Source organism: Seriola dumerili, unplaced genomic scaffold, assembly GCF_002260705.1.
Source record: "Seriola dumerili isolate Sdu_G_001 unplaced genomic scaffold, Sdu_1.0 BDQW01000230.1, whole genome shotgun sequence".
NCBI lineage: Eukaryota > Metazoa > Chordata > Actinopteri > Carangiformes > Carangidae > Seriola > Seriola dumerili.
This window is the reverse complement of record NW_019174485.1, coordinates 1,454,361-1,517,140: the sequence shown is the minus strand read 5'-3', so window position 1 is coordinate 1,517,140 and position 62,780 is coordinate 1,454,361. Positions and strand designations below refer to the sequence as shown.

The 62,780-nt window shown below is 40.6% G+C and overlaps 6 protein-coding genes across 6 annotated transcripts; 3 read left to right on the top strand and 3 right to left on the bottom strand.

The window, feature by feature from the left end:
• Positions 1–2,966: 2,966 nt before the first annotated feature.
• On the top strand, positions 2,967–7,584 carry LOC111229214 (keratin, type I cytoskeletal 19-like). The gene is made up of 9 exons (XM_022755441.1): positions 2,967–3,355; positions 4,229–4,357; positions 4,895–4,977; positions 5,176–5,332; positions 5,498–5,659; positions 5,798–5,923; positions 6,098–6,324; positions 6,414–6,451; positions 7,145–7,584. The coding sequence occupies exons 1-9, from the start codon at positions 3,053–3,055 to the stop codon at positions 7,249–7,251; spliced, it is 1,332 nt and encodes a 443-aa protein (XP_022611162.1). The 5' UTR covers positions 2,967–3,052; the 3' UTR covers positions 7,252–7,584.
• A 6,396-nt stretch (positions 7,585–13,980) lies between these two features.
• LOC111229213 (keratin, type I cytoskeletal 13-like) lies at positions 13,981–16,357 on the top strand. Its single transcript, XM_022755440.1, has 7 exons — positions 13,981–14,553; positions 14,734–14,816; positions 14,942–15,098; positions 15,228–15,389; positions 15,497–15,622; positions 15,737–15,954; positions 16,118–16,357. Exons 1-7 carry the CDS (start codon positions 14,041–14,043, stop codon positions 16,218–16,220), a joined length of 1,362 nt encoding a protein of 453 aa, XP_022611161.1. The 5' UTR covers positions 13,981–14,040; the 3' UTR covers positions 16,221–16,357.
• Positions 16,358–18,337: 1,980 nt separating this feature from the next.
• Positions 18,338–21,891, bottom strand: LOC111229208 (keratin, type I cytoskeletal 13-like). The gene is made up of 8 exons (XM_022755433.1): positions 21,502–21,891; positions 20,763–20,845; positions 20,425–20,581; positions 19,626–19,787; positions 19,407–19,532; positions 18,770–18,990; positions 18,576–18,586; positions 18,338–18,487 (listed from the first exon to the last, which is right to left on the bottom strand). Exons 1-8 carry the CDS (start codon positions 21,838–21,840, stop codon positions 18,390–18,392), a joined length of 1,197 nt encoding a protein of 398 aa, XP_022611154.1. The 5' UTR covers positions 21,841–21,891; the 3' UTR covers positions 18,338–18,389.
• An 11,142-nt stretch (positions 21,892–33,033) lies between these two features.
• Positions 33,034–36,318, top strand: LOC111229301 (keratin, type I cytoskeletal 13-like). The gene is made up of 8 exons (XM_022755579.1): positions 33,034–33,550; positions 33,987–34,069; positions 34,182–34,338; positions 34,455–34,616; positions 34,774–34,899; positions 35,553–35,773; positions 35,890–35,903; positions 36,009–36,318. Exons 1-8 carry the CDS (start codon positions 33,119–33,121, stop codon positions 36,056–36,058), a joined length of 1,245 nt encoding a protein of 414 aa, XP_022611300.1. The 5' UTR covers positions 33,034–33,118; the 3' UTR covers positions 36,059–36,318.
• A 6,535-nt stretch (positions 36,319–42,853) lies between these two features.
• Positions 42,854–52,001, bottom strand: LOC111229300 (stromal membrane-associated protein 1-like). Its single transcript, XM_022755578.1, has 10 exons — positions 51,739–52,001; positions 51,108–51,241; positions 50,278–50,363; positions 50,104–50,179; positions 49,928–49,990; positions 49,735–49,810; positions 47,832–47,962; positions 46,742–46,949; positions 45,449–45,786; positions 42,854–43,525 (listed from the first exon to the last, which is right to left on the bottom strand). Exons 1-10 carry the CDS (start codon positions 51,854–51,856, stop codon positions 43,391–43,393), a joined length of 1,365 nt encoding a protein of 454 aa, XP_022611299.1. The 5' UTR covers positions 51,857–52,001; the 3' UTR covers positions 42,854–43,390.
• Positions 52,002–52,598: 597 nt separating this feature from the next.
• On the bottom strand, positions 52,599–57,293 carry cenpk (centromere protein K). Its single transcript, XM_022755653.1, has 10 exons — positions 57,234–57,293; positions 56,854–56,955; positions 56,687–56,743; positions 56,154–56,217; positions 55,815–55,861; positions 55,620–55,702; positions 55,367–55,465; positions 54,971–55,106; positions 54,805–54,858; positions 52,599–53,517 (listed from the first exon to the last, which is right to left on the bottom strand). The coding sequence occupies exons 1-10, from the start codon at positions 57,234–57,236 to the stop codon at positions 53,362–53,364; spliced, it is 801 nt and encodes a 266-aa protein (XP_022611374.1). The 5' UTR covers positions 57,237–57,293; the 3' UTR covers positions 52,599–53,361.
• Between the last annotated feature and the right edge of the window lie 5,487 nt (positions 57,294–62,780).

Sequence of the window (62,780 nt, the reverse complement as noted above, 5' to 3'; positions counted from 1 at the left end):
GTCGGATTAATGCATACACACCCACAAGCATCCACACACACACAAACAAACACACACACACACACACACACACACACACACACATACAATTTGTAAGTCAAGGCTGTAGCATATTCTCATCGCTGGTATTTGTTTATTTTAGTAATAATACGCAGCAGAAGTTTTAAGCTGGTGAAAGCTTGTCAGTTCCTGGACTCTCAGTATGAATAAACCGTTGGTAAAACCACAATTTCCTCATCATCTTTGATACTGTGATACAGTAGCAGCTTATCTCTATCTGTCTTTCAGTTTTCTGGCGATGTCCCAAAAAGTTCATAAAAACAGCAACATGAAGAAAAGAGAAGTTTGAAAATTATCGAGTAATATTTTATTTATCCGAGCTCGGAAAATCCACAATGAACAGACTTTTAAGGCAAAATAAAAATGATTTCTGGTCCACTGCAGGAAACATGTTGATTCAAAGCCATATTTGAGATTGTGATGTAAACATTGCTTCTCATATCAAATTAATTATTTTTGAAGTATATTTTTTTTGGGTGCTTTTTATGCCTTTATTGATAGTGCAGTAGAGAGAGAGACAGGAAATGGGGAATGACATGCAGCAAAGGCTGTCTGATGCAGACTCGAACCGGGGCCAACTGCAGCGAGGACTGTAGCCTCTACACATGGGGCACCTGCTTAGACCACTACGCCACATGACACCCCGTATGTAATGAATCCAAGGGCAATCTTTGACACTAACCTCTGTTTTGATTAACAAGTCAATCTGGTTTCATTCACATCAAGATGACCTCTAAAATTAGGTCCTTCTTATCAACTGCTGATCTGCAAAAAGTTGTAGATGCCTTTATCTCTACTTGGCTTGACTATTGTAATGCACTCCACTGTCTCCAGTTAAAATGCTGCTGCCAGGCTTATTACTTGGACAAAGGGGACATGATCTCATCACCACTGTACTTTCCTCTTTACATTTGCTCCCTGTTAGATTTATAATTGATTTCAAAATTTTACTACTCACCTTTAATGCCTTCATTAGCCTTGCTCGTAAATACCTTTATGGTACCTTGACCTGGTATGCGTCCTCTCAACCACAGAGATCTGCTGATGGAGCCCTGCAGGTTACTCCCAGGTCACAGCTTGTGACAAAGGGTGACTGGGCTTTTGCCAATAGAGCCCCCACCCAACAGAAGTCCTTGCCTGTTGAATTCAGACATGTCCTGAACTTCCTTAAAATTCCTTTTTACAACTTTTCTCTTTGTGAAAGCATTTGGAAACATTTGACATAGGCTGTTATTGATACTGATTATTCCTATTTATGTGATCTTATCCATTTATTGTTTTCACTTCTTCTGTTATTTTTCATGATTATGATGATGATGATAATGATGATGATGATTATTATTATTATTATTATCATCATCATCATCTGGGAAAGAATAGTTTGATGTTGATATTTTGATTTTATTATTCATCCTAACAACCCTCTGCATATACTGTATGTCCAGACATCCGGCATTCATTGTGCCCAAGAGAGACATCTGATCATAAATGTTCTCCCTCCATGAGGAGAGGAATTCCTCTGTGGGTTTGAGAAATGGAGAGTAAGCTGGAAGGAAAAGCGACACCCTCCTAGGACGGCCTGTAAACTGCCCTGCGACTGGGACAGAAGGAAGGGTGAAACGCCGTCCCACGCAGTTACAAAACCACCTGGATTCAGCCTCACCTGCCCCCTCTCCTCACCAGGAACACGTCTTTCATAGAGGTCATTAACGTCTCAACTGGCAGTTTATACATGCTGATTTTCTTTGCAGATGTAGACATACCAGAATGTAGCAAATTCCACTCTGATTTACACAGAGTTTGTAGAAAGAAAAACTGTAAAATTAAAATAACTAACCTATGGAGTCCCCTGGGTTATTGTGATACATACAATTTTGAACTATGGCTCCTGTTGTATCTAAAGTGGGGTTCTTTTTCAAAATAAATGTCTTAAATGTGGATGTAAGTAAACAGTTCCATGCAAAGTGTTATCTGTCGCTTTCAGTAATGATCGTGTTCCGGAGATCACCTCAGTGCTGCACGTAAGATAACTTTCCTGAGAAAAGGAAAGTTATCTCTGTGTGTGTGTGTGTGTGTGTGTGTGCGTGTGTGTGTGTGTGTGTGTGTGTGTGTGTGTGTGTGTGTGCGTGCTTGAGTCCTGTTTGGTGAGACGTATTTCCTCAATGATCTGTTATGCCAGTTTTATCCTTTGTCAAAAAACTTTCCTTCAGTGGAATGAACAGAAATATATTCAGCTGTTCCAAAGAAAACTAATGACGAAGAACCAGTTTAAAGTATCAACACACCTTAGTTTCCCAGTTTCCTTGCACATGTATCTCTTAGTAAAGTGACAATTTAATTTTGTAATGTATTACATTATCCTGATACTCAGTTGCAGTTTGAGCTGGGTCAAGCTCTTATTAATGGGGAGGAATTTTCTGTAATTAACAACATGACAGTGATGATGATGATGATGATGATAATGATGATGGTACAGGGACATGCAGAGAGAGTGATCTTGTTATCCAGCTGTGCACTGACTTTGTGAAGACACTGGGCTCTGCTGTGTGCGGATGAATCCAGATGTTTGTTTTATTTTCTTTTATCAAAAGTGAAACAGTCTGACTTTAAAGCATTTCTCTCAGATACTTCAGGCTACACACACTGTAAATGGGTGTACATTTGCATAAACTCACAAAGCATAACTGACAATGAGGAAAAAATAATTATTTTCATGCTTAGCTGGAAATTCATCTGGCCAGCCATCATGCCACCTAACTAGATATTCAACCTGTCCTCCACAGAGCATCTCTAATGCTTCTGAACACACCTATTAGTCGGTTGAAAAACTATTATCTGCATACCTCACATTGTTGTGGTATGGGACCTGACGCCCTCAGAGTCCTATAAAAGACCCAGCATGTCTTAGAGCAGTCACTCCTCGTAGACTCTCCAGCTCTGCTCGCCACCTGTAGGTCAGCTTCCACTCGCACATCCACCTCCATCTCCCACCATGTCCACATCTCTCTCGCGTCAAAGCAGGAGCTACAGCTCCTTCAGCAGCTCCAGCTCTGGGGCATTAAGCCTGAGTGGAGGGAGGCAGTTCGTCGGAGGCGGCATGACCCGCATCTCCACCGCGGGCACCTTCCAGAACCGCACGCCCAGCGTGTATGGGGGCGCGGGAGGTTTCGGGACCCGCATCTCCCAGTCCACCATGTTATCTGGCTGGGGGTCCAACGATGACACTTCAGTGATCACCAACGAGAAGTTGACCATGCAGAACCTCAACGACCGCCTGGCCTCTTACCTGGAGAAGGTAAGCCATGATGATGATGATGATGATGATGATGAAGATGATGATAATTGCTGCAAACTTCTACCTGCAACACTCCCACATTCCTGTACTTTCCACTCAGAGGACACACAGGCTCCACACTGTAATTATATAAAAACTGTTGATGGGCAGTGGCTCAATTTGCGTAATTACTACTGCCTAGACTTGAATGCAAAATACAATATATGATCTGTCCACACACACACACACACACACACACACACACACACACACACACACACACACACTCACACCTACAGCAGTGTGACAGAGTCAGTGGCTAATAAATCCATGATGTTTGTTGTCATAAAAAGTACTTTAATTTTTGAAAAGTTACGTATATTTTGTTGATTATACTCACTTCACTTAAACACGAGTAAAATGAAGGATTAAGTCAAGGATCTGAATCCTTCCGTCCTGACAAGAGCATCAAGTCAGAGGATGGATGCAGGACAATAGACTTTATTAAAGGAAGGTAAAGTAGACATGAAACATATGTGTGTGGTCTATTACAGCCAAAGCAATGTCACACAAATGAATATCTGAATAGAGTGTAATTTACTCATCATTATCCAATCACTGACAATTTGATCCGCTATCTCCCTCAAATAAAGCCGTGACCTTAACCGTCAACATTTACACAATGCTAAGAATGAAAAAACATGTAAATGAGACAATATTTTTTGTCTGGGTGCAAATGGATATTGTCTGTACAGTGTAATCCTGAACCAATGAATCTAGGAAGAGAGTAATTTGCTTCCAAGTGCCACCCAGGATTTATGAGCCAGAACGAAAGAGCTTCACAAATGACCCCATCTGTCGTTGGTTGACGTCGGCCTCTGGTTGTGTGTGCAGGTGCGCTCCCTGGAGTCAGCCAACAGGAAGCTGGAGCTGCAGATCAGAGAGTTTTATGAGAGGAGAGCTCCGACTGCTTCCAGAGACTACAGCGCCTACTTCGCCACCATCTCTGACCTCCAAGCTAAGGTGCCGCTCACATTGTCTACATTGTCTCATGCCTCATGTTTAGAGATGTATTTCCTCAATTGTCTAACAAGTCAGCAGCTGTTCACTCTTCTTCGTCTACTTCCTCTGCTGAGCAGGAAAAAAACAAAAAAAACAACATAAATATCTTAATCTGTTCAAAAGAAAACAGTCATTATGGCGGACCGGTTCACAGTGGTTAAAAATATATATTTGCTTCTCAACCGTTTCTGTGTTTGCAGCTTCGGTGCAGTTTGAGCTAAATTATGTTCGTCACACTGACAACATGTCAAGCAAATTTTATTCCAGTGATCCCAAACCAAGAGAGCACTGGTAATATGGCTACAGCTTGCCTTTGGGTTGTAGAACCTGTAGAAATCACATCTATAGAGGCTTTCAGTTAAATTTTATTACAATTAATGTCAGTAGAAATACATCTAGAGAAAATTGATCTAATTCAAGTTAAATATAAATGAATGAATATGACTAAATAAAGATCATAGAGAATAAATGGTGATTTCTCTTTCCCCCTGCCTTTAGATCTCCAGGAAATGCCAAGAGAATCAAGGTGTCCTTCTGCAGATTGACAACGCTCAACTGGCTGCTGATGACTTTAAGATGAAGTAGGTTGTCGTTCCGCTGTTACTCCATGCTAAAACAGATTTACACCCTACAATAATATTACCTGAATACACAGTCAGTCCACCAAATTTCCTTATTGTAATTCTAGCCTGTAATTTTGTAAAAGAGTTCAAAAGTACTGGTTTGCTGTGTATGTTTGGAGTGTTGTTACAATAAACAACGATCACCACTCTCTGTAGATATCAGATGGAGATGACAATGCGTACGACGGTGGAGGTCGATGTGCTTCGTCTCCGAGGAGTCCGTGACAGCTTGACTCTTAACATCAGTGACCTGCAGCTGCAGATAGAAAGCCTGAAAGAGGAGCTGGTGTACATGAAGAGCATCCACAAGGAGGTGACAACCATTCCGCTGCAGAGAGATGTAGTATTTGAAGATACTGTATGACTGAAGTGCAATGGCGCCATCTCTTGGTGGTCGCAGCCACGACACGCACACCCGTGGGGGGTGGGGGGGGGGGGTTAACACAAATGTTAAATGCGTTTCTTTTCCACGCTGCAGGAGATGAGTCAGATGAGGGTCCAGCAGTCTGGTGCTGTGAATGTAGATGTGGACAGTGCCGAGTCTGTTGATCTGACCAAGGTCCTGCAGGAAGTCAGGGAGCAGTATGAAGCTGTGGTTGTGAAGAACAAGCAGGAACTCGACAAATGGTTCCAGTCTAAGGTGAGATGGGAGAGCCTGAACATTTATAAAGTAACTCAGGAGGAAAAGTACAATTGAAACAATTTACACATGACAATGTCAAGGGATTTATTGTATATATTTATGTGTGTGTGTGTGTGTGTGTGTGTGTGTGAATAGGTTACTTCTCTCCAGTCGGACATCACCTCTTGGACAGTAGAGGTGAAGACATCTTACTCTAAGCTGTCAGAGCTGAAGAGGACCTACCAGAGTTTGGAGATAAATCGGCAAAGTGTCCGCACAGAGGTAGACGACAAAATGCAAAGGCACAGTTTTCCTGTGAAGAGTTATCTGAGCACGCTTGGATTAAGTTGTATTGTCTAGATACATCACGAAACTAAGATTTGCCTTCGGGCAGACAGGGCAGTTGTTTCCTCTGGTCACACTCACAGCTTTCCATCATTCCCATCCGTCCTGCAGCTTCAGTGCCTGCAGCAGAATCTGGAAGAAGTGAAGAGTCGATACGGCTCTCAGCTCAGCCACCTGCAGATGACCATTAACAGGCTGGAGGTAGAGCTGCAGCAGCTGATAGCCTCCATCGAGCAGCAGCAAGCTGACTACAAGCTGCTGCTGGACATCAAGATGAGGCTGGAACTGGAGATCGCAGAGTACAGGAGGCTGCTGGAGGGAGAGCACGTTGAGAAAAAGTGAGAGATCAAAGTGTTTGATCAGGAAGTTGTAGGCCAACAGCTGGAGCCGTTCAATATGTTTGAAATAATGTTCATTCTCTCCATAGGGCTATCGTCATCAGCAAGGTGGTGGAAAAAGTGGAGGGTAAGAATCCTCAATCGTTTCTACCAGTCAATTCTCTTCACCAGTTGTTCCCAACCTGTAGGCTGGGGCCCACTGGTGGGCCCTGAAGGTATTGCAAGTGGGCCGAGAAATAATTTGCAAAACAGTACAACTTTGGTGGAAAATTGTAGTTATAAAAATTTTAAAATATAAATTATCTTTTTAAATGTTTTAAAACTAAATGATCTTGAAAAACATTTAAAAAATGCGCAAAAACTCCTTAGATTTAGATTTTTTTTCACGTATTAAGGCCTATCACTGTGACAATTTTATGATTGTGCACTAAAAGATTACATCAATGACAAAAACTGGAAAGTATCAAAATAGATAACTGGTTAGCAACAGAAAGAATTAAAGGGAAAGAGTCAGAGACAGATGGTGAATCGACAAGTGATCTCTTCCCTTCAAACAGAAAAGAAAAATTGAGCTTCCCCTTCTTTCAGTTCAGTCCTGAATGTTTGATCATTATCATTGAAATAAAAATTGCTCTGAGAAAAACATTATTTGGCCTCCACATTATTGTGAGCCACCTATGTTTTTGAGATTTTGAAGTGGGCCTTGAGTTGGAAAAGGTTGGGAAGCACTGCTCTACACCATCTTTGTAATCCTGTAACAGTATGTTGACACTATGGTCCTCACTCTGTGATGCATTCTGTCTGTTCTCCACCTCTGCAGAGCATAAACCTCACATCGAGAGGAGAGTGAAGACCATCGTGGAGGAGATTGTTGATGGAAAGGTGGTGTCCTCCGTTGTTGACACCCAAGTGGAGGACCTTCAGTAACACCTCTACTCACCTCTGCTGCAACAACACTTACATTTTTAGAATGATTTGGCCCATAAGTAGTCTTTAATAAACTCCTGTAATATCTGCTTAATGAATAATTAAGTCAACGGGTAATGTACTTAGTGTATGTACTTACTCTACATGATCTTAAAAACGCACTTTTATTTGTTGAGGCGATTACCTTGGCATTTTCTTTCATTTCTTTTGATTGCGTCATATAGCAACGGTTGCAGCAAGTGATGATCTTTCCTTGGCAGCTGCTCACTGTGATAAGTGTGATTAAACATGATTAAAGGCCAGAAAACAAAGATGGAGATGTGATTTTTAATTGGCAAAACTCAACCATAGATTAACCTAGTTGCTAAAACACATCACTCTTTGGATAGTCTGTTTTAGGTCATAGAAAGACAATAATATAAAAAATGTTTTTGTTGCATGAGCTCAAGCTTGGTGTTTCCTGTGTTTTTCCTGAGCAGATGCTCTGGCGAAAATCATCAAAATATACTGAAATAAATCCGATTCTAACATTGGTTTTAAGTGTCATGTGGTATTGAGGGTGTAATTTCACTTAAGACCACCAGGCGTCACCAGGTGTCTGTCTTTCTCAGTGCTAATAGTCCTTGCACTACTTTGTTGGATCAAATGACCTTATTGGAGTAGGAACAGACTGTTGCTGCACAAAAGACATTTAGAAACTTTTAATTACTTTATCTAAGACACAAGACAATAAACAATGATCTGCAAATACCACAAAAAAATACATATAAAAAAATTTATGAAAAATATGAAAGAATATATGAATATATATGTGTCCTGCTGTAAATGTAAAGTAAATGATGACTTGAAGATTTGGCTCAGTGGGGTCAGGCCCTTGACTCATAAAAAGCTTCTTCATCTAGGTGGAGCTGAATCAAGTGGAGACTTGAGATCTTCCGACATCCGGACATAACTGATTCACCTATTCACCTGAGAATATAATATAATGAGTCAATGTGTTTCAACAGATGATTCAACATTTGAGATATTCCCTCTTTCACTGTTTTCATGTTCCAATATCAGTGCTATTAAACTGAATTAGTGACTCATGCTGCTTCAGCAGCTTTGGGAGGAGGACAGCAATATCAAGTTTAGGCAGAGAAGATGTTATTCATTCACCACACTGTTCAGACCTTGCATTTTTTAATTATACTGCATGATTAGACAAGACAGAAAAATGGGCGAAAAAAAGAAAAAAACATTGTGCGCCATAGTTGGGCTCTTGCAGCTCATGCCTAACATTCATACAGACAGTCCTATTTTAAGTCCAAATACTACTGTCAAATTTGCCCTCCTGGTGTCAAACTTCATGCCTAATTGTAAAAGTAAAAAGTTGTCGTGTAGAGTGAGAAAATTTCCTGCACATGTTGCACTTACTCTGTAGATATTTGATTCACAAGAACAGAAAACTTCACGACTGAGGGCATCACATGAGGAAATGTAGTTTGATCCCCAGAGGACTGTAATTATCTCTATTATTACCAAACCACTAGCAGTTACATGCTTAATTGTTAGCCCATGGGCTTTTCATTAAGATCATTAAAGTTGAGTTACAGTCTCGAAGAGACCATGAAGCCACTGATTTGAATACAGTGGTTACATATCTTGTTAATGACAGAAAAGCTCTGCTCAGTATTGAGTCCAGAATTCTCTGTTGTAAATTTCCAGACCTGTCAGAGCATATGAACATGCGTGTTGCATGAAATATTTCTTGCTGTAAAGGGTGTGTCCCACACCTGTGGGGCATATTCAGACGCAGCAGAAACCAGTTTGGGCCTGAGAGAGAATACAAAAACAAAGAGAGAAAAACCTGATTCTTGATGAGTCACCACAGCCCCCCTCCCTCTGTTATGAGAGATAGAAAATGAGATATTATTTTATGTTGGCTTATCCATGAGAGTTACACACCCAGGTAAAAGCACTGCAGGCTAATTCTCAGGTTGCAGTGCTTTTGAAAAAAACTGTTGCTGTTTCCAAGACAAGCTGCAGTTATTTGTGTCTGTGAGGAACTTCGTACTCAGTCTTAAATGGACATTTTGCCTCCTGAGAAGTCATTCCCATTTAGATGAAAAGTAGTTGGAGAATGTGACACAGTAAATGTGTCAAAAAGACTTATTGATGTGGTTTTTGGCAAAGGCCCTGCAGGTTGAACTCACGCCATATGCACTGCATACCAGATGTCATTCACTAGATACAGGCCATTAATCAATCTAAGTCTGCAGGTTTGAGTTCATTTCAAGTCTTATGAAAATCTGAATGTTCCCTTCAGTAAGTGGAACACGCTCCTGTTCGCAGGAGTATCTCAATAAAACGGTGCATACCTCATTCATGCTTTACATCACACAGAAACCAGTCACACCTTGCCCAGTCCCTCCTCAAAACCATCCACATTAATCATTCAGCTCACATGAAACTACAACTGTCTTTTTTTTGTCAAAGGAAAAGCATGTTTGCAGTGTTTGTGTCTGTTGCACAATATTGAATTAACACTTAATTCCTTAGTTTTGTTGTTGTTAAATCCACCCATCAAGTGTCGGTTGATAACAACATAGAAGCTTAATGAAAGAGAAGCAACCTGTAAGTTAATGTAGGGAGCTTTGTTAAAACACTACGCACCATCTCCAATGCTTTTGTCTTCTACTTCAAAAATCCTAAAACCAAAAAAAGTCTGAATATAAATGCAGTGATTGAAAACATTGGCATTTTTATCATCTTTTATTCGCAAGTTTGCAAATGCTTCTTCTTTTTTTTTTTTTTTTGGCAGCAACGCCCTGCTTCAACTCACACGTACAACCACAGACTCACCTGCTGCCTCAAGCAGTTGACAAACCCACTTCTCTGCCTCCAGACCACAGCTATTTCACTTTTCTGTGTGCTTTCTCAAATGAACTGATTTCATTTAACTGCAGTAACAGATAGAATGCCTGCAACACAACAATCTGACCTGTCCAATGAACTACATTGAAAAGCCCCCCCCCCCTCTTTTTAATTTGTTAGTGGTTATGTCTCCTTTTAGCAGGCTCTACTGACGGGTCAAAGTTCCCACTCATGTAATAGTTGAGTTTATGACAGGATACTGATAAAACAAATAAATGCTAACGTTAGATAACATAAAACAAGACAACAGCCATGCTAATGGCTAGTGGTCAGTGATTCTTCCTCTGGAGACCACGAATGTTTTAATTTCAATCAATAGTTATTGAGATATTTCAGCCTGGATCAAAGTGGTGACTCACAGACTGACACTGCCATCCCTAACATGCTAAACGCTACATGCTGAATGTTTAGCATGTCAACAGCTGCACACATGTTAACATGCCACCATTAACATGCCCTATGCTAACATGCTAAATGTAAAGACCAAACAATTCAGTTCCTCTCCAGACATGTTTTGTTTTGCTATGTGAAAATACTCTGCTATGATTAATATTTTGTTTAACATGGTTTTTCCACATAAAAAGTGAAAAAAAAAAAATGGAAAAATGGGGCTGTAAGCACAAATACTTTCACTTCCTCATTGAGAAATTCTGGATCAGACCTTGTGCCTTGCACAACACGGCTGCTAGTGCCAGTGAAAGCATGTCCGATGACATGTCCCACCACTTATTGAAAGGGTTGATTTTGTTTCCACCACTTTTTATATTTATAATTTGTTAAAAAAAAAATCTGAAAAATAGCTTGCACCAAGAAATCTTCACTATCAAATGAGAACTCTTTGAGAGAGGTTTATTTGCACAATAAGAAAACATACAATGCAATGGAAATGTAGAAGAAACAAATTCACATTGTCCAAAAAAACTAGTATAAGCTAAAAAAAAATCCACCCAGCTGTAAAATGTCCCAAAAATGTGCATCCACCAATCAGTAATTTTAACAAATTCTTCACATAGTTTCTTCTTGTCCAAGTTGAACTTGACTCATGAACTCATGTGAACTGTGTTTCTCTAACGGTAAAAGCGAATGCAACATCCAAACAACAACTTGTGTTTGATATCTGGACTGATGCCATTGTTGCCTGTTGCCTGAGGAAAACTGGCTCAGTCATGGTTTACATCATTTTTGACAGCAGCTAATTACTATTATAATGTACTATTTATGTACTATTTAAAAAAAATTAATACATGTTCTTTGTGTTGCCTCTGTTTTCTTTTTTATTTCTAAAGGGAATTATTAATTTGTCAGTTGGCAAAAAGTGTGTCAATATGTTATTTCATTTTATGAAATGTGAGGCAGTCTCACGTCTGTCAGTCTGCTGAAAACAGATGAGTTTGTGTCTTTCACACTCATTTATCAGTGAAGTGTGTTTCTCACATTATTGCTGTGTCTAAAATCTCTCACGTTATCATGCCATTAACATGATCTTTTCATTCTTACAATAACTTTACATAAAGTAACTCAACTAGAACGTACCATTATAAACTGTGTTGGTTAAACTTTACCACCAGGACCGCACCCTATCACAGGGATGTCTGACTGCACAAATATAAAAATGTGCCCAGACTGTGTCATGCAGTCACATTTACGCCAACACTTGGCTCTGCTGGTAGCAGTAAGGATACACATTTAGGAAGTGAGATTGCAAGTTGAATGTTTAAAATTTTACAAATTGCATTGGACAATGACGTTCACCTCTTTGTATTATTCATCCTGTTTTTAAGACTAAACATACAGAAGAATTTGCTTATCTGTATAAATCAAAGAGGAAGTCTCGAAGGAGTGGGTTTTTTACTTTTTAATTTTTGGCCGGACCGCAACATTGGAGCCTGCCCTATCAAGGCGAATGTCTCTGACTGACTGACTGAGTTTTCCTAATGGCCCTTACTCCTTCAAATTGATTTAGTGTTAGCAGCCTGCTGTGTTGTCAATGTGGCACATTTTTCACCAGATTTTAGAGACTTTTTTCCAAACAAGCCTAGGTATGAACCTAGTATATGGCAGGAATTTGTATGGGTGCAAACTGTGGGCCTATACACTGAGGCTCGCCTCCATTATGGCAAATAAGCTACTAACTGCTAACTACTAATTCAGCTGTATTAAAATACTGTCTAGTGAGTGCAGAGAGGAGGAGAGAAGCAAACAGATAAAAAGATGAAAATAGCTGAAAAGGCAGAATGCAAATGGGACGTGTTGATGTCATTTATTTGCAGCGGTTCCACAACAGTTTTCATCTGCGCCCCCATTTTCACTCATTGCAGCATATGCTGTGCAGCCGTTTTGGCCTAGTCAAGTTTATCTACATATCTGTGCTGTAGAATACATGTTGGCAACACTTCTCACAAAAGATCTAAAACGAAAGTTTGGAGCAGTGAAACTCTTGATGAAGTGCAACTGAGCTGTGCAGAGCTGAACACCACGGTGTGTGCACACAACAGGTTGGTGTGCTGGTGTGATAATGCTCTCTCCAGAGAGACAGAAATATCTTCACTCATATATTACTGGGGTTTCAAACTAATCAGTATCTTGGACATAATTTATGGCTGTTTAGCACATGCATGAGATGAGACTGCAGCGGTGTGCAACCTTAAAATGAAAAGCAGCAGTGAAAAGAAAGATCTGCTTTGTATTACTCCAAGCTGTGTATGTGCACAGTCTGTAGTGGCCATTTGTTTGTTAGAGGTAAAACAACTCTTTGTTAGATTTAACCACATACAAATTTTCTGAAATAAAACATGTATTATTCGTATAACTGGCAGTGTTTGACGTGAAAGAATCCAAAGCTGGAGGGAAAAGATTTAATCACCTGGGTTTTTTTTTTTTTAAATTAAATCAGCCTTTCCTTATACTCGTTGCAAGACATTTAAGCAAAAATCCCCTGGAACATTCTTTAAAAAAATGGAAAGAAGCAAACAAGAAGGTGCTTGCTCTTGTTTGAGCTATATACACATGCCAAAGTGTAAAGCCAAGAAAACTCAAGATCTTACAGGCATATCTGTGGTGAGCTCTGCAGCAGTGCTGTGCCCAGTCTTGATTGAGGCCAAGTCTCAACTGGCATCATGAGCATCTATAAAAACTGCTTCTAACTGGCAACCATGCAGGCTATTGTTGAGCAAAACAAAAGCGAGAGTGTGTAAAGTCAAAAATTTAAGGTGTGAAAAATAACAGAAACTGTAAATGGCAAAAGAAACAGTGCTTTAAAGATGATTTCAGGCAAGATAATGCAGAGAGAAAAGATTAAGGTGTGTGAGAACAACTTTGCTGGCTGAGAGTGAGAGTCAAGTAAAAAAACAAAAGAGTCTTTCATACTGATTCACCTTACAGTGTTTACAGTGCTTATTGCCTTGGTAACATAACAGGTTTGGCCAGCACAGTATAGCAGTCTTGCTCAAGAATTATGGCACAAACTCAAAAAAGAGAACTTGCCTTGGATTTGTCTGAATAAGTAACCTAAGGCAAACAGTAACAGGCGTGGCTGTTTCACAATTTACAGTATGGTTTGTAGAAATAAAAGACAAAGGTTGAATGGAATAATGAAGCCATTATGATTTGTATATGGTTTGACTGAATTCAGTAAATTGAGTAACTGAATAGGATTCATTTTAATCCCACTTTCTCCTCTTGATCGTTGCACAGAATGGACCTGAGGGGGTGTGTGTGATGGCTCAGGCTGAGCACACATTCGCTCCTCCCCTCAGCCCTACACGCCCCCACCCAGACCAGACGGCAGCAGCAGGATAAAAAGGGGACCGAGGCAGAGCTCTACATCTCAGTCCACCTTCTCTCCAGGATAAGCAGATCTCGAAAACAGCCAACATGTCATTGAGATCCTCCACGAAGACCATTCGCTCCTCTATAAGTGGAGGCTACGGTGGAGGCTATGGTGGAAGCTTCGGTGGAGGCCTTGGTGGAGGCAGCGTGGGAAGGTCATATTCCTCAAGTGTGTATGGCGGTGCAGGTGGCAAGGGCGCTAGAATCTCTGTGTCCTCTGGCAGTTTTGGAGCTGGAGGTGGTGGCAGCTATGGTTTTGGCTATGGAGGGGGTGCCGGCTTTGGAGGGGGTGCTGGCTTTGGAGGGGGTGCCGGCTTTGGAGGGGGTGCCGGCTTTGGTGGAGGTGATGGCATGGACCTCCATGTTGGAGCCAATGAGAAGGCCACCATGCAGAACCTGAACGATCGTCTGGCCTCCTACCTGGACAAGGTGCGCAGCCTTGAGAAGGCCAATGCTGAGTTGGAGATCAAGATCCGCCAGTTCTTGGAGAGCAAGACCGCCCCCAGTGCCCGTGACTACTCTGCTTATGAGGCCACCATTGCTGACCTACAGGGAAAGGTATGTCACATGACTTCTGAATCCTGAATGTTACTGTCAAATTTATCACGTAATCCAACTATGAGATGGATATGTTAATGCACTGGGACTGAAACTTAATCCTAGTAGCAACGCATGTGTTTGCAGATGGAGAAAGAATTGCACTGATCATACAACATGACATATTTCTTTGTTCCACAGATCCAGGATGCCACCCGTGTCAATGGAGGCATCTATCTGGCCATTGACAATGCAAAACTGGCAGCAGACGACTTCAGAACCAAGTAAGCACCAGACTGAGAGACAGAAAGTGTCTAAAAACAGTGAGGCAACAAGATCTGCATATATTGAAGATATATATACATGTTGATGTTGAGGTGCAAACGACTGATCTCTCTCTGCCTCACAGGTTTGAGAATGAGCTCGCCATGCGTCAATCAGTGGAGGCAGACATCGCCGGTCTGAAGAGACTGTTGGATGAGCTGACACTGGCCAGATCAGACCTGGAGATGCAGATTGAAGGCCTCAAGGAAGAGCTGATCTTCCTCAAGAAGAACCACGAGGAGGTGGGTCACAAACACTGAACATCTGAGTGAATTTGCATTGTAATTCATTTGCATTTTCTTGAATGTAGAAAAAAATATCCTCAAACAACTCAGCCAACATCCACCTCTTACCAAACTGTTTATTCACAGGAATTGGCGGCCATGAGGAGCCAGATGACTGGACAGATCAACGTGGAGGTTGATGCAAAGCCACAGGTAGACCTGTCCAGCATTATGTCTGAGATCCGTGAGCAGTATGAGGGTGTGGCTGCCAAGAACCAGAGAGAACTTGAAGCCTGGTTCCAGACAAAGGTAAGGCTTGACCAAAACCAGCACGCAATTCCTCATTGCCTGCTTAGACTATTGTTCAAGGGTATGTGGTAATACATAACATTAATATTCTCTGATGTCTACTGCAGACAGAGGTGCTGAACAAGGAGGTGGCAGCCAGCACAGAAAGTCTCCAAACGTCCAAGTCAGAGATCTCTGAGATCCGTCGCACACTGCAGGGCCTGGAGATCGAGCTACAGTCACAACTGAGCATGGTAAATGAAAAAGATCTCAGGCAAATCTCTACTCTTCTATTCCCATATATTGCATTTTTCAATTTACTCATTCTTCCTCTTCTCCAACCTTCTTCTCATCTCGTCCTCTTCCAGAAAGCGGCCCTGGAAGGCACGTTAGCTGACACAGAGGCACGTTACAGCATGCAGCTCCAAGGTCTTCAGATGCAGGTGACGGGCCTGGAGGAACAAATGGTACAGCTGCGTGCTGACATGGAACGCCAGGGCCAAGAGTACAAAATGCTGCTCGACATCAAGACACGGCTGGAGATGGAGATCGCAGAATACAAGAGGCTGCTGGATGGAGAGGGCAGGTAAGAGAGGAAATAAGGGATGAAAACAAGGAATAGCGCTGGGAAAAATGTCATTTATCTGCAAAGAACAATTCTGTCCTCTCACCATTAACTGGCTCTCTCTGGAAATTGAACCATTACAATGGTTTTAATGGAAGCACTGTCCTTCTCTCCCCTTTCTCAGTGTCGGTATTGGTTCTTCAAAGAGCGCCACTACAAAGATGATTGTGGTCACAGAGGAACTGAGGGACGGCAAGGTGGTGTCCTCCTCTACCACCACCACATAATCTGTCTTAAACAGCAAACGCAACACATGGGGCAACACCTGGGGCAACACCTGGAGGCAACAAACTCGAGATCTGAATCCAAGACTACCTTCACATGTGAATGTGAATGCAATAAAAGGCTCCTAGTTTGCTGACTATCATGTTGTCCTGTTTGTTTGACTTATTTGTGTCTGCTTGATTCCAAATAATTCTGTGATGGTATATAAAATGTCTTACGCATTTCATCTTCATCCTAATAAGAGTAAACTGAAGTATTTGCCAGCTCTGAGAATTGATTGTTTTGACAAATATATGGGTAAAACAATAGCTTGAAGCTGGAGTAACAAGTTTATCAACCACATCATGAGCTGGATATAAAAGGATAAAGAAACTGAAATATAAGGTTGCTAATATGCATCCTGAGGCTAACTGGGCAAATCTGAGTAGAGAGAAATAATGTTCTCCTCTCTCTTGAACAATTTCTTTTGAGAAACCAGTGAGTTCAGGACATAAACCCTGCCGCTGCACAGTGTTCAGCAGGACACTCATACAGCTCTGTGTTCAAAAAATAGCAGACGTACTCAGGGTTTGTTCTCCAAAGATAAACAAAGACTTAAAACGATGTGAAAACTCATTTTTATAAGTGACACCATACCTGCAATATACCACTTTACTTCTGCAACAAGTTATATGTTCACTTTAATGCCTCACAACAAGAAGGTCCACATTCATGCTTAGAAGGGAGCATGAATTCAACTCACTGGGTGTTTCACTGTGATAGACTGACAACTTGTCAAGGGAAATTATTTTACTGCTTCCACCTAATGCATGCTAGTATAGGGCCCAGCCCATCATTACACTTACCTCATTAATCAAGGCAGAGCATGAATGCATTTTAAGAAACTAATACAAGAAAGCACCCATTCAATCCATGGCAGTACATACACCGAAAAAAGTTTGATCTTGTCTTGGTTTGCCTCTGTGAGAGGACGGCTACTTCACACATGGGCATTAATGTTTTTTCCCTGGATCTGCCAGTCTGTTCCATAAACATTCAACTGACACATGGAAATAGCCTTTCTAGGCTCTGGGAAAGATTTATGGATCATAAACCTTAATGATTTAAGAATTAATATTACAAAAAGTGATAACAGACTTTGTTTGCAGTTTGAGGTGTCCTGTCAAGAGTTTTACAGATATCTGTAAAATGGTGGTCTATGGGTGAAAGGTTTTTCGGCTGCAGTTGGCCACTGAGACAAATCGACAGTAAGGCTGACATGTCGTGTTTTATCAGATCTCTTATTACTGTACTTCCATGGGGCAGAAGAATCCTATTATTAGCTGACAAACACATAGTCCTAATATAGTAGTTGTCTAGTGCTGACACGCTAACAAACAATAACCAGCAGAAACAGAGCAACATTACAATCCCTCTGGAGCCATACAGCTACCTAATGTAAATTCTCTATTTACATTTACTATTGTGCCTTTTTAGCTCTGTTTTGGTCTCTACTAAATCTTGATTAAAATATCTGAATCTTAATCTGAATCTTAATCTAATAAATTATTGATACTATCAGATAGCTAGATGCTAATTTTGTGCTTACAAGTATCTGAAACATTGTCTGTCTGTTGTTTGGTGCTCGGTATGTACTGTACAGTAGGTTTATCAGAGCTTGATTGCTAAAAACAGCTGATGCTCAACCATCAGTACTCAGAGCAGTATTCAACCTGAACAATTAATGTGCTGTAAAACAACAACTATGAACTAAAAGAAGCAAACAAGCTCCTAGAGCTGCAGAAGGATTGATTATCCATGAGTTTGTCATTACGAGGAGCAACCCCTTTGACATCACATGTATTCAATACATTTTGTACAGTATAAAAAAAAAGATTAATGCAACTTTTAAGAGTAAAACCTGAACCTAACCTGTAAATCTTGTTTTTGCTGACCTCCAGCGGTTTAACTTCTCACCTGGCTGCAGTAATGTACATGTGTACTTCAGGACACAGTAATAACGCTGTTGGGTGTGCCCTGTTATTTGTACAAAAAAACATTCACTATCCGTCAGTGAGGAACAATGGTGGTGGAAACATGAGAGACACTGCTCATTACAGAATTACACCACACCAGACAGTTTAATTCAACTGCATGACCTTTATTGATTTTTGCTAACGCTTCAAATTTTTTCACTCAATCTGATCTACGTCCACATCAACAGTCTTGCTGCTCTCGACCACCTTTCCATCCACAACTGTCTCCACCACTGTGATGACCTTTGTGACCACTGAAGAGAAGAGAAGAAACAATCATGATCAAGTCTCAGACATGTTTTTGAACTTTGGTATCATGCTTATTTTAAGTAAACTCCTTACCTTGTTTTGAGCTGGTAATGGAGGGAAAAGACAGAAAGAAACATTAGTCTGGAACAGAGGCTATCTACATTGCCATTAAATGTTTTCAACTTGAGTTGATATTTTTCTGTGTAGTCTCTAATGCCCCCCTCATGTGTCCCACAAGTTTCTGATCATATTTTCATATTTTACTCTCTCTCTTCATTGGGTCTCACCTGTCATCCTCCCCATCCAGCAACCTCCTGTACTCTGCGATCTCCAGCTCCAGCCGGGTCTTCAGGTCCAGCAGCATGTCGTAATCCTGCTTGTTGCTGGAGATGTTGGCGTGGAGCTGGGACAGCTGAGCCTCCAGGCTTGTGACCATGTTCTGGAGGTTTGCTAGCTGTGCGGCGTAGCGTGCCTGAGTCTCTGCCAGGGTGCCCTCCAGAGACGCTTTCTGTTGGGGTCAGAGGAGGTAGGTGATTAAAATTCAGGGATGATTCATGATGCTGGTAAAACAGTGTGCATGTGAAAATCTGCTAAACGTTGTTTAGCTAGCATCATGTGTTTCTGTGCACTCACAAGCTAGCAGCAGGTTAGCTTATATTAGCATAAAGACTGGAAACAGCTTTCTTGACCAGGCCTGCTAACTTCCTGGAGTCTTGCTGTCACCATGAGGCACATCAGGGAACCAACAGCGGTGTTTATGCTAAGCTAAGCTAACTGGCTGCCGGCAGTGGCATCATATATAATGCAGACATGAGAGTTGCTTCAATCTTCTTGTCTCTTGGCAAGAAAGCGAATAAGTGTACTTCCTGAAATATGTGTCTAAGCCAGTAGATAATCAATATTTATTAATATATGTTGACATACCATGCTCAAATGGGACTGCAGTTCAATCTGAAGCCTCTGGAGGGTGCTCTTCAGGTCTTTAATCTCTGTGCGGGACGTAACCAGAATCTCTGTGTGCGTGATCACTTCCTGCTCCACCGCTGAAATCTGGGCAGTGACACAACATTACATGTGTTACAAAACAATAACAGCAGATTACTGCACATATAACTGCAAGTGGCAACAGCTGTAACGTCTGACCTTGTTCTGATACCACGACTCCAGTTCTTTGCGGTTCTTGGCGATGACTCCCTCGTAGTGATCTCTGATCTCTGTCATGACCTGGTTCAGGTCTGTAGAGGGAGTAGCGTCCACGGCCACATTAACCTGTCCGCCCATTTGACTCCTCAGCAGAACCATCTCCTGCAGGGGTCGAGGGGAAACACCTTGATCAGCCAGTGTGATAACTCAAATATTTTATTTTTATTTTTTTATACTGTATGCATTTTCTGGGTTCTTTGATCTCTGTTAACTGTGTGTGTGTGTTCAGCGTGTTTGAGCATATGTGTGTTGGAAAAACAGTGGCAATGAGCTAATGGAGGGATAGAAGAATACCAGGAAGTGTGCAGAGGGAAGATGGGCAGCGCTGGGAAAGGGGAGAAGGCAGCAGATCTGTTTACAAAAGCATTAACCCTAACCTGGTATTTCCTCAGTGTTACCAGACGCAAGGCAGAGGTCATGTGTGTGAATTGAGAGCAGCTTAGGCCACAACAGATGGCTATGACAAATGGTGACAACTTCATCTTACAGTGAATAGCTTGTGTATTTACCTCCCTGCTGCTGAAAAGATGGATAATGTTGATGATCTTTTAATTAATCATCAGTGAAGTAATATACCTTCAGGTCATGTGCACACACAGTGTGGGTGTTGGCCTGTGTGTAGGAATGTGTTATGTGATGACAGATGTAAACTCACTACTTTTGCTGCTTGTAAAACCACTGTCAATAACCTTGAACAGGTTGAAGTGGGTGCACCCCTGCTAGTTGCCCCTCATCTCACCTCTTCGTGGTTCCTCTTGAGCATGATGAGCTCATCCTTCAGGGCCTCATACTGACTCTCCAGATCCATCCTGGCCAGGTTCATGTCATCCAGCACCCTCTTCAGTCCAGAGATGTCCGCCTCCACAGCCATCCTCATGGCCAGCTCGTTCTCATACCTGAGGGGGTGACACACAGGAGGACGGACAGACGGGCAGGTCAGAGAGGTTACAGTGGGTCGCTAAGATTAGAAGTCATCAGTTAGACATGAGTTCGCGCTTTGATGCGCATGTGAAGTTTCACTTATGTGGCAGGGTAGAGAGGGGCAGGGGCATGAACACACAGGGGAAACCCACTCACTTCATCTTGAAATCATCAGCAGCCAGTTTTGCGTTGTCAATGTCCAGGACTGTCTTGGCATTGAGCCTGGAAGCAATACGAATCTGAGAAGGAAAAAAACAAAACAAGGAAACATGTAAGAGGAAGCAGTGTCGAGCTCATGTTTCATACAATTTTACTGTAAACAACATCCCAACTGATACAGGATTTTGAGACCAACACTGACATTTGAAAGTTTAAATGGTTGGTTGATTTATACTACTATACTCTGCTTTGGAAGAGACCCTTTAAAAAACTGGTTCTTCATGAGTTCAAATGATTGTACTCAGGAAGGACATATACATAAATACACTTATGTATACACATCATTTTTAAAGCTTAAATAGAGAAAAAATACATATGCAACCTGTATAAATGTGATGTATTGTAAAAAGTTGGCCCCTATATCAGTCAGACTTGTGTAATTATCACTGTCTTCAGGATGTGATGCTCAGCTGGAATGAATCTGGTCACAGTTGTGACAGTCATGAAAAATATCTGCTCTCTGTTTGTGTCATGTAATGACTGATAAGATGGCGTACGTCTAAACTATGGCAAAAATGTCTCTCTAGCTGGAATGTCAAGTGTCATACAGTACAAACCAACAGATACCTACCCCCTCCCCCTACCCACCCACTCACAGTGAATGTTAACATTAGGAAGACGAGAAGAGGAAGGTAACAGAAAACACTGAAATACACCCATGGCTCCTTCCTCTTACCTTGTCCTTCAGGTCGTCGATGATGGCAAAGTAGCTGGTGTAGTCATGGCAGATGACGGTTTTGTTCTGGTACCACTCTCTGATCTGCTTGTCCAGGTGGTCGTTCTCCTTCTCCAGGGTGCGAACCTTCTCCAGGTAGGAGGCCAGACGGTCGTTCAGGTTCTGCATGGTGGCCTTCTCGTTGGCACCGACGTGGAGGTCCAGGCCGTCAGCCACGTTGAAGCTTGCAGGTGATGGTGCATAGCTCATCTGGGATGAGGAGATGCGGGTGCCACGGCCTCCTGCTCCGCCGTACACGCTCAAGGTCTTCTGGCCGTAGGATCTGGTGCTGAACGACATGTTGGAGAGTCTGGGTCTGGACCAGGTAGGATTACTGGAGTTGATCTGCAGTTGAAAGCATCACTTTGGTCTCCTTGGTTATATAGCTGCCACACACAGCAAAGTGGGATGGGCTAAGAGGGACAGTTGAAAGGGAAGAATGCGGCTGAAAGGCTTCCCCCCTACTCCTCTATACAATCTCTCCATCAACACGGGTGCGGAGACTGGTGGGGAGGGGTTCATCCGCCCCTTTTCAGGTCGAACTCGTGATTCCACATTTTATAGTTTCTAGATGAAACCGGCATTCCTTGAATACCACACCGTTAATTTTCCCGTAGTCCTGCACCTATAACAGTTTGTAATTGGAGCCTTCCTTGTTTGGCAGCTTCAAAGCAGGTTTAGAGTGTGATAATGTATAATTAGAAACAATGTATTCCTATAAAAGAAACTGCTATGAGTAGCTATTTTACTGACCTGAACTGCTCACAGTAGTGACAGAAATGGCACATACCAGCGACAATTTCACCTGAGTGAAACTTGGGGCCAAAGGTTGAAGGCAAGACATTTCTATGTTAGCCATGGTTATTTTTGTCACACAAGCTTGTGGGTATGATGTTCAAAAGCATGTTAATTAATATTTATATAATATAATTATACGAATGTATGAATTAATTCAAACTTGTATTCAACTGTGATACACCCAAGGGTGGAAAGCCGACCTGGACTTACAAGAAGTTACTTACATTACCAACACACAAAGGAAAGTGAGCAGAACACACAGCACTGTTTCCATGTGTGTCACAACATATCAGATATAAACTTACATTCAGCATACAGTGCTTTCATGCTGTGATGGTGAGACTTCTTCTCCTGATAATTTGTAACCATGCTAATTTTTATTGAAAAACTCATCAGCTACAAGATGGATTGCCATGAAATGTTGTATAGACATTCTTACTACCCTCGGGATGAATTGTAATAACTTTGGTAATCTCCTGACTTTTCACCTAGTGCCACTGTCATACAGATATTTGTAATGTGCTGATGTTAGCATGTAGCTGAAAGCTACAGCCTTACAGAACCACTAGCATGGCTGTAGACTTCTCATCGTCTTAAATAACTTATTTGTGTTAAAATAACTAACACTACAAACCAAACATGTCACTCTTTTGTGACTTCCATCCCACATCACCACACACTGTGAGAAACATGACATTGTATGATAATATCTGCAACACATGCACCTCACATAAGCAAACTGGAAAATCTGTAAAAATACAGGTTGTTATATGAACTGAGGTAGATCATTATTTCTTTACGTACATTTAATATGACAAAAATACATAACTGAAGTTCAGGGCATTACATATACTTGCTTTTTCGAATGTGGGCTGGTGTCTATGAGCAGGAGTGATTTTAAGGTGTTTTTGTCCATGGATATATTTTCCTCTTACAGTATATGCAGCTTTTATTTATTTATTTTTCTTCTTCACAAAAACACAAACCAGTTATGAGACACTAGGATTGCAACACAGATGGTGAAACAAATATTTTAAATGTCAGTGTTTCACCATCTATGTTGCAATCCTAGTGTCAGAACAGGGGTGGACAGTAACAAAGTACATTTACCTGAGTAGTGTACTTAAGTATATTTTTTGAGTTTCTGTACTTTATTTGAGTATTATTTACTGACTTTTACTCCTCTACAATTAAAGGCAATTATTGTACTTTTGACTCAACTACATTTCTATGAAGTACTAAAATACTCATTATCTTGAAGCAGAGCTTTTAATCAGTGGCATGAATTTTATATGGTAAAATGTGATAGACCATACACTGTGTTCGTCACAGGAGAAAGACACAGCCTGTCAGTCATGTTGTTTTTACTGCATTTTTGAACAGCTCAATTTGAACTTGGCAGTGGCCTAATGATGGCTACGTTAGATAAAGATGAGGCAGGAGATTCTTCACCAGAGCACCATGACCTTATCTGAAGTCCATGTTTGAAGTTTTAGAAATAAAGAAAGATTCCTTTTGTTTTAAATGTCTGCTGTGTTTACCACGACCAACCTTTGTTACTGCCTAATAAAAAAAAAGTATGAAAATGACAGTCGATTCAATTGTGTTTTTATGGCCGTTTCTTTTTGCTTTGAATCATATTCTCTAAGATTTTTATTCTACAGGTTCTACAGTCAGTCAGTAGGTTGTTTCAGAGACATTAGGTTCTGTAAATGTGGAACAATACAACAATGTGTTGACACAAAAAAATTACTTTTGAATACTCCAGTACTTAAACTCAAGTAAAAATTTGCTGAACAACTTTCAATTGTAGTAGAGTAATATCAACATTTTTCATTTCATTTATTTTTCATTTATTAATTTATTTCATATTTCATCATTTTGATTATTTCCCTTATAAACCCTGAGGGACTCCCTCCTGAAAAGTTACTGAGAATCTAAACTTGTGTCACTGGTGAAACAGCCCTCACCATTGTCACAGTGGAAGCCACTGTGCCACTGGGAAATATTGTGAAACAGCCTGTAACAAACTATAGCAAACTAAAAGTCTGACGTGAACTCATTCAAAATGTACCAGCTAGTTTTATTGGTTTATAATTATCATTGCAGCCTCCTCATAACAGAAGCACATCCCCATGCCAGTAGAAAATGATCACCTACAGTAGTTGCTGTTTTGATTTTTTCAGGTAATCTCTATGAACAAAAGGAGCTGGGCTGCCTGACACTGCCTTCCTCTCTCATCATTTCACAACCACTTCAGTCAGCAGCCCCACCGATAAGCAGGGTGAGGTTTGAGAAAAGGACGACTGATGGTTTGATTGCATCTGAAGAATGTCAGTCAGTTGTTTGTTTGTTTTTTAAACATAGCACTGTATGGAAAATCATATTAAAGACACGCAACACAGTTTTTCTTCCAGTGATAGATATGAGGAAGCAAAACGATTTATGGAGGATGATTTCTGTGTGAAGAAAGTCATGAAGTCACTGTTTCCTCAAGGTATAAACTGTGTTGTAGCTTTAAATTAATGATAAAAAAAACATTTTGACCTATCATAGAAGATAACAAGTCATTCCATTGTCCAAGTGTCCCAGTTAGACAAGAGACGGTGCTCACAGCAGCAGCGATAGTTACACACGTGGTTTTCCTGCTATGACATGTCAAACTGTCTGCTATGAAAAAAGCCTTTAGCAATTATCTTGTAATGCTATCCACCGTGTGAGCAGAGTCAATTTAAGTTCTTTCCCTCTTTCAGAAGGTTTAGATCACCCAATGGCTGAATCTGGTTTTATATTTGTAACATTGAATAAATCTCATCTGAGCAATATTTTCTTACTAAAGGAATTTCTATACACTGTGCTCATTCATTTCACTTACAATAGGTTTTACAACTTAAACCTCCTTTGCCCAAAGCCTTGTGGGTCTGACAGCCCGCCAGTAAAGCATGATTAGCTTGTAAAACAACTCTCTTAATTTTAATGTTATCTAGTTAAACATTTTCCTCAACTCAGTGTAGAAAAGCTTTTTTGTTCTCTCAGCCACTGAGAGAAAAATGCTGCTCTGCCTGCCTTATCTCTGCCACACCGACTCCCTTTGTGTGTTTCTACAAATTCAAAAGATAAGCAACGTTGATCGCATATGGCAGCAGGCATTTCAAGTGAAGTAACACACCTTTATGTACTCACGCTTGAACAGTGGAAGTGTTAATGCAGAGGTTTTTGTGAGACAGTTCATGAAAAATAGCTGTATTTTGTGCATTTTATTGCTCACAGAGCTGAGCGGACTTTGTAGTTTGGCAAAGTGGTAAATTGAATCGGATCAAATTGCAGCGATTCCTATACTGACATTTGCAATAAATATAATTAATTCACTAATTCAATATGTTACTTTTCTGGGGCATAAACATAAACTGTCACAGAACAGTACAAACACATGATGGTGCTATACTGTGTGTTATACATGATGGTGAAGGGACACTCATTCAGTGGCTATGAAACATATTCACTTTGCTTGTAATGTTTTTCTATTTTTTGCTTGTGTTTTACACTGATGAATTACACTTCAATATGAAAAGCAGCTTTTACAAATTCACCTCAATTAATGAAAAATACATTTTTATAAAGTCACTGATCACAAAGTTAACAAAGTCACTATCCATGCAATACAAATGGCTTTACATAATACAGTACTAGTATAAAATATACAGACACTGAATATTCAGCTTTGTACGGGGAGCATGGGCCCTCTGTCTGATCGCAGCTGTTAACTGACTGTCTGGTCCTGCACTGGTCCCTTGTAGAATGAGTTTTTTGTATAGTGAAAATAATTTGATGAATAAATTAATAGTAAACCCCCAGGGTTATTCACGATGCAATAAGTTCTAATTTAAAATAATCACAGATAAATCCCCAGGAAATAGATTTTCCTGCAGGTCACAAAGAAAGCAGTCCAAGAACACAGCCCCTCCCCCCCAGGGAGAGATATGTGTCTTAAATGAACAGCAGTCCCACCATGACGCACAGTGTCTGAGGTATATAATGAAATAAAACGGTGCAGGGTATGTTGTCAGTGAGTTTATAGATGCAGGTGAGCTAAAGGAGAAATGCCCCAAGATATGTAATTTTAAAAAAAGTTACAACACTCGGACCAATCCACACCAAGCATGGGCTCACACCCATCAGCTGCCCACACCCACTTTATTTCACTATTGAAAACCGAGCAGTGGACAGAGAGATCAAAGTGGAAATGAAAAGTTGTTCATGCTCACATGAACAACTGCATTGCCTCCTTTTTCTGCTGCAGATCCCTTCAGTCATTCACACAGACATATTCTGCAGCTGTTTGCTGTCAGCAGATGTAGGCTACAGTGTGCATACATGGGACGTAGTGAACCACCACGTATTTTGTGTCTGTCTGTGTGTGTCACAGGGAGAGGAACAATGTGTGCCTGTGTTTCTGTGGGACTATTCAGCTGTTTTTTCAAACTATTTGAACCCTTCTGGAAATTTAACGCACACACGTCTGTTTATTATTGTTGCATTAATACATTTTACAGTATTCATTAGATGGATAGTGTCATTGTTTGAGTGTCATATTTCTCTTTACCCCCTACTCCCTTTTGTCCAAAGCTGTGGTGGTCTGATAGCATATATATCAATAAAAGAGAACGCTGATGTCAAACTCTCAAAGAAAGTCTCATACACCAACCGTTCTAACTCTCACTAACTCACTCACAACTTTCACAGCTCCCTTGGGTGTGGCATGGTGATTCACTTGTGACTCCTACACAGAAGTGATGCATGCTCAGTTTACACGGTGAACGGTTTTTGCACTGAATATCACTAGATGGTGCACTTCAGCTGTAAATCTCACCTCCACACTTCAGAAATCTGTTTTACAGGACGGGTGTGGCTGTGTGATAATCAGTTGCACCGGAGAGACACATCTGTCCCTCAAGACCTTATTACATTCTCTCGTTCTCCAGTCGGACTTATGAACCTTGTGTGGGTTTGCAACATGACATTTTTATCATCTATAGGAGCTTTTTTATCTACATTAAACAGCAGTTCTCTGTAGCGTCGGTAAGGTTACAAGACACAAAATGTTTGTTATGGCAGGCATAATAAGTCAGCTACACACACAAGGCAAACACAGAGGAAATTAAGCATTTATCATGACATCTTACTTCAGCACATACAGGTTTTATCACCATTTATCGGTATTCAGTCCCATAGGGAATAAAGCACTGTCAGACAGACCTTCATTAACTGTGCTGCTGGAGTGAGTGAAAGTGGGTCTGTTTACACAACATGAATGGGCATGATAGAGTCTATATGCACAGCTGAGGAGTCACTATACAATGTGCAGGTGAATGTTTCATTGTCTGTCTGCAGAATCTGGTTCCATATAGAGTGAGCACACAAACTCCAACATGTCTCACACACACACACACACACACACACACACACACACACACACACACACACACACACGGTCACAGGTGTAATCTCACCTCTCAGCACTGAGTATGTTATGTCAACAGGTTCATTCCTGGACCTTTGTTGGGAGATGTTGCATGCTGGGATGTTACTGCACAGTGCGGGCTCGAATAGTTGAGCAGGATGTGATAATGCCTGTTGAGGGGTGTGGTACATTTTCGAGGAGGCTCCAAGGACAGTTGTTACTCCACATAGCCTCACATCTGTGACTCATAGTTATCAACCCTGCACAGAGCTGCTGTCACTGCTGTTTGTAAACCATCTCAGCTGTCTGTCTGTCTGTGTGTGAGGTATTACAAAAGATTCTGAAGAGCTGTTCTTGAAACTTTGTGGAGTGGTTGAAGATTGCGAAAGAAAGAGCTGATAAACTTTTCACAGAGGGTACACGGCTTTTCATTTAGTCATATAACTTTGGAACTCATTCACAGAGCACTATCAAACACTCCTAGTTGCAAACACTACATTGTTGGCTCAAATACACAAGGTCACAGAGGTCATTCCTGGTTAATTGCTGTGCTAATTTCCCCAGAATGTGGTGCAATGGGCTGTTCAGTGATAACAGATTAAAAACAAAGATAGCAGGAGAGGTAAAAAATAATAGCTATGAATTCATTTCTTTACTTTTTTGATTGTATTATTATATTCTAGGCACAGTTGCACTGAAAACTAAATGCTAATGTCAGCATGCTAACATGCTCACAATGCCAGTGCTAATATGCTGATGTTTAGGTAATGTTTTCCATCTTCACCATCTTAATTGAGAATGTCAGCATGCTAGCATTTGATGATTAGCACTAAGCACAAGTAAAGCTGAGACTGATGGGAATGTCATTAGCTTTGCTTGCGGTCATAAAACAAAAATACTGGACAAAAAGTTTCTTTATGATCTCCTTATGATAGTGCAAGATGAACAGTCCGGGGGTCACCAACGTTATGAGGATTCATCCTCTGGGAGTGCTGAATTGTTTTTTTTTTTTTTGGGGGGGGTGGGGGACGACAAACAGATTGCAGTTCTTTTTTGAGGCAGAGCACCCAACTCAAATTCAGTGCAGGAGGTGAGCCTGTTTCTTTTTCTAACAATGCTGTTTGTCCACACTGTGTTTTAATAATCACCAAGGATGAATAAAACTTTGTTCAGGTATTTCTTATATTGTACTATATCTGCACTCTTGATGTAAAAATGGTAATGAGGCCAGGATTAAACTGTAACCTTCAGGGTGACTCTAATATGTGGAAATGACAGCTGTATAGCGTTGGTGGGAGTATGAGCTCCATGTGAGCCTGCAGCAGTGACAAACTTCACAGTGCTATAACAAAGATTGAAACTGCACTGACGTCCCATGGAAATATGACAATCATGATGTGCCAACTGTTCTTAAAGGAAGTTACCAGTTTGTGACAGACATGTGAATGCTGGCCAACTCTCATTCCCACCGCACTATGAAAATGATGGCAAAGACACTGTTTTTATTTGTGCTCAGGTGCAGGAATCCAGACTGTCCAGAACTGAAAACAATAGACGAGATTCAAGCAGGAGTAGTGACACATCCTCGTAGTTGCTATGCTGCACACAAACAGTGGATTATTTTGATGCTGTTTTGAGTCTATGGTAACTTTAAGGTGATATGTCTGAGTGAAGAAACGGGACAATGGACTTCCTGTCATGCCTCCATGAGCCTTGAGTCTTTGTTTTTGCAGTGAATAGAAACCATCCCTCCATTCTTTACAGCTGAAAGAAGAAAACAGAACGGATGAAGTATTGAAGTGTTATTGGCGAAGGTAATTTCCCTGTCAGAGTTCATTGTGTGGATACTTTACAGTGTGAATCAATCATTAATCACAGGTGGTTTGAGACAGATTTATGACCTCGAAATATTTAATTAATGTTTTTCCTATATTATTATTATTATTTATTATTATTATTATTATATTTAATACACATTGTTTACTGCAGCACAGCACGCTGTAATTAGCATAACAATAGAGCATCACACAAGAATTAACAAGATGCACTGTGAAGGAAAAATATCAGTGCAAAAGGTGTCGAGCACTTCCTGCGAATCAATTATCTACACAGATTGCTCAATCTATTAGCCTGAAAAAAGAATCCTCCTTTACTAAAGGTTGAAGTCCTTTTATCAAGGGACCTTATCTTTATTTTTACTCGGTAAGCAGTCAGAATTGATGAGGAGATGAGGGGGAGTAGCATTTCTACTGAATCGTGCAATCTATTACTCATAATGCATAAAAAACCCCCAACCAGGACAAGTGGGGACACCTTAAGATTGAGATGAAGTTGGCTGGAAAGCTTTTGAAGAATTACAGGTTTGTGGAAGTCTTGGAGGCCCTGTTTGTTTTGAGTTTGTTTTGTTCTCAATCCTGTTTAGCCAGACACCAGAAAGTAAGTTAATCTGGGTCTTAAATTCTCATAAGAAGCTGTAAACATAGTCGTTACTCATTCACCAAAGTAATTACAATATAGCCGAAAATAGCTTGCATCGATACTTCACATAAAATAGATGAAAAAGAAAAAAGTGGTAGAGTTTCCTCTAAAATTGTAGAGGAGATTTTTTAGTGAACCATGTGCATGAGTCATAAGGTTGGTTTTAGTGAAAACACCCATCTATGGTCTCCAGCCCAAGTGGCCATGAAGTCATCCCCTTTGCCTTGACGTGATGTGAAGCAGTCATTTGTCTCCTCACACTAAGCTACGTTTCAGCAGACAACCCAAACAGCAAGGTATTTGGACGCCCCTACCCGTTTCTCGGCACCTGTGCCAAGATGTGATGATTTCATGACCATGGCATGCTGTGGATCCAGGATCAGAGTACATATTTCATTGCGGACAACAACAGCAAACTTACCTGGATGTAAACATTTAGATAAAAGTTCAGTCTCTGGCGTCTTTGCCCACTCTCAGCACCTCCCAAGGTTTTGTGTGTTTTTCCCCTCTGAGCTCCGAGTGGGAGTTCTTCTTGTTCTCAGCGAGGGTCTTAGTGTTTTCATCATGTGGGTTCTGACAGGCCCAACGAGACTATGCATAACAGTGATTAAGGGCTACACAAATAAACTGGACTTGAAGAGCAACCTGGGACCCACACATTGAACATTTTGGTCTTTAACTCTAAATATCTTTAATGTCTTTCAACTCTCAAACCACACAACACTTCTATATTTATTTCCTGTTATAAAAGTTATTTCCCTTTTTAAATTTGTTGAAGCAAACTATGTTTAGACATACAAAGAGTCTAGAATAAAAGGGAAAGGAATTAAGTCTGCATACTTTTGCCATGTAGGTCACTTTACATAAATAGCTCAGCATTTTGGGAAAAATGCGTGTTTGCTTGCTTTCCGAGAGTTAGATAAGAAGATTGATGCCACTCTCATAAATGTCAAATCCATTTGAATTCTGAGTCAGTTTTGAAGTACTGTAGTATTTCTATCTGTCTGCCATGCAAAAATAATGGATAACATTATATCTCAGAAAAGTTGAAAAAAATTGAAATTGGTTGTCATACCACAAACTTACAGGGTCGTTACCTTATCCAGGAGACTATAGATGGACTGTATTGATCCTCTTATAAACTCTCAAAAAGAAGTAAATAAGCATATCTCCCAGAATGTCCAACTGTCCCATTAAAATGTAAACCTAAAAGTTACTTGTGCCAGTCTGAGTGATAAACTGAACTCAGCATTGTATTCAGAGTAATTTCTTATTGTCATAGAATAACTAAAGGTAAAGTAAAGCTGAATGAAGGTTGAGAAAAATGTGTTTCTGGTTTGCATAAAATGTTATTAAGACAAATTTTCTATTGGTTTTCACAGTATTGATGTAATCTAGAAATAATCCTCTAATTTGTGTCTAATAAGTGTCTGTTATCATCACTTTTTTTTAGGTTGATTATGTAATACAGTTAAGTACATAGCGACCAAACCCTGCTCTTACACACAGTACACAAGAGGCATGATTCAGTTCTCCCTCTGACTGAGAGGTGACCCCACTGTGCCTCCCTCTCCCCCTCCCCCAGCTGACATCAGATGTTAAACTACAAGAGCACCAAAATTGGCCCTAGCCCAACTCTGAGATAAGGAGTACGCACACTTGTGCGTGCACACACACACACACACATTCGTGCGCACCCAACCACCCACGCATAAGCCTCCCTCACACAGCTTGTAACACAGGCCAAAACCAACAAAATGAAGTGTGCACATGCACACACACACACACACACACACACACACACACACACACACACACACACACACACACACACACACACACACACACACACAGGATACAGGACTGAGGGGGATGTTGTGTGTGATATGGTGAACAATGGGGTGCTGACGAACACCCCCTTCAATAGCTTTGACTGAAAATACAGAAAACAAAGCTGTTTGTGGCTCAAGGCTAGAAAAGGTTTCATGCTGCTGTCAATCACTTTATTAATAACCAACTCAGATGTCATCCAGATTAAATGTCCATGTACAAATACAAAAGGTTGTAATTTAAATTGGCTACTATTGCTATCTATTCTCTTTTGCCTCTGAAAGAATAACGGCCTAAAATATGTAATTACTTACAATTACACTTACACAATGCTAATATGAATTTATGATGGTACAAGTAATTATTTTGCAAGTGATTCATCAAACCAGTGAAATGTTTCATTTCGATTAACTTGACTGTAACTTGGTTTTATCATCGTGGGTAATTTCTTACACCGATGAAAAGATATTATTTGCTAAGTGCTTGATGCGAATGTTGACTTATGGCGGGACAAACGGTAATGCTACACTTCATCTATTTGTATTAGGGCACAAAATGACTGGCGTGATCGAGAGACGAGACCTGCAGGTGTTAATGCAAGCATACAGAAATCATCACACACATACATACAGTACATACACACTCCCACAGAGAGGTCCCCACAGAGTCTCTCTCTCTCTCACATGCACACACACACACACACACACACACACACACACACACACACACACACACACACACACACACATTCCATCACAGTTTCCTCACAGGAGTGGAAAGAAACCGAATCCTGGTCCTTAAAGGAAAACAAATGGAGGTTCTGCCAAGCCTGTGGCTGCAGTGCAAAGGAAAACTCCCTCCACCTCCCTCCTCCCAGTCAGACCCGCCCCAGGTCCAGCACTATATCAAGAGCCTGCCTCCCTTTATCAAACTCCACAGTCCTGCTACAGTGTACAGCTGTACAACAGTCCTCTCTCCTCGAGTTCTCTCTTGACCAGGCAGTCTACCATCATGTTTTACAGCCAGAGCATCACCAGTGGTCCCATGATCACCAGACAGAGCCGTAGCTACACATCAAGTGCCCCTATCCACAAGGCGCACAGCGTATCCGGTCTCAGCTTCAGGGGAGCCCCTCGCATCTCCTCCTCCTCTGTACGCACCGTCTCCTCCGGGTATGGAGGTGGCCTGGGCATTGGGATAGGCAGCGGTAGCGGCTTTGATCTGTCCAGTGCCCTGGACCAGAGCTCCGTGCACCTGAACGAGAAGGCCACCATGCAGAACCTGAACGACCGTCTGGCATCCTACCTGGAGAAGGTCCGATCTCTGGAGGCGGCCAACACCAAGCTGGAGTTGCAGATCAGAGAGTACTACGAGAAGAAGGGACCTGCAGCAGAGAGGGACTACAGCAACTACTGGGCAATCATCAATGACCTGAAGGACAAGGTATTGTGTGTGCCAAACTTAGCAGCTTCAACACCAGTCACGTCAAATGTTTGTAGTTCTGTTAATGATTATCAAGGGAGGATTTTAAAAAGGTACAAACATAACTATAAATTGCCATGCCATAACCATGACATGACAACTTCCCTAGAGACTTTATGATCTGTTGTGCTACTGAATCCTTGTTTTTTTTTGAGGGACATAAAGACTGACGAATGATTTCTCAACAAGATTTCTAAACAAGAAAAGGTTGACAAGTGTTGGGAAATATTATATATATATATATGACCAAACCAGATTTAGCTGTGGGACTTAGAGGCATGTGAAGTTAACTAGTCAAAGTTAAAACCAGTTTACGCTCCTGCACCAATGTGCAATTAACAATTCAATAGAAACTTTTGCCTTTTTAACCAAATCCTATTGTCATTGCTTCCCTAAGATCACTGCCGCCACCATCGGCAATGCCAACATCCTCCTCCAGATTGACAACTCCAAACTGGCTGCTGATGACTTCAAGACCAAGTAAGCATGAACCCTCATACTTCTGTCGACCTGTCTTCATCTTGTATCAAACAAGAGGGAGAAGAAGTTAGTTAGTTAGTTGTCGCTAGTCATCGCTCTCTACTCTCCAAAGATTCGAGCATGAGCTGATGATGCGCCAGTCAGTCGAGGCTGACATCGCCAACCTGCGCCGCCTCCTTGACCAGACCACCCTCACAAAGGCCGACCTGGAGATGCAGATCGAAGGCCTGCAGGATGAGCTGGCCTACCTCAAGAAGAATCACGCAGAGGTGACTGATGCACTTCCTCCATCTATAATGATTACTCCTCGCTTTGACACCTGCAGAATTCTGAAACCCTGCCAATAGATCTTGATGCTGACTTCTTTCTCCCCTTGGTTGTTTAGGAGCTGGCAGCACTGCGCTCTCAGCTTACCGGCACAGTCAACGTGGAGGTTGATGCCGCACCCCAGCAGGACCTCAACAAAGTCCTGGAGGAGATCCGTGCCCAGTACGAATCCATCACTGACAAACACCGTCGCGACCAGGAGTCCTGGTTTAATGAGAAGGTGAGAAGACTCTGCTATAAACAAAGTCTCTGTATCCCACACTTTATAAACGACTGGGTTTACTCCCTCAGCAGTCTAACCTGTAATTAAACATAATCTTCTGTGAAAGTGAGACAAGCAATTACCAGGACTTCTAACTGACTTTATTTCTCAACAGTCGGCAACCCTGACCAAGGAGGTGGCCATCAGCACAGAGACAATCCAGACGTCCAAGACAGAGATCAGTGACCTGCGGCGCACACTGCAGGGCCTGGAGATTGAGCTGCAGTCTCAGCTCAGCATGGTGAGGAAAAAAAACCCTTAAACCCAAACCATCTGTTCACATCTCACTGATCTTGCCTTATATGAGCAAAATTCCCAGATCCCTGTCTTGTCAGGGGGAAATGGAGAAACACACACTGATAGAGGGTAAAGAGCAGAAGGGAGGGTGAAAGAAGGAGGCTTTGTTGAAAGAAAGAAGGGAGGTAGAGAGAGAGATAAGAATGATGGGAGCTGTGGAGAAGGGGAGGGAGGTGCTCCTGCTGAGGAAAACATTTCACAGACATCTGCTCAAAGCTTGTAGAAAACTGCAGGAATGCTGAACTGGATAGCCCAAAAGTCTTACTCCCATGGATTATCTGTGGCGAGCTGGAGTTAATCACTCAACACTCCCTGCGAGAGGAGCACACTGCTCCTGTCTAACAGTGGAGGAGCAGCTAAAAGACCTATACATACGCCTCTGCTTATCGTTCCTCTATAAAGGAACGTAGACATCCCTTTGTGTCTGCCTGACGTATATAATCCAGGGTGTGGCAGGTGGTTACACATTATAGCTTTAAATTGTCTGAACTGTCACAAAAGATTAATTACAATAAACCTGGCTTGCAAATATGAGCAACAACATATGTGTTGCAATTCGTGTGCATGGATTCAGCGACTTTTTCCTCTCTTGAACAGAAAGGGGCTCTGGAGAACACGTTAGCCGAGACAGAGAACCGGTACAGCGCCATGCTCGCCAGCTTCCAGAACACAATCAACATGCTTGAAGCAGAACTAGCCAACGTGCGCGCCAGCATCGAACAGCAGGGCCAGGACTACAAGATGCTGCTCGACATCAAGACCAGGCTGGAGCAGGAGATCGCAACCTACAGAAGCCTGCTGGAAACAGAGGAGTCCAGGTAGACACAATGAAACAGGAGCTGAGACTTCTGCTTAATACAAATTATTTAGAAGATAATGCACATGACCACTCCTCTCACTGCTTTTCTTTTTTCTCCCCTCTCCCTCATTTTAGACCCATCAGTACAGGTAAATGACATTTGTTTAAATAAGACATTACATAAGCACAGTGTAGCCACTGTAATAAAATCTCATAGCACTGCCATCATGATTTTTTTCCCTTCTTTTTAACAGGGGGCTCAAAGACCACAGTCACAACCACCCATGTGCGCACTTCCAGCTAGAAGGTCCAACTGGCAGGACAAGCTGTTTTCGGACACACAGACACACAAACACACACACACACACACAGACACTGACTAATAAAAGCTGTTACACGAGATGAGTGAAACTGTACTGAAAAAAAACCTGAGATATGTTAAAAGTGAAGCCCGTGTTAAAGTTTATGTATGAAACAACAAGTAACTCAGAAGAGGAAATGTCGGACACGGTGTGTGTGTGTATGTGTGTCCTGTCTGAAAAATAAATCTGCTGGTGATCATAACTTTGCTGGTCTTTTATTAATTTAAAAAAACAACAACAAAAAAACAAGTCAACACATCTTTTTCCATAACATCACCCTGTTTATGCAGTTGTCATGGCAACTGCATGACATTCTGGGAGGTGGGATATGGGGTTGCGGAAATCTAGGTTACGTAACAGGGGCTGTTGTCAGGAAAGGGTGAACAATGGTTAACAGCTCCAGTGTGGAAAGCATTAGGAGTCAGAGAGAAGAGCGCTCAGAGGGCTGTGTTGAGCTCGACGCTCTCAAAACTCAAACAGCACAAGAAAACATTCAGAAAAGTGCAAGTTATGTGACCAAATAAAGAGAGTGACCCTAGAGTTTGCCCAAAGGGGTTTTTTTAAACAAGACACACCCAAATGGTTGACTAATCTTTGCCCTGGAGGCTTTTCAACACAGTGTTGCATGGAGTCTGTCACCTAGTAACAAGTACACATGTGGCTCAGGACTGAAACACTGAGTGGGAATGCAAATACTGACTAACTGAACAAAGAGAGTCATTGTGGAAACAGGTGCTATCGGTACTGCACTTTGGCCCCTTTTATGAACTCTGATAGTGAGTAACCACCGAGCAGTTATGATAAAGTATTGTGAAGGGTGGGGTTTCTCAGCTGTCGGTGACCAAATGTATGTTTTGTGTGAAAGAAGAGCAGGGAATTGTTATGTCCATGTGGTGTGTGTTTGTGTGTGTTAGAGAGAGAAGCAGAGAGGGAGTGAAAGTATAGCCTTTGAGCCTCTGTACAGGTCAGCAGTTACAGCCTCTAAAATTACAGCGAAATCCTGTGAAGGCTTCATAATTCTCAAATGATGGTGTAATGTTGGTTTTGGAGACGAGAGAGAGAATCCAGCCCCCTCTGAGGAGCTTCACTCACCCATATTTGGACCCATTTTGTTGCACATCAGCGTCTCTTCCACTCTGTTATAATGATAGCTGATGACAAAGCCCTTCCAGTAATGCTTGTAAATTGATATGAAAATCCACAGCAGAGGTCATAAAAAGATGTTGCACCAACATCAGACCATTTTACCCACATCAGTGTTAAACCCAGTGGTCCTGTCAAGGGCAAACTGTGCAAAGGCATAACTGCAATTCCAATTGCATCCAACATCCAATTATAAGCGAGCTAAAGCCAAACCTGATGAGTTCTTCAAAGGCATCACTTTCTGACTTTTTAGATATATTTGTTTGTCATGTATTACTTTGTCTTGAAAGTCTTTTATCATGTCTAAAATGTACCACGGTGTCTCTCTCTCCCTTTTTATAAAAATAACTTTTCTGTAGGTGGTTTCAATGTTTTTCTGTAGAAGATACAGTAAAAACACTAAAAGTCTCTAAAATATGCATAGCAATGTTCATAATACATAATGGCAGTATGTGATTACAGGTTATATTAAATGTATTTGAAAATATAGACCTGAGAATCTAATGTTGCTCATGAACAGGTTAAAATGAATGCATTGTAGCATTTGCAAAGACCCTGTTGTTTAATTTGGATTTAGGGTTTGATGATAAACACTAGAGAGATAGACTGTAAATTTTAAAGAAATAGTTTGACATTTTGAGAAACATCTTCATTTGCTTACTTGTAGAGAGTTAGATGATGAGATCCTCTCATCTCGGATGCTAAATATGTTGGAGCCAGCAGCCAATTAGCTTAGCTTAGCATAAAAACAGCAGGAGGAAACGGTTAGCAATGGCTCAGGCCATAGGTAAAAACAAATTATGCCATCCAGTATTTCTAAAACTCACATGGTATCTTGTTTATATATTGTTTGTTGTTGTTTAAAAGTGTAAAAATTTGTGGGCAAGAAATACTCATGACCCCCGTGTAAAACCAAACTGCACTTTGTTTTTTGTACAGATAAAGCATATGAGATAGAACTGTAACTTCAAATCTAGGCTAAAAACCCACCTATTTAGGATGGCCTTTAATACCCAGTAGTATGATAACACTTTTATTTTATCTTATCTTAATCGATTTTGTTGTATTTTATTGCTCTCATTGTTCTTTTATTATTTTTTTAATTGTTTTTCACTTATTTATCTTAGGTACGCCGAAAGGATTGTTGTAAAGGGCTGTATAAATAAAGTACATTTACATTTACATTTAACTTGTCAAGTTTAGAGGATACTAATAGGCTGATTTTTTTTACCTGCGGACAGAGCTAGCCTAGCAGTTCCTTCCAGCTTCAGTCTTTTTGCTAAGTCAAGCTACGGTCTCCTGGCTCTATCTTCATATTTAGTCTACAAATGTCATCGGTCTCTATCACATCTTATTCTCAGCAACAGAGATATTGATATTACGTTCACGAAAATGGGACCTACATATGGACAGACAACCCCAGAACAATACGCCTTGGGCTCTGGCTGTCACCGTCGCGTAGGCCTAAAAGTAATAAGAGCATTTTCCCAAAATGTAGAACTGTTGGTTTCATTACTGTCCAGGCTGGAGTGAGAGCCACAGTAGAGACAACCCATGGACTTATACTAAGACTCAGTTCTGCACAGATCAATCAGAAACTGAAAACCCATTGCAGCCAGTTCTCTGGAGATAATGATCAGAAGACATACGAAACTGCAGCTAAACATGGACAAAAAAAACGCCACAACAACACTGTCACCTGACTTTTATCAGTTAGTTTTATGAATGATAACTGAGCCATCCAGCCAGGCTACCTTAACTGGAAATGGGAGTGTTGGAGTACTTGCTTCAATTTGTAGTGGAGCCTCACCTTGGCATAATAATGAGCTGTCATCATAAAAAAATAAACTGTTATGAAATTCGGCTTAATGAAGGATTTAGTAAATAAGGGCTAGACAGACAACGGTGACATGAATAGGCAGACTGTCTGCACGTGGCTGCACAGAGGAACATGTAATGAAGCAGTGCCAAGCTGCCAACAGCCATTTCTCCCTGTTGTGGCTGTCTGCCATTCAAGCTAGCCTGAGGCGAGAGTGAGAGTGAGATCATGGGAGAGGAAAAGAAGATGTTACTCACTTGATGTCATGAAATACTTTTCATGTACAAGAGATCAATTCAGTCCAATTAATGACGAGTTAATTTGAGAACATGAAAGCCAGCATTGTTGGGTACTTTGATGCTCTCTGCCTTGATACTGTGAAACTGTGGGAATAACCGTAACTTTCCCACGATGTGTCCAATCCTTTCTTGTCCTGCAACTAAATCCCTGTTAGCTGTATGGCACAATGTGTTATTAACAACTTACTGTCATCAGTGGTCCCAAGCTCAGATTTACACAGAAAAGAGCTAAATACTCTTAACTCAATGTAAAGAGTTGATTTTTTAAATTAAACAATGTAAAAAGTCTTATCAGATAACTCATTTGAATGCAGGCCTCCTGTATTTTCAGTGTGGTATTTTACAAACTAACATAAAGCTTTCATATCAGTGAAATGTTTAGTTAAGTATTAGTCATGTCTGCAACAGTTAAACTGGAGGCTGACGTCCGTATCAACAGGAATGTTGCTGTCTCAGGGTCAGAAAGTCCATTAAGGGGCTGGAGAGAGAGAGAGAGAGAGAGAGAGAGAGAGGGAACATTCTTCACTCGGCTGGCGGACTCTATTCTGGAGCAGTGTTAGGTTTGACACACAAGCTAACAGGAATGCCTAACCTCTTCGCTAAAGGTCTCAGACACTGTATGGCATCAGATGTTACTGTGAAAGTTTTCAAACTGTGCCCGAGCTGCAGCGAGGCGTAGGAACAGTCGAGAGGTAGAGAGTGGAACAAGACCAAATACGTTTCAGGGGCTTTCAGGCCCTGCCAAGCATGAGACAGATGTGATTTTTCATCCATTTGCATGGCTGTGAGTTTCACCGTCCAGTGCAAGCAAGAACAGTTGCTGTCTGTCCAGCCCCACCATTAAAATACAGTTACCAACATTCAGTATCATCTCCTAGTGTTTAACCAATAATGTTTGAATAAAAAAGCGTGGGGCTCTGATTGCGGTGTGCAGGATGGCTCAAAGGTGGGAGTTTAACAGGTAGGGCTGGTTCGAGAAACCACACCCTACATACAATTCCAAGAGCATGTAGACCAGGATGGACCTCCTTAGGCGGGGCCCACAGTGCTTACAACAAGCTTAGCAGTATTCTATATACAATGCATGCTATCATAAAAGAGTGAGCTTGTGCAAAGAATAGATCTGATGCTGTGACATTTTTCTGTAGTGACTGTAAAACAGATTTTTCATACAACATTCAATTTTAAAGCATCCCATGGGCTGGGTGTATGTGTACTGGAGCATATCGCAGCATGCACTGGGTGGAGAAAGCCAAACCTAGAAATAGTATGTGATTAGAAAAATACATCGTGTTGAAATCTCTTCTAAGATTCACAGAGCTCAGAGAGTAACTACCCAGAGAAAGAACTACTGATCAAGCCCACTCAGAGGCAGAGTGAGGCACATTTTCCCTACAAACCTGCTACTGCTGCTACTGTAGCATGACTCTGATTTTCCAAATTCTAAGTCCGTGTGAATTTGCCTTGAAGGCTCACAATAAACTTCAACAAAAGTGCATTCATTGCACTAGTTGTAAAAAAAAAAAAAAAAAAAAAAGCAGTCATAATGAACCTGATGATCTGTATGTAGCTCTATGCAACAAATGTTAGGAAGGGGAAAAATCCCAGCAACAAGAAAATTAAATGTGCAAGTGAATGATGTGGATAAATCAAATCGGGGCAAGTACAACTAAGGCCCATCTTGACATGGGAACGTACCAGCCTGTCAACATGTTGACGCCCTGACCCATTATCACTCAGTAGTTAGAACTACATTATTACATGACTACTCAGCAATCACTGGTCGGACCACACCTATCTTCAAATTCGGCCATCACTTTGATCTCACCTACACACCTGTAAAGGTACATGACTGTATCTTGCACAGGTGTGACACTATCAAGGTCACAAATCTGTCCACACACCCACACACACACACACAAACAGACAGACATATAATCACTGGCCAAAGTCCTCAAAACCTCCTCTGTGGTAGTTCCCGCTACAGTAGGTGCAGGACAACATTTTGCCATGATGACACACACAATGTGAAAACAATACCAGTCAAGCTGTCATGGCTGGTAATAAATAAAGTATTAAGTAAAAATGAAAAACATAGTACGTGCATATTGGCACTGAACGGTAAGCACACAGTGCGGCCAGCATATTGAGATGCAGGTTATTTTGGCCACAGACTTAACAGGGCACCTCCCTTCTCTTACAAAACTTAATACAACACTGCCACCAGCTGCTGGTTTCCTGTATGTTCAAACAATCAGGTTGGTATAGTTATTCCCCAAGATCAGACTCCTAAAACCTGATTCACACCTGTAGACAGCCAGATGTTGCACCTTGTGACAGCCCAAAGCACACAGTGATTCATGTGGGAAACTGCTTCAATATGCAGGCAACTGCCAAATGAAACCCATACGTCATAGTTTCTGACCATTTTGGTGATAAACACAAACATGGCTAAAGTGTCAATTTGAAGAAAACATCTTGCAAAGTTGATAATTAAAAGACCTATTTATTTGGCAAATGCATTCATATTCGTGGATGTCTTGTTCAGAGCCCTAAAAGCATGAACTCCGGATTCATATGTCCATATCAGTACACAGATTGAACATAAGATACTGTATGAGACAAAAAATCTCAACGTGACGTGGGGGGGCTCATTACTCTGGCACAAGCAGCAGCAACAATGATGGAAGACTAGTCATCTCAATAGGAGTGCACAAAGAAGAACAATTAAACCACTTTGAAGTCAGCTGACCCTAAAAATCCAATCACTGTCACTCTGTTCTCTTCAAGCGGACAAGTGTGACGCACCGCAGAGAAACTCTTCAGGTTTACAGGCCTGAGTACTCACTGCCCACAGAGAACATCTGTACTCACCATGATACAGTCTGGGTCCACTAAACCTTTTTAAATCGTTGTAAAGCATTTTCCAACCTGACAATACTGCCATCTAAAGGGTGGGAGCAGTGATAACTTACAGTAGGACATGGCTGCGTTGAAACAAACCTTCAGGAGCTGCACAAGTTCTTCGGTCTCCATCATTAAAACATTAAAGTGGGAATATTTTGTTTGAGGTTCTTCTAGTGGTTTGCAATGGCCCAATCAATTTTGTACAGTGGATCCGTTATCCAGACCAAATATACATATACAAAATGCTGTGTTAGATTCAGTACCTCAGTGGAAACCTGCGTCAGATGTCAGGCATGTGGGGGATAAAAGTGAGTCTGTCCCTGCAAGTGTATTTCCTCCAAACCCGGGATTCACACCGAAAGACGGTTCTTCCTTCCACAGTGGTGTGAGCTTCGTTCTCACCCAACACACTGACTGCACCCACGCTTTGTCATCTAAAGCCAAAACTGAGCATTATATTATAACCAACATTCAAACAAACACCATACTATTCACTCCCTCTGTTCAGTTTGTTGACACTGTCAAGTGTAAGAAGTAACAATGAGTGATAGAAGACACATCCAAGCAAATTATTTATTATCACTTTAATTTTATAGGGGAACCACAAGTACTTTAAAAGAAGGTTATACAGCGCTGTACATTTGGGAGCAGTACTGACAGACTTAATAGTCATATCTTCTCCCTTTAAATACGATTCATTTAAATGTTCTATAATCTTATAATGATACAGTGATACAATAAAAGCTTGTGTAACTGGTCCTGCAGCTTTTCTGATATGTCGATATCATTTTTGTTGGGACTGTTATTTCCTTGTAATTTTTTCCCAAAAAAGGAAAATAAAAGTTATGATCAAAAACCATACGACAGGCAGAAACTGCCAGGCTGTAATCCTGCATGACTCCCAATTCACTCACACAATAGAGAGAAAGAGAGACAGAGAAAGGGAGAAGGAGAAAAAAAGAGATACAATTTTCATGTTCCGAAGGCTGGTCTGCGATGGGAATGGGCATCAGTTCATAGTGAAGAACAGAGAAGCACAAGATATATTTGTGCACTTTCTGCAACCTCGACTCTTACTCTGCCCAACCATCGTCCCGCTCGAAGGCTCACTTCCATAGCTGTGTGCTCAGAGTCTGGCCAGATCCAGTTGCGGCCCAACCACCCATAGCTGATGGAGGCTGACCGAAGGCCATCTGGCCACCCGCACCATTCAGAGTCAACCCTGACATCTGCTGGTTCATCTGAGGATGTTACAGAGATAAGTGTGAGTAACACTGGAGCATCAACATCAAGGAAACCTGCAATAATTGACTTATGACCCCCACCTTGTCCTGAGTAGTAGTTGCCGTCTCAAGATTTATTGAGACATAATTGTACAAGTCAATATCCACATGTGAGATGTTGCAACATTCACTTCTTTTCTAAAGGATGCCAATGCTTATTTATAAAAAAATATGTTGTCAAAGTTAGGTTCAAACAAACCCAGCAGGGCACCGGACGTCAATGTAACGGCAGAAAGACGTAAGACAGATGTAAAATTTTGTCTCAAAATAAAAAAAATCGGACTGATGTCAAAATCCAATATTGGCTAATTGATATTGTGACATTTAGGAGACGTTTTACCAACTACAATGTTTGTATTTTAGATGTCAAGATGGCGGTGGCATGAAACAGTTGGAAGACATTAGATTTTGGTTACTTAACAACACAACTTAAAACCAAAGAGAATATCACCGTGAGCCGTCGTCAGTATTCTATCAAATATATATATCAAATATATATATCAAATATATATATATATATATTATATATATATATATATATATATAAAATATATAATATATATCAAATGATGTTGGCATTAGATGTTGTCCTGACATTGAGTTTTGGTCACACAACATCACAAACTACATTCAACCAAATATCAAGGTCTAATGTCGTTGGTTGCCAGCTGTGTGCCTGCAGTGGAAGCGCCTTTGTCCGTGTCTCCTTTCTTCCCCTCTCGTGTTCACGCGTTGGTTATAGGAGCTGCTAGAATATCTTTCAGCCCTCGCTGTGATCTAAATGTACTATGCAGAAGGGCTGCACGACACTGGAGAAAACTTTTTATCTGCGATATATACGTTGCAACATGAAGAAATACAGGAATCTTCACCAGATGTCATGAATACCTGCTTTTGGTCAACGTCATCCTTTTCCGTTACAAAATAATTCCATGCAACTGATGATACTTTTCTGTTTGCAACCAAATCTTTTTATTAACTGTGTTTTCTTATTGTTCCTCGCTCATTTCCAGGTTGTGATGACGACTAGCTTGCTCTGGTTATATGATAAACTGATCAAGAATGATTGCAATTGGTCGTCTGCTATGCATGTGCATGTCACTCACTAGCAGCAAACTCTGTGTATCCAAGAACACTCCTTGAGTCGGAGTAAATCATGTTATATCAGACGGACTACTCTTACAGACTAGTCATGGAAAATGAGAAACTGTGAGTTTCCCTTTTGTGTCAAACAGCAAAAAAAGTTGTAGCATGACATGTTTGAGTTAATTTTCTTTACTTGACCTTGCACATTGTTGCACTGCAATGTGATTATTGTGCAGGCACACATCACGATGACAGTGCTGAAATGATTTATTGTGCAGCCCTACTATGCAATATTCTTAATATACAGTATTTAGAGGTAGTATACAAAAAGCTATATACTTTGCTGTTTTATACTAATGGGAAATGATACGTGTGCCACTGAACATGAGTCAAACTGCAGCTTTAGAAAGCCACTGCTTAGTAAACTTGACACAGAGACATAAAAATGTTTCTCCAAAAATGTAATTGTTCTTTTTTGTTTTCTGAGATATTCCTGCTGTTAAAAACCTGCTGAGAAATATTATGCAGGACGGATCTGTGACACAAATCTAACTTTAAAATGATGCTTGTGCTGCCATCTAGTGGTTGATAAATGCTCTACCCACACCTTTACAGTACAACCTCTGAGATTTGTGCAATGCATCATCACAGCTGGGTGTGGTCCCATGTGAAATGAATCACACCTGTCAGAAGTGCCACACACCTGACACAATCCAACAATACAAGACTTAGTGTTGAAATTGTTGAGTAATGTAAAGCTGAAAGTAACCACCATAACTGAAACTGGCTCCATACCTGACCCATGTTCCACTGAGCCTGCTGCCCAGGCTGGATGGCGTACATGCCCTGAGCAGGCACCATGCCTGCAGGCATCGCACCACCCTGTGGTCCCATCATTCTTGGGGCCATGCCCATCACACCAGTGGCGGGCGCATTTCCCATGAAGCCGTTGGGCATCGTCATCCCGACCATCATGCCTGGATTGGGCCCCATCATGGCCGCCCCGCTCTGAGCCATCATGGCACCCATCACAGTTGTAGGTGGCATGGCCGTGCCCATTCCAGGGAAGGCCTGATAACCAGCGGGGGCCTGGACAGGAAACTGCATCTGGGAGGGGCCCATGAACATGCCAGCTGAGGGGGGAAGAAGATATGCAAAAAGGAAAGAAGAACGTTATGCATACTTTAATAACTCTCATTCCAGTATTCTAATGTGTGGGGTGAGTTAAAGATCTTGTAAAAATATTTGGTTGCATGTTTGAGACACCTGTTTGTATTTCAGACAGAGATGACAGGGAACCTCTGAGCACAAGTATCTACTTGCTCCTTTTGGATTCTGTTCTAGTGATGTCACTGTTTTATTGGTGAGTAAAATGTTGCTACAGCTGATAGGAATGATGGGAGAAAAAAACATGACCCACAGTATATAAAGTGGCACTACTTACTAAACAACTGATAAATAGATAGTTACAATTTTGGGCTTTGGATATGTTCAGCAACCATAGAGAAAGATGGTTTCAACATCACGCCTCGGGCTGGGTATTAAATCCCAATTCTTTTTGGTACCAACTGAAATGTGACCAGAAAGTTCTTTATTTAAATGAAAATTTTGCCAGTTTAAGTCAGTCAAAGATTCTGGTATAGCTGCTGGAGTTGAGACATTTATTTATTTTTTTTTTAAGTTATTTTTTGGGCTTTTTGTGCCTTTAATGGCCAGGACAGTAGAGAGACAGGAAATGGGGAGGCAGAGAGAGGGGGAATGACACGCAGTAAAGGGCCGTCCGAAGCGGGAGTCGAACCGGGGCTGCAGCGAGGACTGTAGCCTCTATATATGGGGCGCCTGCGTAATCCACTGCGCTACGCGACGCCCCTAGTTGAGACATTTTACATTACTTTCTTTTGCTTCATGGGAAAAAGGTTTTGTTGGTACATGTTCATATTTCTCGAGCTTTAAAAAAAAAAAGTGTTGTTTTGGTTGTCAGTAACAAAAGCCAGGAATTTAGAAATAAGAGACACTGCAACAACAGGATGAACCCAGGTGGCATTTCAGATCAGCTTCTGTGTTTATGAATGTCGAAACGGTCCTCACCAGCAGGCGCCTGGTGGGACATGCTGTTGGTTCCATAGAGGGACAGGATGGAGTCCTTGGACAGGGGCTTCTTGGCCAGGTCGTCGGTTTTAGTGGTGCTACTGCTGTCACTGAACAGGTCGAGGTCTCCCTGTCCTGACCCTGAGCTGGCTCCGACTCCTGCTACTGGAGCTTGTGTCGGAGTGCTGGCCACGTTACTGGAGCTCACCTGGAGGGAGGACAAAGATTGTGGGATGTTGTCGCTGGTGTTGATGATGATTTAATATATCACATTTAATACTAGTTAGTACTAGTCAAGATTAGGCAAAATAAAATAACCGGCGATAGAGAAATGTTTCCATATCAAATGAATTCAGACTGTGCATTTGTCTGGTAATATAGCAGTGGGATAATAACAGAAGCAAAAAAAACGACTTCCTGTAGAGTTTTTCTTGTTCTGTGTAAATAAGGGAAGGTCAAACAAGGTCTTTGAGAACACAGTAAACAGTATTAAAAAGCGATTGCAGAGTCAATCATCAGATCAAATGATACCATGATAATTGAATAAGCAGAAAAATCTGAATCAGAGTAATTGTTTAATACGTTAAATAAGTATAAATGCAAAATGTGCCCTTGTTCCATCTTCTCCAATGTGAGGAATTGCTGCTTTTCCCTGCTTCCAGCATTGTATTTATATTACCGTATATCTCTGGGTTTATGTTGGTTGGAAAACCAAATACTCAGAAGACATCACCATGTGCTCTGAAGATCTTCATCATGGGTATTTATTACCGTTTTTAGAAAATTTATAATCAACAAATGAATTATGTTTTGCAGCCATGTCTGAATGTTGAGCCAGGATTGCCTGATTTGCTGCATTCATCTTCGGAAGCGTGTTTCTGCCTCTCTTTCATTTGAGTTCACTGACTCTGAGTATTGGTACTGCTGTCTGGTGGCCCATTGATGCCGATGGTAATCATTTGACTTTTTATTTTTTACAGCACACTTAATTTCTGTTTTACAACTAGACAACCATTACTGTTTAGCCCTGTTGAGCAATATTGAGAAATTAGTACTAAATCAGGACTGGGGAATTCTTGCTTGGTTTTACCTGAGAAAACTGAGCTGCGGACGTTGATGCAGGGAGGGGGTTGGATACCATGGGGCCGAATATATCCAGGTCGTTGTTGTTCTGGCTTGTGCTCGTGCTACCATTGTTAGCTGATGCAGCTGCTGGTGTGTCTGTGACAGGAAGGTGAAAAAACTGGTTTTACAGGTGGAAAATAAGTGTACACCACTAGGAAAAACAACACCCTGAGACCACTTTAACAGACTTCAGCATAGCTCACCGATGATTTCCCAACAATATTCAACCTGCATCTACTAAGAGCTTATGAAAAGTCATAAATAAAATCATGATACAACCTCTAACTGTTGTGAAATATGGGTTGAAACCAACAAACCTTTTTTTTGCTAATGTGGAATATGTGTTGTCTTTGTATTTATTTAACTGCATTGCCCTCCCACAGCTGCAGAACTGCCCACACAGTGAGGATAGTGGTTACTACAATAAAAAAAATTAATCAGCTTACCCCTTAGTAGCTCATTGGCCACAAAACAAACATAACAGTAAACATTCCATCCAAATAACGCAATACCCCTCCAAGCCACTCAGTAACATGAGTATGTCATCTTCTTTAAACTGTAAATGAAATTGCTATAATGAAGTATCATCATTCAATTACTAATGCCTGAGCTGTTGCACCGAAAAGACAGACGCACAAGTACACAAATGAACAGATAAACAATAACCTGTATTTCTACCCGAACATCTGATTATGAAAAACAACAAATTTTAACTGAAGCACAACTGCCTCTGCGTCAAGACGGAAATATCCACGTAACTGCCACTTGTACACTGCGAGACTTACTGTAAGTAATCCAGCAATGGATCCATGAGCAAACCTATACTTGAAAACCAAAATAACCCCAATGTCTACAACAAGACTCACTCGCCACTTTTCCTGATGGTTGAGATGCCTGTGCTGTGCCATCACTGGATATTATTTTTAAAATTTGTCCTGTTTTTTGTGTAATATCTAACACTTATCCTCCCAAAAAAGGCACAAAAAAAGGTCAAATCTATATGTACATGAACTTTTGAAATAAAAAAAGAAGTTACTACGCGGTTGCTAATGGTGGGTGAGTCAGCAGCTGTAGCACTTCCTCTGGCTAACTCACAAAAAAAGGGCTTGCAGTAATTTACTGGTACAAAGTTTTTAACATAAAGCAGCAGGAGGAGTTTTATAGTTTGCATTAACAACAACTTAAGAGAACAACAGACTCCATTACAGCTCAACAGACAGCAAAGCAGATCCAAGATCAGTGAGGGTGCTGCCTTTTAGCCGAAAGGGAAAGTACAGTCACAGTGACTCCTGTGTTACAGAGCTGCCAGGAACTGAAGTGAAAGAGGAACAGCAGCCAGCCATTAAAAGGTGTTACTTTCTGTAACGCCCACTGCCTGATTAGTACACATGAAGCCAACAGTGACAACACAAGCTGAAGATGGAGACAGTCATGATTTAGCCCCGATTGCATCCTGAACCACAATATCACCACTCAGTGCAGTTCTCCTCTGCTGGGAGGGCACAGTATCTGAGGCACAACACACCACAGCACCATCATGCTACACCAAGCCAGCGGTAAAGGCAACCTGCACCAATCATATATACGATAAAACACACTGTGGTTCCTGAATGCCACACACACATACACACACAAACATCCTTGTGAATATCAGTATTCAAGAATTACATGATGCTCTGAGTCCATAAAAGTAAAACTACCAGCTCATCAAGTTTATAGTCATCCAACCACTTATTAGAGCTACAGAACTGGCAATAAACAGAAAACAAGTGCAAGGTGAAACCATGTTCAGCCTGATTCCATAAACAATATCTCAGTTTGCACGGCCCATTTCAGACTATTTTTATTTTCAGGTAAAAGACACTCACCAAGGCCTAGTAGGTTCACAGAGGGTTCTGAAGTCTTAGAGGGACTGATTTTGGGAACTGGCCTGGACTCTTCACTCTTTAAAAAAAAAGTAGTTGGAAGAAGCAAATCAAAACGAGCACAACAAACTAAGTATAGGTCAAAAACAATGTCGAGAAGCCTGTTTATATTCATGAAGGAATATACGTGTGATACCTTGGTGTAGGGTGACACCTTGCTCCCTCTGTCTGGCTCCCTCTCTTTCTTAATATCTTTTGGCTGAAAACACAAAAGGAAACTCACAACTGAACCACAGGCGTAAGTTGAAAAAACAATGATGGACAGTTGGATCCACTTTATATTAAAATGGTAATGTTCTGGTTAATACATACACTGCTCCCATTGGTCACATTCTTGCTGTAGTATTTCTTCTTCTCATATTTATCCCTGATGAAGAATTCCACTGCTCTGAGGTCAGGGTTAAGGGAAAAAGAAGCAACTTTGTAAACCGAAATGAATAACTTTCCACAGCATGTCACGTTTAATCTGCTTAGAGTGAAGGATACTGGTCTGTTTGAGGTCTTCTGAAGCTATCTGGAAGGTTGGCCTCATAAAGCTGCCTGGCCTTGGTGTTACCCATTTCCTGTATACTCTGAAAACAGGGAAGACAGAGGGTTCGTTAGAAGACAGAAACTGAAATATATAAAGGGGCATTCAATTGTATTAATGAACTAATGATGGTTAGTTTGCTCATCATCAACTCTACTACTAAGCCAGTGAAAACAGTGGTATAGTGTCTTCTGTGGCTCTACTGGAGGTTTCTGACGTATGAGGAAAAAAAGTCTGATGATGTTATCAGGGTTTTTATATCTTGGGTTAAGGGCCTTTAATAGAAAGTCTGTGTTGCAAACTGGTGCATGGTGTTTGTAAGAGGTGGGTGGTAATAATGTTAACTTCAAAATGACATGATGCAGCAGCCTGACAGGATATCAAGTTGCACTATGGAAAATGTAGGGTACAATATTTTTACAGAATGATCCACACTAAGGAGTAAAAGGTAGATTGTGTCAGCCACTGCTGCACAGAATTTAACCATATTATTATAAATATGCAAGTCCACCACCTTTATTGAGGGGCAGTGCTAAATTACTGGCAATAACACTTGTGGTATTGTCACAGCTTTTTGGCATTGAAAAGGAAAGATTGGCTGTTAACAGAGGACAGATATACAAAAGTAAAAGGATGCTGAAATCAGTTTTGTTGTGTGTCTTTTATAACATATATTTCACAATAATCTCTCACCAAAATTACTTCTATTAATTCTGATTGTGGAAAGCTGGGCATCAAAAGATAAACAGACATCTTCTATAAGTGAACCTAAGTATATAAACAGTACCTGGATTTGGTCTGAGGTCCATTGGTCCAGGTTGACTGATTTCACTCTGGATATGTGTACTCCCAGGTTCCTGTGGATGCCTGCACATCGGATGCAGATAAATACTCCCAGATTCCAGGATGCCCATCTTGGACCTGATAAAGCAAAAAAACCAAATGAGCCAAAAGAACTAATCCAAAGAAACCAAACAACTAAAGACAATTGAGAGATGCCTTGAGAAAAACGTAAACATGCATGATCTTGTAGTGACTTTAAGTGCCAAGAACAGGCTCTGCATTCTTTATCAATGACCTAACAAAAATAAGAGTACGATTTATCTACAGAAGCTGCCACAGTTTGATAAACGCTTGTAACGCCCGAGGACTGAGCTGAAGGCGGCGGTGAGGGAGAGGCACTGAGAAGAGCTTATGTTGATTTAGAGAAGTTAGCTTGCTAGTTAGCCATTTAGTTTAGCTTCAGGGGTAGAGATGTCAGCTGACTAGCCTAAGCCAGATACACACTAGAGAGTTAGCTTAGCTAAGCTAACTAACGCAAATGCTATCTTGTTGCTAGGCGTTAGCGGCGGATTCTCAGTGAAAATGTGAACTTCGTGTGGTAAAAAGGAAAATTTTCGACAGAGTGAACGTCGCACCTTTCGCCTCGCAGTCAGCGCAGTACTTGTTGTCTTCCTCTCTCAGCATTTTGGACAGGATGGCCTGGTGCTGCTCGTTCAGTTTCTGGGCCTTCTCTCTCTCCGAGCGAGTCGTCATATTCGCGGCTTTAGTTGGACTTTCTTAATTGAAAGAACTCTACTTTAATCAGTCGTCAATCGAAATATGTTTCTGGTAAAAGACCATAATCAGAGGGATGAACACCTCCGAGTGGGATATGAAAACACCCGGAACCGGAATCCCTTCTCCGCCCACAGGAATTCTAGAGCTGACGCGGCGGCCACAGCAGATTGGACGACAGTCCTGACGTCGTGTGACGCACAAAATTTCCTATAAATTAAGTTTTACATTTTCATCAGAAATTCATCATCTGCACTCAAAGTTTATCCCCACTTCCCTTTGAAAAGATGCCTATTGTTTGCCTATATCAATAATGAGAAGATGATCATTGTTTTTTTTCTAACCTGAACAAAACATAACATCACCACAGCTGCAGTTCCCAAGTTTATTGAACATGAACAAGAAAATATATACAAACAAATTAATGAAATGTACATATATACATGTACACAGGTATCTGAAGGCCTCAGAAAATAAACTCTTAACAAACTTTAAATAAAACTGAATCTAAGAACAATTTAAAGAACCCCAATAAATTCTAACATACACTCAGTTGTCAAGTTTAGGAACACCTAGCTGAAACTAATGCATTCTAATACAACAGTCCTGCGATTAATCCTCCTTTCATGAAGGTTATAATGTTCGGTTTTTATTGATTCAGTGTTAAAGAGGCATTGATTCAACTGTGTGATTATTTTGGAGGACGTAGTCTGTGGTGCAGTTGAATTATATTGTGTTATGTTGACAGGTATTTCTATTATTTTGTCCGTCCCATTTATATCAATGAGGGCAGGCTAAACAACAGAGACACCTCTCTGTATGATGCAATACAGTTCGACAGCACCACAAACTGCAGCCTCCACAATGATCATACAAGTGAATCAACACCACTTCAACAGTTTCAATAAAAATTGAATATTATAACATTCATGAAGGACTGATGCATTACCCTGCATTAGTTTTAGCTAAGAGTTCCTAAAATGGACAACTGAGTGTGCATTACTCACTGCTGATTATACTTGGCAAATGAAAACAGCTATGAAAATAGGATCAAAGAAATATGTAGTCAAGAGAAGACTTTCAGTCGGACTGAGTATTAATCTTGAGTTTACATGAAGTACAAAATAATCTTAAATGATAAAAGGATCAAGTGTCAAAATGTATTTCTAATGCATTTGAATATTTTCATAACTTAAATTCAGATGATGTTAGAGCTTTTATAATGACTCATGGTTTACTCTGTACTTAACCTAAAAAATACTTGTGTGAAGCCTAAATGGACAACATATAAAAAACTCATTTTGTAATGGACTCCACCATAGACATATACTGTACATTCGGTAAATCACTAGCCTCGTTGATTTCCCAGCACAGTCTTCATATCAGCTCACACAAATATACATAATGATAGCACTGTACAAGGAGACTCGAATTAGAAACACTGGTAGATAAGTGGTGCTTGAGATGGCAAACGCACCAGTGCCTTAAAAAAAGGTTTCCAGGCGGATCTTGAAGTTATTCTCTTGGTGCCTCACTGCAATCCCGTAGCGGAGAAGCATCTCTATGTACGGTGGCCAGAATGTGTCATCAATCATCACATAGGGGTCGTGTGGTGTGTTTAGGACCTTGTTCATGAGCACCTGAAGGGGTGCAGAAGACAGAGGCAGACTGGAGTCAAACACATCTGCAGTAACAGTGCAAGGTGCTGCCTCCCACGATATTTATGTTTACATGGTATATGCTGTTGTCAGAAGGACACTACAACATTTGTGGCTGAGAATAAACTAGGACATACATACATGACTGGACTAGGCAGTGCAGAGAGTCGGTTTTGTTGGTGCTGACACCGCTAACCCGTTATCATTCTCAAGCAAAATGTGACCGTCTGTAGTCCTGCAGCTCAGTGAGACAGGGGGAGCTGGGATGATAACTATATATCTTTATAGTAAACAAACAGTTATAGTATAGTCTTAGTCATTTCCATACCAGCCAACCGCAACACGGGAGCTTCTCCGTCACAACATCCCTGTGGACTGGACGGCAGTTTTTCACAATCTGCATTTTGACTTGTTATAACAGGAAAATCACAGGTGCAATTCATAACATTAATGATGGTTCTGTTACCAGTGACCACAAAGCACAGTGCAATGGAACTGGCCGACATGAAAAAGGTATGCAACTGTTATTCGTTATTAATTACACCCATGCTTTTCTGCTATAATATGTCAATATGAAGTTTAGCCTTAAAAGGATGTTTTAAAACTAAGTAAAGAGTTTTATCTTATTGAAGTTATAATAACTGAGTTTATGTTATATTCCAGGATAATTTGGCCAAGATACCTTTACCATGACACTTTCAAATCTGTTGATATAAGCTGTCTAAATGTAGATGTTGTTGGAAATCCTACTAATGAAGCTTAAAAAAAATAAAACACAAAACTGTCTGCAGTGAACTCATGGAAACACACTTTGCTATTGATTTTTTCAAACTTCATTGTTTAATTTTTTGAACACAACAAACATAACCCATCTCATTTATCTCAATTATACTGTGAGAAGTAAGAATAATAATAATAATTAAAAAAAAAGAAGAAGAAAATTTAAACTAGCTGCACAACTGGGAATCCACCAGGTCTTACTTGATTTGGGTGAAGTGGACCTTTGACCACCCACTTTTATCCTGACAGAATAACAAACATCTTTGAGGTTTTAGGGTGAGCATTAAATTTGCACTTGTGCAAAAGTTCTGTTTTACTGTTAAAAATAGCTCTGAAAATGTCTTGTTAGAATCCCTTATCAAAATAAAACCTTACTGACAGACAGCTAGTCCCTATTAGGATTAACAAAATTAAATATTGGATGGTGTCAGTTAAACAAAGAGAATTAATTTGACATCAATTCTGATTATGTAGTGCATGAAAACTCACCTCCAGAATTTCATTGAGAGAAATCAAGTCTTCATTTAACCCTAGTTCAATGTTCTGAAAATGAAAACAAATGTGGGTAAACAACACTGAAGTAGTGACAGCACAGGTTTCACATGTAAAGAGGCTGCAAAAGCACAACCAACAAACACAACACAGGTCACTGAACCTTCTTCTTCCTGTTTGTACTGGATTCATTCTGAGGGAGAGGAACATGCTTCTCCAGGACGTCCCCCAGAGACTCCATCAAATTCTCCTGGTAGACCTTCATTTTCCGGATTTTGGCCTTAGTGTCCTGCAGTACACTGTGAAATGCATGTACACACACACACACACACACACACACACACACACACACACACACACACCCACACACACACACACACACACACACACACACACACACACACACACAATTCAGAATTTCATTTTTTTTTTTGCATTATTAATTTGCATTATTTTTCCTCTTTCCACACCTATGTTGCTCTTCACATGCTTCTCCGGAGGAGAAATACCTCATAACTTGGACTCGTGTGGTTTACTGCAACTTTGCCGTCACACTCACCTGTGTTCTGATAATTTCTCCTTTTCCATTTGAAGTCTTTCAGCGTGATCAGTGGCAGCTATCAGCACCTGTTTCTTCTCCTCCAGCCACTTCTGTTCACTAAAAAACACAAACATGAAACAGAGCAATACACAGAGCAAAATAAATGAAAAGCTTCTGAAAGGTCTCTTCATTCACCTCTGAAAAGCATTTGTGCTCTGAGGCAGGACAGTAAGTTATGGAAAGGCTGCAGTATAACTTAAAGGTTACGTACAGTTCTTTAGTTTCTCTCAGTTTGTCTCTCTTTGCTTCATAGCAAGAAAGAACCATCTCAAGTTCAGAGCACAGCTTGAGCATCTGTGGAAAACAAAGTTAGAGAAATGCATTGCATAACTCGAGCAATGCATTTTTATTTGGCATTTTAGTGAGACATATTATACTCAGTGTTGCAATTTACATATAAACATACCTCCTCTTTTCCAGCTTGAAGTAAAACTTCAGAATTTGCTGCCAGCACTGAATGATGCAAAATAAGTTAATACATTTTAAGAATGCAAATTTTGTCATAGATAACACTGGATACAGCAGATATAACAATTACAATTTCAAACTGATTTGAAAGCAGAGAATCACAATCTGATAAAGACACAAAATCTGAAATGAAATCGTGATTAAACAGTAATGTTTGATGGACCAGTTTAACTGGAATAAAACTGTGGTGCTGATTTGTGATATTCATAATTCAGTTGCAAACACTTATATTAGATTATGGTCACAGTTTCCATCACAGTGTTTATGGAGGACTTACATTTCGGCTCCACTGTCAGCCACTGCTTCAGTTCAGCGTCTGTTGCCATCAGTCGATTTACTGACTGTTGGAGATGAATATTCACATTGTAAAAAACACACAACACATTTACCATGACAGGTGATTAGTTAGTGGACGATCTGCTCCACCTCCTGTCGGCCCCTATATTAACATCTTTGGAACCAACAAGTGTTGTCTTGGCCATTTATTCAAATGTCATGTTTTAAAATTATATCTCATGAATAAAGCTGAAATGTTGAAGTGATTAATCAACTAGTCAACTGATAGGAAATTAATTGGCAACTATGCGATAACTGATTAATCATTTGTCAAACATTCCAGCTTCCAACTTCATTGTATATGACAGTATAGTATATATAGACCATATGATTAATCAAGAAAATTATTAGCAAGTGTAAACTGAAAAATTTAAATTTTTTTGAGACAAGTTTTTCCATGTTTTATCTGTGACATCGGGAGGATACTGCAGAGACACTGAAAATTTTATAAATGAACATGCACAATCATCTCACCTGCTCCTGTGGATTCTCACATAAATCTGGTTCACACAGTATGATCTCATTCTGAAGCTGCAACACAGAGACGCACAGTCTGCAGTTAATACCTTTCATGCGCATCCAATGATTGATTAAAGGACAGCCTGCACAGTCTGGATCTTAAGGTTAAAAAGTGAGGTTACCTTTTCCAGCTGAGCAAACTGATCCTCACACAGGTCCAGCAGCTCAGACTGCGCAGCCTCCGACAGCTCTGCTGCTGGCTGGCCGCCTGGCTTCACCTCGGCCTCGACACGGAAACACAAAAAGTCAAAAACTCTAGATTTGGATTTGGGTAAGTGTTTTTTGTAATTATTTACTGAGTAAAGCACCGGCAAATTTGGCACAGCGGCTAGATTAGGTCTAGTTAGTTGTTCGTTGCCTACTTATGGCTCACCGTGGAGAAATGAAAATGTCTAAGTTCACGTTAGCAGATATTCTCTGTAATACATATAGAAATATCGCACTCTACGTTATTATGTATGTATCTGAACCACAAGAATTAGTCACAGACGTGTAGTCTTACCATAATTTGTATTTTCTTCTTCACTAAGCGGACCACAACAACAGACGCCTCCTTTTCAAAATACCGCCAACTTTGATGACGTGTTGCCTGCGACAGCGTGGAGTGCTGAGGCGCGTTAATGCTGCGGTGAAGTTGCGCAGGACTGGGCAAGTACGGAAAATGGTGTTTATACGTGTGCTTTACACATTTTAGGGCAGAAACCCCGATGCTCTGTACATTAGGTTGCCACCAATACTATTATTTCCGGGGTAAATGAGTAAGTCAATACAAAACTGTCCATACTGTCAATCTGTCCCTCAGTTGCCTGTAAATACACACACATCATCCTTACAGAGATGCAGAAACCTTGTGTTCATCCCCACTACATTTATTTGAAAGCTCTCTAGTTATTTTAAGATCAAGACTTATAAGACTTAAGCGCAAACTAATGATCATCTTATGAAACACAATACATTGTTATAGAGTTAACTAGCCAACATATAAAGAACCAAAGTTAAAGTGAGCTCATTCCCACCCAACTATAACAAGGAAATGCTTTTGTATTGGCAATAATAATCCAATAGACTTTGAAAGTGGCCATTTTGCAGGTAAGTAAGGTTTTAATGGAGAAATCTTTCTTTTTCTGGCTAAGTAAAAGATCAATAGCCTGCACTGTCGGTATGTTATCCAACTCTATGAGATAGGCTACTACACATAAAGCAATGTGAATATATGTGAAATATGCTGTTAATATTATCTTTCAGTCTCTCATTTGTTAATCCCACCAGCCTGTAAAACAGTGTGAGTGTTCTTCAGTAGAGGAGCATGTAGTGAGGGTCTGGTAGCGAGAGTGCAGGAGGTGTCATTTTAGGTCAAAATATGCTGGACAGTAATGCAGCACCAGAGGACTGTGATTACTCTGCATATGGTATGCTATTACTGGCTCTCAAATAGGTCTGATAAGACATTTTTAATGAGAGAGAGAGAGAGGAGGGGGTCTTCATACAAACATTTCCTTACATTAAGACACAGTAAATCTTGCACAACTTGCCTAATCAGACCAATTATGATAATGCAATGCAAAATGTGTTTTACAAAACGAAATATTAAGTAAAATATTTCATTGACACACGCACACATATACCATGGCTGATTAACTGTTCAGTGCAGTGGAGTTCACTGTCAAGTAAACACCAGCAGGTGTCTCTGTTTGCCTCTCTCCTCAGTGGCCAAGCAGCTGACTGGAGTTTGCAGCTATTGTCAACATCTGCACTTCCTTGTTTTTTCCCCCCACTTCCCTCCTGTTTTTCATTTCATTTCACAGCCTGAACATTGACAGTTTTTCACAACCAGCATGTTTTGGTCTGACACCTGATTTAAAGGATGAATAAGTCAGATATGGATGTGCTTTCTGATGGCTTCCACTAACATCAGGGACACCTTATGTTCATTTCACTTTATTTATTCATTTATCTGCTAATTATAAGTGTTTTGCTCTATGAAATCAAGTTCTCTTTTATTTATATAGGAACTTTACCACCTGAGGTCATAATCATATGAAGCTCAAAATGCTGGTGCAGTTTTGACCATGTTCATTTTAGACTTAAACCAGTGTCAGACCAGCAAAGGAAGCCTGCTTATCATGAACCAGCTATTCAACAAATTACAAGAATCATATAGTAACTCATTAGATATTTAATTTTAGACAGAATGAGCTGCATGGTTGATATTAAATCTACCTGCAGATTGTTTTCTGTAGCCTTTCTGACATCTCACAGTGTCAGTTGGAAGCTGTTTCAACATTTATAAAACCGCTCTTTTTATCGTTCTGCTGCCTCTCAGTAATATTTAACATCCCACAAACTCCAGCCACCTGTGATCTGAAGCCTGCTGCTGCCACAGAGACTGTATCACTGCGGCAGATTAACTTCCACATCAACTAGGTGGCAGTCTGTGAAAATGTTTAGCCTTTTTTTTCTACTAAACAGAACAAAAATGTTCAAAACACATTAGCCAATCTGCATCTGTTTCTCCTCTCTTTCTCTCTCTCTGTTTATTCATGACACACAGGCACATATAGATTTGCTGTTGTTTGGTTTTAATCCAGTGAATCTATCAGTGGATTTGATGGAACAAGACTAGGGAAGCACTTTAGTCCAAACAGCCAGACTGACTCTTTCTCAGTGTTTGATGATAATCTGGAAGACACGCAGCAGCAGAAGTTGAGAATATGCATGTGTGTATTTACTGATTTTCCTGGTATATGTTTTCAAGCTTGAGCCAAAAAATCACACAGCCTGGATTATTTGAATGATCAACTAGAATTTGATTAATATGCAAATTTGTGAACAAACCGTTCCATTTGAGCCTTCAGCGCAGCCTAATTAATCAACAGTTAAAGGAAATTAATACATACATCAATTCTGTCAGGAACATGCTTAGTTCAATCGCCCGTAAAATTGAAGTTTGAAGTATTAACTGGCTCCACAGGAAGGCTATGATTAAAACTCTACAATTCAGCTCTATTTAGATATATAGAGTGATTTAACTCCATGCAGGCAAATATAAAGTCATTTACAGATGTCCTCTTTATACTTATTCAATATTAATAATAATAATGATAATGATAATAATAATGATGATAATAAATTGAGGGACTGTTTGAGGCCTATGGATATACATTATTTTCAAATTTTCTGCAAACATTAAACTAATTAATTCATTGTTGTGCTTAAATGCTGTCACTCGACCAGTGTCTCAAATATTAATTTACACTTTGCACCTGAGACTGTTATCCACAAGGTGCAAATAATAAAAGAGAGAGGGAAAGAGAGAGAGAGACGGAGAGAGAGAGAGAGAGAGTATAAAAAAGGGGAGGGGAAGAGATGAAAAGAGCGAGGGCTGTACTATTGTTTCAGTAGGGACTCATGCATCAAACTTCAATTTTCCGGACGATTGAAGTAGTGATTTTTTCCATCTTGAAGTGAAATACTGAAATACACTTAAGACCTCCAGATTAATTACCACGAAGTGGTCCCTCAGACTGTAGTATTACTTATCAGCGGGCCCGCCTGACAAGCCCTCATAAAATAAGCAAGTGAAATCCATAAACTTAGGCTGCCTTAACACTCTCTCCCTTCATAAATATGCTTGATTCAGAATAGGCTGCAGAAGAACACACACAAACACACACACACACACACACACACACACACACACACACACACACACACACACACACACACAGTGTAGTATACGTAATATACACAGAATCATATTTTGTTTTCTTTGCAGGTAGCTTTAGCATCAGATTTACCTTTGATTTACTAAACATAATAAGTATAATATTTGGCATTTATAGGCAGTATAAAAACATTTAGTAGGTGGTTTAAAACACACTATAGCCTAATGTAATGTAATTGTAAACAGATACAGGGACTAAAGTATCTAATGTGTAAAGTATATATCTGTATTATCAACTTCTCCTATGAAATTATTTATACTATTACAACTGATTTATTGTTAAAGAGCCCACAGGAGGAGTTATAGTTGTTGACAAATACATTAATAAATAGGTATTCAATAGGTATACTACAATGTAGTATGTTATTTAGTAAATCAGGATATATACTTTAAATTCTATGTATTGTAGGCATATAGAGAGAGACAGAGAGAGAGAGAGAGGGAGAAAGATGGCCTACTGTTGCCTCTTGCCTAGGGAATTTTCAATAGCTATATTCCTATAGGCCTCGTCTATATATACTATATTACTATAAACTTTTTCAGGTCATCCTGAATTTAAAAAAAAAAACAGTAAGAAAAAAAACAAAAACAAAAAAAGCAAACACTATAAAACACCTCACAAGAAGACAGCTCTACTTATCATTTCTGTTAACAAAGAGGGTTAAACGGGAGCTAGCCTTTTGAGTTCACTCTCTCTCTCTCTCACATCACCATGTTTTCAGCTTCATTAAACTCTTTAAAGACAAAAGAAATAAAGAGGCAGCAGAAGAAGAAAAAGATGAGAAGAAAACAAACAAAAGACTCCCTAACCAGACTTTGGCATAAATGTCACAGTCTAAACTCTTTATGGCTCCCTACTTAACATTAAAAACACTTTCAACAAAATCCATTTCTTGTTTAGAAACGTTCTTGGACAGAAGTCAAACATATTATTCCACAGCTAAAAAGCGGAGAAAGACAAGCGGCTCACAAAAAGGGCCAGTTTCATTGTAATTCATTGACTTGTTCAAAACGCCAGGCAAAGAAAAGGGCTAGACATTAATAGCCGCAGATGCCCTCATGAAGGGAGAGTCTATGTAGGCATTATGGCCTTTGTTCGCACCCAGTTAAACTGTTTAAATGGAGGGTTAACTCAATCCATCAAATTGTCTGAAATTGTGAGGAAATTTCAAAAACCATATGGCCTCCAAACGTTTGCGTCCTTTCTGTGCGGTGGGACACACTTGTCTCAGTATTGCTGCCTGCGGGGGACCGGCCCTGCTCCTTTGTGGCTCGTCCCATCAGGGAACGCTGCTCATTTGTCCCCACTTTTCATGCTTTACGCTCAAAATTACGGCCCAGTCCCGCAGAACAAAAAAGGTCTATAAAGGCCCGGAGAAACTGGCCCAAAACTTTGTGTTTTTGTGGCATCCTCGTCTTTTTTTCCCCCGGCACCAGATTTGTGTTTCTCACATAAATTTTTGCCACGAATGGAGAAACACGTCTAAGGGTCAAGAAGCCATGATACGCATTTAGGGTGTGAAAGGGGACGTGAGATTCCCGGCCACAAAATGTTTAGAGCATCCTAGTAGAAAAGGACACAAAGGGACAAAATAGTTCAGTATAATAACTCTAAACAGGCCGCTTTTGATGGGCTAACCCGCCCACATTTGGCAAGGAGAGCGTGTTTCCAAAATAATTTTTTGTCCGCAATAATAAAGAAAAGTCCAGGCTATTATATCCACAATGAAAAAACCTCCATATTAATTGAAGAATTGCAACATAAAAGAAATATTCAGAAAAGCCATTTTATTCCCATAGTAGCCTATATACATTACAGTCTGTGCATTGGTTTTCAAATAATGTCCTGATTTTAGAAAGGCACTTACAGGTGTACAAAACATAACAAATTTATAACTGTAAATCTATTGTATCCAAACAATAAATCTAAAAAGTAGCCTATAGCTTGTCAAAATCACCGCAATAGTAATTGTTGTTTCTCGCCATCGCTTTGAGCATTCCCATAAAACGCAGAGCTGTGAATGTCCCAGTTTGCCTTTTCCGATCATCATCATCATGCACTGCAGCATCGGGACGAAGAGTGTGAGCTGAAGTCAAGGGTTACAGTCAGATGATGATGATGATGAGGAGGAGGAGGAGGAGGAAGAAGAGGAGGAGAAGCAGAGCCGGCAGTGACAAGAGTGACTCAATGGCGACTTGGCTCACAGAAAACACAAAAGCATTTAAATTAAAAAAAAATAAAAATAAAGTAAAAATAAATAGATAATGATCACAAATCAAATCATGCATTTACATGCAAAAATATGGAAAACTGGAGCACTTTCA

What these genes read in the sequence shown, in the direction of transcription:
- LOC111229208 (XM_022755433.1), bottom strand. Translation starts at nt 21,840, where the DNA reads ATGTCGTTCAGCACCAGATCCTACGGCCAGAAGACCTTGAGCGTGTAC. An exon ending in TCGACGACCTGAAGGACAAG is followed by an intron (nt 20,846 to 21,501) that starts GTAAGAGGAAGG and finishes TTTCCTTCTCAG; the next exon opens with ATTCGTATTGCTTCCAGGCT. An exon ending in TGCAGTCCCATTTGAGCATG is followed by an intron (nt 18,991 to 19,406) that starts GTATGTCAACAT and finishes TGACCCCAACAG; the next exon opens with AAAGCGTCTCTGGAGGGCAC.
- LOC111229214 (XM_022755441.1), top strand. Translation starts at nt 3,053, where the DNA reads ATGTCCACATCTCTCTCGCGTCAAAGCAGGAGCTACAGCTCCTTCAGC. An exon ending in TGGCCTCTTACCTGGAGAAG is followed by an intron (nt 3,356 to 4,228) that starts GTAAGCCATGAT and finishes TTGTGTGTGCAG; the next exon opens with GTGCGCTCCCTGGAGTCAGC. An exon ending in GGAGAGCACGTTGAGAAAAA is followed by an intron (nt 6,325 to 6,413) that starts GTGAGAGATCAA and finishes TTCTCTCCATAG; the next exon opens with GGCTATCGTCATCAGCAAGG.
- LOC111229301 (XM_022755579.1), top strand. Translation starts at nt 33,119, where the DNA reads ATGTTTTACAGCCAGAGCATCACCAGTGGTCCCATGATCACCAGACAG. An exon ending in GCTGATGACTTCAAGACCAA is followed by an intron (nt 34,070 to 34,181) that starts GTAAGCATGAAC and finishes TACTCTCCAAAG; the next exon opens with ATTCGAGCATGAGCTGATGA. An exon ending in TGCAGTCTCAGCTCAGCATG is followed by an intron (nt 34,900 to 35,552) that starts GTGAGGAAAAAA and finishes TCTCTTGAACAG; the next exon opens with AAAGGGGCTCTGGAGAACAC.
- cenpk (XM_022755653.1), bottom strand. An exon ending in CTGAGAGAAACTAAAGAACT is followed by an intron (nt 55,466 to 55,619) that starts GTACGTAACCTT and finishes TGTGTTTTTTAG; the next exon opens with TGAACAGAAGTGGCTGGAGG. An exon ending in CTCTCAATGAAATTCTGGAG is followed by an intron (nt 53,518 to 54,804) that starts GTGAGTTTTCAT and finishes GCACCCCTTCAG; the next exon opens with GTGCTCATGAACAAGGTCCT.
- LOC111229300 (XM_022755578.1), bottom strand. Translation starts at nt 51,856, where the DNA reads ATGACGACTCGCTCGGAGAGAGAGAAGGCCCAGAAACTGAACGAGCAG. An exon ending in TGTGAACCTACTAGGCCTTG is followed by an intron (nt 47,963 to 49,734) that starts GTGAGTGTCTTT and finishes TTCCTGTCACAG; the next exon opens with ACACACCAGCAGCTGCATCA. An exon ending in CCGCAGCTCAGTTTTCTCAG is followed by an intron (nt 46,950 to 47,831) that starts GTAAAACCAAGC and finishes TCCTCCCTCCAG; the next exon opens with GTGAGCTCCAGTAACGTGGC.
- LOC111229213 (XM_022755440.1), top strand. Translation starts at nt 14,041, where the DNA reads ATGTCATTGAGATCCTCCACGAAGACCATTCGCTCCTCTATAAGTGGA. An exon ending in TCAAGAAGAACCACGAGGAG is followed by an intron (nt 15,099 to 15,227) that starts GTGGGTCACAAA and finishes GTTTATTCACAG; the next exon opens with GAATTGGCGGCCATGAGGAG. An exon ending in AAGCCTGGTTCCAGACAAAG is followed by an intron (nt 15,390 to 15,496) that starts GTAAGGCTTGAC and finishes TGTCTACTGCAG; the next exon opens with ACAGAGGTGCTGAACAAGGA.